We start from the raw sequence: 72,089 nt of genomic DNA on the forward strand, positions 1-72,089 counted from the left end.
AAATGAGCAAGCCAGATAGTATAAGTTTTCTCAAGTGTCCTCTTATTTTTTGTGTTATATAATTTCTCGTGCAATATAACTCCACTATGACATCACAGACTTGTTAGATAGTAGTAATCACTATGAAGCTGGCCAACTTATTTTTTCAATTTATGTAATCTGTTTATGAAAATTCCTGTTGTCATTAATTAACAATGCTAAACACCAACAGATCTCACATTTTATTTAATGACAGAGTAAAAAGTCTAGATTCTTTAAATGATAAATATATATAATATATATGTATATATATAAACAAAATATGCTAAAATCAACAATTATAGTATTTTCAGCATTAGACGGTGAAGAAACTGCTGGAATGATTAAACGTGCATTACCAGCCCCCTCCCACCCAACACAGAGCACTGAAAAAGACCACAATAGACTTCATTTCTAGATTCCTGACCCGTATGTTACGAGTAAATAAGTTTTGCCATTACAGTCCTGAGAACATGGTTTTTACTAGCTAAGAAGTCTACCACTTTATATATTACTTTGTTGTGATGTTCTGCAATATTTAATCTTTTAAGAAATAATCTACAATCTAGGAAGTAATTCTTTTGTGGCCTCATCAGTTTTACCCATCCCAAATCTTTGTCAGGTGAAGAACTAATTCATTATGTCCAATACCCTTATTACATGCTTGGAACAAGTTAAATGAATTTCTTGCTATAAATAAATGAAAGAAATTTACACGTTTAATCATAGTGAAGGACATTTTCCAGCATTTTCAACTTGGGCAATACATGTCAATGAACATCTAAAATGTCACCACATGCACGTGTATTAGTTGTTCTGTCAGCACTATAAAAAAATTATCTGTGTGCAAGCCAGTCAGAAGTCCTGTTCTGTAGAAGTCCCAAGGGCAGAGAATGTTCGGAGAAAAATCAATTTTAGTTATGGAAAAATTCACAAATGATTGTAACATATTCCCAGCTGAAGACAGCCAACCATATATAAGATTGTGGACAAGAAAACTATCAAACTATCAGATACATGTCAACCCTCTGGCCTCAGCCGCCTTAGATATAAAATCATACAGGTTAGTACACAACACACTTGTTACCATGGTAACAAGTCAGTCACCATGGTGATGAATGAAACAATATGAAACGGTCACATCAACGTTATTCTAATACATGTAATTGGGAGTTCTTTTACAAAATGCAAACAATGTCTAGAATAGTCTTTTAACATCTACTGACAAAGTAGTCTCCTTAATATGCTTTCTATGTATTAATCCATTTGAATTATCAACACTTCTCAGCCCAGGCAAATTGTTGTTTTAAGATGTAAATTTTTTTCCAACATTGCTTTGTGATGCTCCATCCTCTTTTATTCAGCTTGCATTTGAAAAATATTTAAATATTCAAATGCACAAAAATCATCTAAAATAGTTGTACATGGCTTCAGACATTTGAGTTCTCTATCAAATATATCATTAATTTTAAAAATAAATGTACATATAAAGTGTTACACATGGAGAAAAAATTTATTATCTTTCATCATTAAACATAATCGCATATCATAAAACTGGAAATTAAAAAAAAGTTACAGCACCAATATATCTGACAAATATCCATCTAGTGTTTAAAAAACAAAGTCCGTGATAACAAAAGCAAATATCTACATGTATTTTTATTCTTGGTTCATTCACAATTAATAAATTCTAGTCCCCTCCCCCTTTCCCCTAACCAAGCATTCTACACAGAGCAATACCTTACGTTCACATAATATCTATATATGTATATTTCACTAATACTTATGTTTAATCAAAATCATTTCAAACAACTCACATCCAGAGCTGCTTTTTATTTTCTAGATACCAGAAGACTTATTCTTTCTTCTTTTTTTTCCATTGAAAAAAAGTAAATGTGATCAGGTAGATTGTCAGGTTTGTGTGTGTGTATGTGTTCATCCCCACAGAGAGAGAGAGAGATAGAGAGATCCAATATGCAAATGCCAGGTCTAGAGAGCTTCCATTCTGAACAAATTTTATTTCCAAATATGGTTCTTATCTTGGAATGAAAATGACAAGGCAAAAGGTGTCATACAAATCTAGTATTGTAAAATGCATCCAAAAATCTTCAGAGGTGGCTTCATACCCTGGTCCTCAACTTGAGCCCCTCCCCATACCCACTAAGGACATCTCCTCCCCATTACTACTCAGGACATATACATAGATCCCTTGTACAATTTACCCCTCTAACTTCAATCCCCCTAACATTGAATATGTATATTTTTGAATTCATCATGTACCTGCACCATCTTAAACCTTTTATAGTGAAAATTTAGTACATTGTATCTCTATCATCGACTAGATGATAATTTCTCCAGTGTATCTTTATCAAAATTGTAAAATGCAGTTCTGAATTTGGCAAAATGTATTGCACTCAAGTTGTTCCTAATATATCAATCTTCAGCAGTCATTTAGTCATTATGCTAAATAATGGAAAATGTTTTTCTAAACGGAAAAATATGAAAAAACTTATTAAAAAGCTCAGCAAAATTCAAGATAAATGATTAAATGGCACTGGAACTCTGTTGACTAAAGCAGATGGGATAGAACAGTAAAATTACCTCTTACTTTCAGATTTTTATATCTGAAAAATTTGGAAAACTTTTCATAATCCATGACATTTGAATGATCTTTAATAATCCGATATGAAAAAATTTATCTTTATAATATATTCCACAAGGGCATCTGAATGCAACTAATATCCCCACGCCCATCAACCAAAATAATTACACTCAAAACTGCTTATATTTAAAAGTCTGCATTTTTTAAAGGTGCAAGATTGTAAACCTCTAAACTAACTTAAGTCAGAACAGTAACTCTTAGACATCACCACCCTAAGGATTTCAAATGCAGCTTTAACAGCTTTAAAAAGCTATTATAGTCTATCATCTGACCTCGAAAAATCTAATCACAAGCAAACTTTATCATGTTAGAACTTTTTTAAGCTATGCATGCATTTTAAAGTTGAAACTTTTGTCAAGATACACAAAAGTCCCAATTGCAAATGACCTTGAGATGGATTAATGATACAACTTCTGTGTTGAGAATAAACTTCTCATAAGCATGCAGTTACAAAGGTATGGTCAAGATGTGAACTGGGACAGAAAATCAGTCAAGCATGGCAATTCCTAAATATATTCCCCCTATTAAGTAATATGAAAGAGAAATTCTTAAATTTCATAATAAATGACCTATGTATACACGTACTACCAGTTTTGGACATTTACTGTAGTTTCCTATTCTTATTCTTTCATCATCAGGAGAGGGGGAGGTGGGGGGTTGTGGGGGGAGGGTGAAAGCAGTCAGTGACATGTTAACAGTTCGTCCCAGTTACACTTATAAATACTCTCACACCAACTGTCACTCACATTACCAACATTTCCACTCACAGATCGGGAACTTTCATGGCAAGTCCAACTGTCACTCACATTACCAACATTTCCAGTCACAGATCGGGAACTTTGATGGTAAGTTGTGGAGGTGTTGATATGTTTTACCTACACTCTATACATACATAGTGTTCAGTACACAGGGCCAAGCATTATCTGTAAACATGATATGAAACATCTCCGTTAAAATGCTGATGCAATCTTTAAAACAAAAATTAGAGATTTTTGGTAACCAAATTTCAATTTGTATACTGGGCTGGCCATTAATTAATAGTAGTGCATCATCTATTGCTGATGAATTATAACTTTTTAATGAAAATCCATGAATTTGTCTCTTGGTAAACTATGCCTTGGAGCAAAACAGACTGAATCAGCTATGCAACAGATACACTAGTTACACATCTGATCCCAGCAGCATGTGATCTGCTATAAATTACAGAAAGTGTTGAAATTTTGTAAAACATAAACTTTAATTTACATTCAGGTCTGGATAATAAAGAACCTATTCAATGCTATTCAAATAATCATATTCCAGTTAAAAACCGCAACTTTCATAAGTTGTGCACCAGGAAACAACTGTGGCCTAGGGGTATGAAAAACTTACTACTGTTCCCATATCTAGTATGGTTATGTAATGCATCCATTTAGCAGCTTTTGCATTGTTAATTTATAAGCTACTCAGTGCACAAAGAAATCACCAAAAAAGAGCGGGCTTGATGTGGCTGTTTCCATGGTTTCTTATTTATATGTGTAGCACTCTTACATACCCTGATCCTCTGAGAAAGAGAGAGAATTTTATACTGGCTAATAAATAAGAACAGACTTTTTTAATCCCACTCTTCAATTCATAATAAATATACCCTAATCTTTTACCATGTGATCATCATAAACTCTATTCCCCTTCCATCATGCAAAGTGTTGGCGTTATGAAAATTTTTTTTACCTGATATTTTTATAACATATATAGTAGCACTATAGCTCCGGATGCTTTAACCCTTACAGACAATATGTAATGACTCCTTGAATCAATACAAGTACACACACTGTATATGTAAACAATAAAACTATCACCTATCAAACAATAACAAAGGAACCAAAACCATAGTAATATGTCATTGGTCCACCAGAAAACAATAGTCATTTGTTACTAGGGCAGCCATGCTGCAAGAAAAGAATTTATATGTTGCCATAGTCAAAACAACTTCATTACCTTTGTCAAACAGCCTTCAGTTGGTGCAAAAAAGTCACACTGTGGACTAATCTTTTAAATTCTGACAGCATGGTTAACAACTAAAAACGATACATCAAATGATTTCTCACTGTTCTACTCCCACACAAGTTCCATTTACTTTCTATTTTAACTTTAAATTAATTCCGCTCAAAAACATGAGCTGTGTATCTGTGCTTTACATATAATCTCCAGATTCGATCAGTACAGAGGGCAGACGTCTGTAAGTATGGATTTTGAAGTAGTCTTCCAGGGTGAGTATTATTATTCTTGCTTGTGTTAGATTCTGAGCTGTTTGTAGCTTCTTATTTTTGTATAACCAATGAGAGCTGAGGAGGTCTACAGTGTCCTGGGAAATATACAACATCAATACTGTCCAACAAAAACCCAGCCACTTCCTGAAGGTGGTAACTGAGTAAGACAAGGAGATCTCCGGTTGTAGTGTAACTGAATATCCATACAACTAGATTGGTTGCAGATTTGTGGTAATTGATTTCTTTCTGTAAATAATTAAAGTAAACTGCTGAGTCCGTACGAACTTGAGACAATGGCCTTGACCTCTGAGGCTGGCAGTAGGCGGGCCGAGACAGGTGGCATTCATTCGTCCATACATCCCGTCCACACCATTTTGATGTCAGGTTTCTTTTATTCACTACATGTCTACCCTAATAATACATATAAAAGAATATCAAATTTTGACAATCCACACACGATCCTCATCATACATTTCATCTCCATCAAATTCACTGATAGATATGTTCAAGTTAAAGTGGTTCACTACATAACTTACTGAGTTTCTTTACTTAATGAGTTAGAGTGGTTCACTATTTTACTTACTGAGTTAGAGTGCTTCACTATTTTACTTACTGAGTTAGAGTGCTTCACTACATAACTTACTGAGTTAGAGTGGTTCACTACTTTACTTACCAAGTCAGAGTGGTTCACTACTTTATTTACCGAGTCAGAGTGGTTCACTACATTACTTACCGAGTCAGAGTGGTTCACTACATTGCTTACCAAGTCAGAGTGGTTCACTACATTACTTACCGAGTCAGAGTGGTTCACTACATTACTTACGGAGTCAGAGTGGTTCACTACATTACTTACTGAGTTAGAGTGGTTCACTACATTGCTTACCGAGTCAGAGTGGTTCACTACATTACTTCCGGAGTTAGAGTGGTTCACTACATTGCTTACGGAGTCAGAGTGGTTCACTACATTACTTCCGGAATTAGAGTGGTTCACTACATTACTTACGGAGTTAGCGTGGTTCACTATTTTACTTACCGAGTTAGAGTGGTTCACTACATTACTTACGGAGTTAGAGTGGTTCACTACTTTACTTACTGAGTTAGAGTGGTTCACTCTCCTCTGTGGGTGACTGTAAACGCAGAGGTTCATTGTCAGGAAAAAATATGCTAGGTTCTGTATTTCTCCGCCTCATCTTCTTTTTGCTCTTCTTTAGCATTGTTGCCTGAGAATTATATAATACCCTTGTAATGTTTTTCTATAACTACATAGTTCCTTTTTATGTAAAATAAAACCAGGAATATACTATCATCTAAGATAGGTAATAGGGTTCATTTCTTCATGTTATACAATGTACATGCAAACTCCTTATTTTGTAGACTTATGTTTTCATGTTTTGAGAACGAGTATGTTCAATGGAACTCAAATTTGTAAACTAATGAACTGCTATGCTTCGTTATAGTTCAGCCTCTCTGTTTAGTTGAGAAATGGTATGGCTATGTCCCTAACACCAAAATCATGAAATTTAAGCTCCAACGAAACTTTACCACTTTTATGGTAGGTAATGTTCTATACAGTACAATTCAATCAAAAGTTCTCACGTACATGATAGAAATCCAAGTGATTTTATAATCACTGCACAAAAAAGAATTTTGACTTACCTTTAATGCTGATCTTAAAACTACAACTTGACCTGCTGGTTGTACCCAGGGTTCCCCATCCACTTGAACAGGAATATCTGTCAGTAATGTTATCCTTAACTAAAAGAAAAGAAAAGAAAATTCAAGTTAACCTTAAATAACAGAAAAGAACATTCAAGTGAACAGGAATATCTGTCAGTAAATGCTATCCTTAACTAACAGAAAAGAAAATTCAAGTGAACAGAAATATCTGTCAGTAATGTTATCTTTAACAAACAGAAAGAAAATTCAAGTGAACAGGAATATTTGTCAGTAAATGTTATCCTTAACTAACAGAAAAGAAAATTCAAATAAACAGAAATATCTGTCAGTAATGTTATCCTTAACTAACAAAAAAGAACATTCAAGTTAACCTTAACTAACAGAAAAGAATATTCAAGTAAACAGAAATATCTGTCAGTAAATAGTATCCTTAACTAAGAGAAAAGAAAATTCAAGTTAACCTTAACTAAGAGAAAAGAAAATTCAAGTGAACAGGAATATCTGTCCGTAAATGTTATCTTTAACTAACAGAAAAGAAAATTCAAGTGAACAGAAATATCTGTCAGTAATGTTAACCTTAACTAACAGAAAAGAATATTCAAGTGAACAGGAATATCTGTCAGTAATGTTATCCTTAACTAACAGAAAGAAAATGCATGTGAACAGAAATATCTGTCAGTAAATAGTATCCTTAACTAACAGAAAAGAAAATTCAAGTGAACAGGAATATCTGTCAGTAAATGTATTCCTTAATTAACAGAAAAGAATATTCAAGTGAACAGAAATATCTGTCAGTAAATGTATTCCTTAATTAACAGAAAAGAAAATTCAAGTGAACAGGAATATCTGTCAGTAAATGTATTCCTTAATTAACAGAAAAGAAAATTCAAGTACGTTATTTTCCGAATTCCAAACTACATGTACATGTAAGTATTCTTGAAGAAATAACAATTCCTTTCATCTACTAATTAATACCCATTTTTCACATTATTTATTATTAAAAGATCAAATTAATATTATGGAAATGAGTAAACACCTAGTTAGCTACTTCGAGTTGAATTTGGAGTACTCACATGACCTCCTTGTGCTATACGGATTCCTGCCCGTAAACTACTTTGAATTTGTCCCATATGAACAACCCCTGTTACTCCCACCACCTCCAGCATGCCATCATAATGAGTTGGTTTAGCAAATTGGTCCTCTCTTTCTGGTCCCCATGGGTTGGAGCCAGACCCCCAACTGTGCAGAAAAAACTTTTATTTACATTCAATTTTCAAACATATCCATTCAAGTTTTCTTTTTCAAATCAATAAATTAACCTCATGAATTTGTCTCTGATTTTTTAGAAAATTCATAGTTGATGATTTTCAGCATAAAGGATATTTAGAAAGTGCATAACATTTAAAGAGCCACATGTATACCTATGATATAATTTTCACAGTAGTTTGTATAGTTTGATATCATAAAATACATTGTACATCATAGCCATTTTGTCAAATTTCAATAAAAATAACCAAAACAAAGGACATTTTTCTCAACTTTGTATTGAACACAGCCTACAATCTAATCTTTATATGCGTATTGATACAAATAGTATTCATAATGACAGTCCTTCCATATAAGAACTCTGTTAAAAATGCTTCATAGCCATCATATTTGGTTTTTACTTTATGCTTATGTTTAAAATAGGACAAGAGCATGCGTCTGTTTAAACTAGAAATTAAGATGACCATTTCATACTTAAAATGAACTTATTTCATACTTAAAATGAACTTATTTCATACTTAAAATGAACTTATTTCATACCTAAAATGAACTTATTTCATGAAATTTTTCGGTAATTCTTAAATGTATACTCCTTCTATTTTGCAATGAAATAGCACACACACCTGAGTATATTAAGAATAATAATTCCCTCCACTGGTGGTAACTCAACTAATCGCCCATCAACCTCTAAACGGATATGGCGATGCAAGTCTTTCACCAGTCTCTTCTTTACCATTTTTTGTAATCCCATTTTGAAATAAAATCCTTTATTATGAATTCTGAAAATGAAAATTGAATATTAGTATTTCATGTTGGAGGCTTCTTGCAAATTAATACAATTATTAATTACTCACATCATTATTAATCTGCAGTACTGTTTCATATTTAGATTTACATGTATATGTTTTGCATTCAGATTTATATGTTCTGCATTTAGAATAATTTTCCCCATACACAATTTCAATATCTTCTTTGACTTGCCAAAACCTACACTATGAGTATGCTTGCATATTGACATATTGTGCCCTTGTGACTCCTATGATGATTCTATGTAAAACTTTGAACCTCTCTTGTGACCCTGCCTCAGGTCCAGGAATCAAGGTTTCAACAAACTTGTAAACTCATTATATAAGGAAGATTTTATGCAAATTATGGCTTTCTCATCCAGTTTTTCTTGAGAAGAGGATTTTTAAATGCACCATCTCCCCTTGGAAGGGTGCATGATCATTCATTTAAGTCCCCTTCATCTAAGGATGCTTTGTGCTAAGTTTGGTTGAAATTGGTCTTGTGGATGTTGAGTAGAAGAAAATGTGAAAAGTTTACTGACAACAGACAAGTTTCAATCAGAAAACCTCACTTAAGCTCAGGTGTGCAAAAAAACTGCTAAAAAACAACACAATTTTTGGAACATGTTTTTTGCAATAAAATATCCACAGCATCATAATAGCTAGGCCAAAGATCTAAAATATGAGTCTGTATCCCATTTAAAAGCAAATAGGACTTTGCAAGATTTGTTCACATGAACATCTCACTTCATAACCCAGTAAATTTTTCTTTATCAAAATGGTTATTTATTTCTTAAGTGATACAACATAAAGTAAATGGGAAAATTTCCGATCTTCAATACTAATAATTTCTTTGTAAAACTTGGTAATATAAAACTAGGTCATGCTTGCATTTATATCACTTAAAAATTGGAATTTATTACTTGCAATAAAATTACCTCATGATAAGCAAAAAGTCACTAAAACTGTCATATGTGTGTTTTGTATTTGAGCTTTTGCATTTCATATTTCTGAGTAGAGACTTATATATCTGTTGAGTGAATTTTTGAAAAGTTTTAATTGAAGAGATAACAAATTACAGTAACTAGAGTATTTCCAGGGACACATGTAGCCTGTGTGGGCATCAGTGATCATTGTATATATCAAATGACCTTATAATCTCAAGAATGTAGGACAGAAAGTCACAGGACAAAAAGTCACAATTAGAAATTTTATGAAAGTAGGACAAAATGTCGCAGGACAAAAAGTCACAGTTGATAAGAAAATACTGATTTTTATATAAATTTGAAAAATATATATATATTCTATTCTAAAGTTTAAGAAAATGTATTTGTAAAATGTTAACTTACATTTTCTAAGAGAATTTATTAATATTTCAAACTTTAAATCTTAATTAATGATAATAAGTTAATGATTACTATTAAATTTTTGTTCCTTTTTATCTTATTTATTGTAAAATACAAATTAAATTTATATAAAAAAAGGAAAGAACAAGTCAGTGAAGTCATATAATAATTGCTTTATAAAGAAGTTAATGATTTTTTGTGCTTTTTTTTAAATATTGAAAAGAGAAGTGAAAGTGCTAAATGTGACATAAACAAAGTTCTATTTGTGCCTTTTTATCATATCTGATCAAAAGTCATCATTGTGACTTTTTGTCATTCCAATTTTGTGACTTTTGACCCATGACTTTTTGTCCTGTGACTTTCTGTCCATCTTCCTAATCTCAAATGCAGGAAACCTCATCCCATCAATCTCAATTGACAAATTTAAAAAAAACCCACACAATATGAATTAGTATAACACATTTTGAACACAGTTCATGGTAGTCCTATAGCATACCTGGATTTACCTGTATAATAAATCAAGTATGCATTATGAAAATCCACTCAAATGCAATGCCACTGTGCCATAATATTACATGTTTTTAGAGTACACTCAATGAACTGATCATCCAGTTGACTATTCTTTCAGGTGACAGTATTCACCTGCTTTGGAATTTCCCTGGTTTTTCTTCCCTGGCTGTATGGAAGTCCAAAGATATTTCAGCATCAATTCCAATACCAAAATAATTGTTCATAACAAATATTGAGGTCGTGTCCTCATACTGGTCTTTGGTTTCTTGATCCTTCTCGTTCGGATGGAAGATCACTGTCCACCTGTCAATAAGCCAAAACTTTGTTGTGAAGATTTCACTTTCATATTACTCGGTAGCTTTTAATAATTAGTATGAATAAATTAAATGTATCCTAATGAATATGTGTGCATAGAGTTTTTTTGAATATTCAACTTATATCTATACTTCAATATATTTTGGGCAATATGACACCTCACATTTAAAAATTTCACATGGAAAACATCAAGATTTGCTATCATCTGTAGCTTTGGAAAGCCCATTATAATAAAGTTATCACATGCTTAACAAAACACCACTTTTGCTTACCTGTCTAGTTTAATTTCCTCAGCATCTATCACATCCCTTAGTAAATTCAGTGGATCCTCCCCTCCCGTATAACCTGGTCCCCATCGTAAAACTCGAGCTAAGTCATTACCTATAACATTTCCACACGTACTTTCAATAAATAATTCAGACTGAAATTGTAACAAATTCTGCAAATCAAAACTAATGGCTAGATACAGGTAAACTTCGGTATCTCGAACACTGATATGTCGAATACCACGGATGTCTCGAAGTGAGTCGACTAATGGCTAGATATGTGATGCTTATGATGCAGCAATTTTTCCTCCCTAAATTTAGCAAAGAATGGGCAGAAAAAAATAACAAAATAATTCATTACAACATAACATGCTGATAATGAAACAAAAGAAAGTGGGCCATTATGTACAAGATATTGCAGGGATTGAGTGTAACAAGATTTTCAATTACATTTTTTACTGTTCATGGTGCTTTTGCTATAACCATATCGAATATCCAGTGCTATTAATATTGTGTGTACTATGATGAAATAAATCTTCATGGATCATTGTTTTTATGGATTTACAAAGATGTGATAAATAAATGATTTTATGTAACACTGGATCCATTACAATGCATCAGTCAGTCTATTAGTAGACATATACTTGTTAACCTCCAGAACCCACTTCTATGGAGAGATCTTTCTTTCCACTTTTGTTTTGAAGGAAATTTTCATTGACAACCCTCTCGACTTCCTTCCTTTAAGTTTGCTGTACACATATATAATGCATGTATACAACTTTAATCTTTGAAGAGCTTTGAGTAAAAAACCATTGTCTTGGCATAATTAATTACTTCTGTAAATTGCTAAGGGCTGTTCCAGAAATGATCAAATGGGGGGGTCGGGCGGCAAATGATATTTTTTTGTGTGGGTAGTCGTATTTTTTCATATTTTATTTGGTCCGTGGTTGGACTGTTAAAAAAATATTCATTATGGGTAGTGGGTAGTTTCTATTGTTTTATTTTGTGCCACGTGGGTGTTGAGTTTTCAGAATATTTTTATTGTCACTCTTGTCGTGTTGGTTACAAAACGTCGGAGGGAAAATTGAAAACGTGCTTTCGAAATGCTGCTTTCAAAATCGGAAATCGGAAGTAACATAGAACTATTCGAGTTGTCGCTCTTTGCAGCGCATAACTTTCCATTACGGCACTCTTCAAATTAGAGGTGCGTTTAGTAGGGTCCCTTTGGACGTGATGGCGGCGAACTCTGTTCTGTAGATTATTACAGTTTACAGTGCATCGATTTTGGGAATATTTTGAAACCAATAGGTATTCCGTTTCCTAATAAAAATAGGCAAACCTTAGTTGATTTATACGAGGGTACCGATGCGTTATATTTATCAGTCAGTGTGATGATGATATAGAGGCCTCCGGGCGCGGGCTCCATTAGAAGACGAACGATTCGTGGAAAAACATATCCATACCCATTTCATGATAATAGCATCGTTTGGACTCCCAATCTTTCCAACATTCCCGCCATAGATGCCTTTGATTGTTGATTTGACATTGTTTCTTCAGAATTACTGTGATACAATGTCGCACAGGCATTACCGCGTCATTGACTAGAATGTTTGTCCCGAAAACCTCGCGAGATATGTACCGTTTTCATTTTTAAAAATATTTTTGTGGTGGGTCTGGTTAGTTTTTTTTTTAATTAGATGGGTCATTGTAAAATGAGTTTATCAATTTGATGGGTCATGGGGTAATTTTTAATTTTTTTTTATGGGTGCTTGGTATATACAAAAGGTGCCTCCCGACCCCCCCATGTATTTATTTCTGGAATAGCCCTAAATATATAATGATAGTGTGGTGGTCAGACTGGTTCAGTTGCCAGATGGCTCAGTTGGTAAAGCACCTGACTCGAGATTCAATGGGCCAAGGTTCAAATCCCAATCTGGTCCATTCTCTACCTTCCTTTTATATTTGGTGCCGAAGACCAGTCCCTGGAACTGACTGGTGAAAATGCCTGCCAGGGGATTAAGATCCTTTAAGTAGGGAAGAATGTGGCACTCCGATGGATTTGATCACCAGTGATAGTTCAGTCAATAGAGCACCTGACTAGAGATTCAGGGAGCCTGGGTTTGAAGTCTGGTCCACCCCGTTGCATTTTGTCCCTTCCAGTTACACTATTCAAATGTAGCGGTCAGCCGGGTTCGATCGCCGGTGGCCAGATAGCTCAGTTGGTAGTGCACCTGACTAGAGAATTCTAGGGGGCCTGGGTTTGAAGTCTGGTCTGGTCCGTTGCATTTTGTCCTTTATTGTTACATTATTCATTGAATGGCTGCTTCCCCATCAGGTTTGTAAACAACACTGAATTTTTCTAGTACAAATACTCCAATAGCATACATTTATGTAACCCAAACACATATCAATGGCTTTACAGTTTAACACAGAAAATTTGTTTTGAGGAAGAAAATGCAGTGCAGGGGGATGTGGGACAGGATCTGCATCTCTCTTAGAAAACACCCCCCCCCCACCCCCCCCACCCCCAAATTTAGCAGGGGACAAATCTCACTCATGATAGTCTTCTGCTGGAATCCTTAAAGATAACATGCATTTTTAGATACATGAAGATACTCACCTGTGCCTAATGGAACAATGGCCAAGGGAGGGGACTGGCACACTGCATCCTGTCCGACATTGTCCAAACAGGACAGCACCCAGCCAACAGTACCATCTCCCCCACAGGCCAGAATCTTGTAGTGCGCTACATGTCTGAATACATAGAGGCCTGGCAGAGGACCCCCATTTTCCAGATTGAACACCTGGTGAGGGTTGAGTAGTTTGCGGAAGGAAGTGATGAGTTCCGAGCCCTGACAGCCTCCACTCTTTGCATTGACAAACACTAGTAGTGGGCTGACATTTTCTAAGATCATGTGGGACTGGAAGAAAGAATCTTTCTATGTTCATATGTACTAGTTAAATTGAAAATAAAGCATTGATATGAACTTTCTTGAAACTATATTACCCCCCCCCCCTTCCCCATACCATCCCTCTGATTGAAACCCAGAACTTAGATGACTGTAAATGTATCAGATTTGATGTGCATGATAACGCACTTCATGACGTATGCTAAATGAGGCGTCATAGTTCTTGCTCACATGTACTTTCAAAAAATGAAATTCATTGCTTAAATAATACATTCAAAGTGATGGACAAGCTTTATCTGCACTTTAGCACTCACCTGAATATTGGGTAAAAGCAATGCTAATATTGGTTTTTGTTCAAATGTACAGTTACTCAAAATGTTGAATGCACTGGTCGCATGTTCTGTTGAGTTGTACATTAGCACTAACGAGCCATATTCATAGTATATCACATCAAAATAGGACCATTTATTCTCTGAAAAAGAAACAATTTATTGTAATGTATCACTCTGTGTTCCAGCATTCCTATACATATCAAGATTTCATGATTAAAAACAAATACAACACGACAAAACTACAGACCAGGAGTTATAAAATCTAGTAGAAGTTTTTCATATTGTCGTTGAGCCAAGCCTGTTGGGAGGTTTCCTACAAACAGTGAGATGCTGGGTCCATGCGGGTCTTCTCTCTGCTTCAGATAGAACCTTGTCATCCTGTTCCGTTGTAGGGAGTCCTGAAAACACAGCATTCATATCATTTTAAAGAAATCAATCCTTACTCAACTTAGTACCAGGATAACCCATGAAAGGTCAAGTGTTTATTTCCAATGGGAGGTCCATCTGTAGTCTCAATCTGCACAACTTGAGGAATCCAGATATCCTTAACATGTGAGGAATCTAGATATCCTTAACATGTGCGGAATCTAGATATCCTTAACACGTGAGGAATCTAGATATCCTTAACACGTGAGGAATCTAGATATCCTTAACATGATAGGAATCTAGATATCCTTAACACGAGGAATCTAGATATCCTTAACACGTGAGGAATCTAGATATCCTTAACATGATAGAAATCTAGATATCCTTAACACATGAGGAATCTAGATATCCTTAACATGTGAGGAATTTAGATATCCTTAACACGTGAGGAATCTAGATATCCTTAACATGATAGGAATCTAGATATCCTTAACACATGAGGAATCTAGATATCCTTAACACGTGAGGAATCTAGATATCCTTAACACGTGAGGAATCTAGCTATCCTTAACACGTGAGGAATCTAAAGAAACCTAGGTGTCCTAGTAGGTGATCAGATCACTATACCCGCTCGCATAAAACCACAGTCAATCACAAGAATCAAACTGCATTGGTGAGAAAGCTAGTTCAATACATACTTTGACACTTCGTAAAAAGATTCAATAATTCCTAATGTACGTTCCAAGTAGTATGGCACCAAAATTCATATCTCGACCTGCCATTGTGGTGGAGTTTCTTTTAGAGAGTTAGCATTGAACAGTAGACACTGAATAAACATAAAAGCCTACACTTAAAACTAATATCTACAAAATACTAATGTATTTCACATGTTGTATGTCAATTCGTCTTAAAAAGAGAATATATAGCAAGTCAAAAGGTATTAGGCATAATCCTTTACAAATTATAGCTGTTTAAGTAGAATCCTTTATGAATTATAGTTGTTTCCTTTCATTTTTTTTATAAGCCAGGAGAACAGACACTAGATTACAGCAACCATATTGTTTATTGCAGTGAGAAGCCATAGATTTACATATTTACAAAGAGAGTCAAACCTCATTATCTCGAACTCAATGGGACCGAAAAAAACCTGAGATATCCAAGGATTTGAGATATCGAGGGTAAAATATTTAAAGAATAAGTGGTTGGGATTTCCGAATCACTTTGACATATCCATGGTATTCGAGAAATCAGTGTTTGAGATACCGAAGTACAATTGTATACCTCTTGCACTTCGGTGTTTTTGAGTTTGAATTACATACCTGGTAAGTATTTTTATAACTTATCAATTAGCTATGCTTCCATTCCCCTATCCGATGATAGATATTGCTTAACTGATGTATTGGTTAGAAACTGTCCATTCACCATCATCTGTTGTCGCATTTTTATATCTTATTAATCACATGTTGTAAAAGGATTGATTTTCTGAATTTACTACTTAGTCTACATCATTCCATCTCTTTTGATTAACCATTGATATCACCAGTTTAATTTAGTAGGGCAGTATTAATTGATTTAGGCCCTCTCATTACAATTTAGAAACCAACTGACTCTCTTCCAGCACGAAGCTGAGATAATCACATAACTTTCAACAATCAACTAATATTTCTCATTGCATGGTCTTGTATCCAAGTTTAGCCCACAGAGCATTAATTTTCAATTAAATCTTTGGGGTGAAACCTAAATCACTTGGTTTTATTTTTTAAAATTTTACCCGAGTTAAGCTAGTGTCTGTATACCATCTTAAAGTTCGACCGTGGTTTAAAAATTGACTAGTTTAATTTACTGAAGTTTGAAATTGACCATAATTGGGATATATACATGTCTATCTCTACTTTACGGATAACGAGAAGGAAATGAATATCTTTTTAATTACTAACAACCAATACACATATTAACATGATAGCCTTCTACACAGTCTGGATGATCAATTCTTCTAAAACCTTACCTTTCGACTCTTTTGTAGAATCTGCCAAGGCCTTGCATCACTTGGTAAGACTTGTTCATTCACGCCCTTATCCAGAAGCACCTCTATCAAATTAAAGGTCTCTGGAACCACATCCTGGAAAGTTTCAGATTGTTGTATAGGAAAGAAACCTTTCGATACTGGATGTGAATTTATATGTATAGCAGTATTCACATTTTCACACAATCTGTGCAGTTTTAAATGAGTTAATTCATGAACAGAGCCAAACTTTTAATATAACAATATTGATATTGAACAGCATTGATAACACTTAATCATCATAATGCCAGAAGGAACGTTAACTATAATTGTGCTAATTCTGAATATCTTTCAACCTTTTTTTTATTTAAAAAAAAATATGCACAACATTTTAATTCCTTCACTTACTTCAACATTTGTTTAACTCCACCTTGAAATAATAAATGGAACAAAATAAAATTTTAATGTGTTACCTCTACACCAAATTTTTGGAGAGCTTCCCGTATCACATCAACACAGTTCATATCTGAATCAATTTCTATATTTTTGTAACTTCCTGACACCCTGAAAAAAATTGGACATTTGTAAAACAACTTCCAAGAGTTAGCCATGAACATTTCATTTAAAGTAAAAATTGTTCCAAACAGAATTCAGGTGTAACTTTACATTAGTTAATAGTTTTTAAAAAGAGGTTGCCTGAATTTTTCTGTGAGACTAAAAATCAGGGACCATATTGTTTTTCTTCTGTCTTTTTTTTTGTTGTTGTTTATTTTTAGCACATTTGTTGCCCCCACATTTTATTATTGAGGAAAATGCATTTTTCACTGTTTTTCAAAAATAATCTCTTAAAAGTTAAGAGAAGATAAAAAAAGAAATATGACTGTAAATATTAAAGTTCAACAAGAAAAACAAACACTACAATATGTACTACCTTAGTATATGCCCTAATACCCTACATAATAGGAAAGTTTTAGCATGAAAACTATGGTGGATATGTACCCTTTATACATAATTTTACCAAAAAGTGACTAAGTTCAACAGATTGTCATTCATAAAAAATTTCAAATAACATGACATTCCACAACAAATGGCCCACAGGCCTTATCGGTCACCCAAGTACTAGTGAAAAAGTATCACTACTCCCAAGGGCTATGAAATCTAGAAAAAAATTCCTGTTCTGAATATCTAAGCTAAATTATAATGTTCAACAACAGTATAAAACAAGATTTTAACAACCTTGAATCTGCACTATGTCAGGAAGCTTTTATATAAATTTGTACTTTTCTGGCCCAGTGGTTCTTGAGAAGATTTTTCTTATATATTCACATAAAAAAACATGATCCCCCATTGTGGCCCCAACCTACCCCCAGTGGTCATGGTTTTAACAAACTTGAATCTGCACTATGTCAGAAAGCTTTCATGTAAAATTTCATGAAGAAGATTTTTAAGTGACCCCATCATATTTTTGCATTTTTGTGACTATCTCCCCTCTGAAGGGGGCATGGCCCTTCATTTACACAAACTTAAAAGCCCTTTACCTAAGGATGCTTTTTGCCAAGTTTGGTTGAAATTGGCCCAGTGGTTCTGGAGAAGAAGTTGAAAATGTAAAAAGTTTACAGACGGACAGACAGACAGACAAGTTATCAGAAAAGTTCACTTTCTTAGAAACTGTGGAAGTAAACAAGACAAAGTGTGCACCTTATGTCGGACAGACAAATGGTAATCTGTCCCTGCTTGTAGTCATGGTAACATAAACATTCATCATAAACTTATATGATTGACAAAATTAGTACACCTGTATACTGCTGATTAACGAAGTACCTGAGTACACCTGGGTACACTTTGATCAAGCCCCTGTCAGAGTCTAGCTCTTTGTAACGCAGGAAAATGGAGGGCCTTTTCTCTTCTGATGCCCTCAGTTGGGATCTGATGGGACTGTTTTCATCTAATTCTCGCTCCTCTACAAAACAGAATTTTTAAAACCACATTCAAACTTCATCTTTTATATACTCTCTTTCAATTTAATTCTACTTTTGATAATGTGACTTGAATCCTAGAAATATTTCAAAGCATAATGATTCAAAGCTGGTGTCAAACTGTCAATGGTTTACATGTTCCTTCTTGCATGGACAGTGCTAAAAATACTTCCTCTCAACACCATTAAATTTTTATTTCACTTTACGCATCTGCTCTCTTTCATATTTTTTTTTAAAATAATGTCAGATCATCTGTTTTAAAACAATTAAGTTTCATAGCATGCAATCAGCAAACATTGTTTTAAAACAACATAGAGACTTGAGCAATTCTAAGTGCCTTAGTACCAGCTTAATTAACAAGACTCCACACCCAAAGAAGATTTGTTCTTATTTGTCTTGGTCACATATTTGAGATCAGTAGTCACCATCAATTCATTAACTTCTACCAACATCAGGGGATAGACTGTACTTAACTTGGATAATGATGTCACACTGAATTAATCGGCATCAGTTACCTACATGTATTCAGCATCTGATATATGACCAAAAAAATGGAGCCAGGCTTGATAAATACATTCATAATATATGTTTTGTATATTATAGAAGTCCCTTTAACAAAAAAAAAACCCATCAAATTACCACAAATGAATTTATTAATTGTACAATAAACTTGCTTCCCACAGCACAAAAACAATTTTCTACGTTTGCTCAATATCAGTTTGAAGAGAAACCTGATGTTGGCCTTGTTGATCAACATAAAGTGGTAGATCTACAGGAAGTAAAATGTTCTCGCCCAGGCACAACTAGCTATCATATAACCAACTTCTTTTTCCCCTTTCTTTCTTTTCTTCTTTTTTTTTTGGTGGGTAGAATTCTGGTCTATTTTGGCGATTTCCAAAGATTCTTGCAAAGTTTATCAGTATACATATACATTGTATAAATAAATTAAAAATGAGTTCACCAAAATTAATGGTATACCTTGTAGACCCAAATCGACCATTAAAACCCCCAGCTATATACTGTATTCCTTAAAGTGTTCAGTATGATAAACCCTTTATGCAGTAATAAAATGAACACACTGTGATGAATATGTCCTTTACCTTAAAACTAAACATCGGCAGATATTGTCTCCCTCTCACTTGTATGTAGCAACTACAACAAGTGACTGAAAGATCAAACGATCTTTCTGTTTTGTTTACAATATTACAGTTTAGTTAACTCAGTTACCTTGACCTTTTCGTACAGAAATTAGTTGATATTTTATCTTCTTTCCTGCCACTATTAAGTAATTACGAGAAGAAAAACTACAATGGTATTCTTTGTATCATGTCAAAGCAGTTACATTCTAACAAAGTTTGTGGCCTTGACCTTATGATCCAAGAAGCTATAGCACTCTTTCTCTCCCTCTCAAAGTAGGAGATTAAAACTGACTATAAGTCCATTTATGGCAAATTGATTTTGACATGGATAATCAAACCATAATCTTGACTGGATTTTTAACAGTTACAGAGCTTTGACATTGACTTTTCAGTTTACCAAGTACAAACTAGAACTGTCCTAATGGGACTAATGTTGAATATGTGTTCCATAGTACTCATTAGGAGGGTTATATTGATGACAACCATCAATATAACCTTCCTTTTTGCTCTCCGTATAGGACTATGACTCTATTTCAGAGGTAAAAGGTTGAAATGTATGCTAGGAGGGCATAACAATGAGTAAAAGACAAAAAACATTTGTTGACAGTGCTCTCATGGCCTAATTCTTCATAGCAGCAGTTCAAAGCAGTGATAAAACTTGCTGTCCTATAACCCAGTCATTGGCCTAGTTCAATCATTGACCTTCTTAGTTATCTAGTTAATCTAAACTGTATCTATTTCACAGAAAAAAGAACATGATTAAATACATGTCATTTGAATTGTTGAGATTGGAAAAAAAGTGCATATGCACTTATATCAATAATTTATTCTTGTCTAGTTGACTTTCGGGCCTTCAGTGGTTATTAAAGTTCAACATTCTGTAGCGGTCAGATGGGTTCAATCGCTGAGGGCCATTTAGCTCAGCACCTAACTAGAGATTCAGGGGGCCCAGGTTCAAATCCTAGTCTGGTCTGTTAAACATTCTCCCCTTCCTGTTACATTTGGTGCCACTGACCACCCCTGGACTTGAAGGTGAAAGTCCTGCCAAGGGCAAAAAATTCTGGGTTGTGTCTTCGAGGGCAAAGACAATGGAGGTAGGAATATAGCAGTCAGCCGGGTTTGATCGCCAGTCGCCATTTAGTACAGCACCTGACTAGAGTTCAGGGGGCCCGGGTTTGAATTTCAGTCTGGTTCGTTGCATTTTCTCCCTTACTGTTACAATTCTATAAGTGTGAGTTGGTGTATGGTAGACCAGACATGCTCAGTGACTCCCCTTCTGTCTCAACCAAAGACAATTCGATCATACTTCGGTTCGAAGCTATTTACGGATTAAAAAGTTGTTGATCGAACTAGGCCAACATATCCGTGACCTAAATACAATCTTACCTAACACAATCGCATACTAAGAAGTTTCTTTAACAGGATGGAGATTAGTATCTTTTTTTCACATTGTTTATTCTAGATTTTTTTGAGGTATGCAGGTTTCTAACTTTGTCTCAATTTCAAACGTATGAATTGAACTACACTTTTGACTGACCTGTGTCTGTTGCTTCTGAGACATAATAGTTCTTCGGATCATCTGATATGTGGAATGTTTTCAGTGCTGCTTCCTGGAAAGGGAAATTCAAGTCAACATCACATGCTGCTCTTAAAAAACACAAAGCAATTCATAGAAAACTCCTGAGTAAGAGCTTCTTTCAGTCATAACAAAACCTTTGTAATGGTAGTCTACGACAAAAGCAGTCAAAATTTCGATTAGAATTTAAGGAGCAGAGACATCATAAAACTGTCCTGCATACAAGACTTTTCCTGGAAATTCTTTAAGATCAGCTACACTGTTAAAAAAAATGTACAAATTCCATCCCTCCAAGTCTTACAGTTTGAGATACCAATAGTGTAAACTTTCATTCAGACATATTTTATCATGTATATCAAAATTGGCAGCAGGCAGACTTTCAACACCTATTGTGACTCCATTCTGGCCCTAAGGTCATGGTTTGAAAAAAAATGAATCTACACTGCGTTCAAGTAACTTTAATCCTAATACACTCCTTGTAAAACTTAAAAATCTTGTAATGATCACAACCTGGCCACAGAACAATGAAAACGGAGCCTATACTAAATGAGGATGCCTGTACATCAATTCCACAAATTTTCCCCTTGTGTTCTTGAGAGGAAGACATGTAAAACTACAATCTCCTGTTGTTTAACATCCCCCCTCCTCAAATTCCCAGGTAATGGTTTGAACAACCTCGAATATACAATACATCAGGATGCTTGCAAATAAACTACATAAAACATTAAAACACTATTGTGGTCCAGTACTGGCTCCAAGGGGTCATGGTTTGAACAAACCTGAATCTACACCGTATAAGGATACTTGCATATAATTTGATAAATTGTAAATCTAATTGTTCATAAGAAATTTTTCCAGTATATCAAAATATTTTTTGTGGCTTGGATCTGGTCCTGGGGGCATAGTTGGTTCAAATTTGAATCTACATATTAAAAGGAAACTTTTCTGTATAACTCTCAAGAAGAGAATTTTAACATCCCCACCCTATTTCCTCGATTATCTCTCTTTGGAGGGAAAAATGTTCTATCATTTGAGTGAATTTGAATCCCCATCACCTACAGATATTTAGTTCCAAGCTAGTTGAAATTGTGCCAGTGGTTCTGGAAAAGTTAAAAAAAAAGAAGTAAAAAGTGAAATGGACAACAAATTCTGACCAGAAAGTCACCCACACCATCAGTCCATCATGCTTATGTCAGGATGTCAAGCATAAACATGAATACAATTCTTCTATCACAAAAACTCACCAATATACTTTGAAAGGAAGCATTCTTTGGAACAGATACTGTCCGATACCGCTTTTCTTTTAAAGCATTGTCCCCATCATACACATGGAAAACTTCCACTAAAATCCACATCATAACAGTTACAGGCAAACTCAAAATATGTAGCAACAGATATACCGTCACCTTAAAAGTCCACTTCAATATAACATATTCAGCTATGAATAGGTGCAAGTTAATTATTTATTTCAACATATTCATGAAATTCAACATTGTTGTTTTAAAATTAGCAAAACTGTTATGCATTATATCTGAAAGGTGAAACAGAAAATTTGGAATACATGTTTTCTCCATTTAAAATTTTACAGAGTATACTCATAAACATCTATCATAAACACGTTCACCAAGATGACGATATATATGTTGGTTAAAATATCATTCTAGTCGAGGTGATCATTACTTCTATTCTTTCTATCATATGATTTCCAAACTGATGAACAAAGAACTGCTGATATAAGAAGTGATAAACAATATCTAGTTTAGCAGTATACCAACAATCTGCAATGTTTAGATCAGCTGTTTATGTACAATCTGTAAGTCTATAGTTTAACAGTAAATGTACAATCCCTAGTATCTAGTTTAACAGTATATGTACAATCCCTAGTGTCTAGTTTAACAGTATATGTACAATTTGTAAGTCTATAGTTTAACAGTAAATGTACAATCCCTAGTGTCTAGTTTAACAGTATATGTACAATCTGTAAGTCTAGTTTAACAGTATATGTACAATCTGTAAGTTTAGTTTAACAGTAAATGTACAATCTGTAAGTCTATAGTTTAACAGTAAATGTACAATCCCTAGTATCTAGTTTAACAGTATATGTACAATCTGTAAGTCTAGTTTAACAGTATATGTACAATCTGTAAGTCTAGTTTAACAGTATATGTACAATCTGTAAGTCTAGTTTAACAGTAAATGTACAATCTGTAAGTCTAGTTTAACAGTATATGTACAATCTGTAAGTCTAGTTTAACAGTATATGTACAATCTGTAAGTCTAGTTTAACAGTAAATGTACAATCCCTAGTGTCTAGTTTAACAGTATATGTACAATTTGTAAGTCTAGTTTAACAGTATATGAAATGTACAATCCTTAGTGTCTAGTTTAATAGTACAGTAGTCTAGCTGAACATTATTACTCACAATCAGGGTCTTTATCCTTATCTTTGTACTCCTTCTCGCGAGGTGATTTTCGTTCTCGTTCCTCGTCATCATTTTTTGAATCTCCGCTGGATGGACAGTCATCAAAAACTGGTTTTACTAAACACAAGTACCATCTCTAGTTACAGACTATACTCAAGACCTTACAAAAATGTATTACAAACAAGTGTACATTAACCATGCTTTTGTCTTCAATAGAAAAGCTAGTTCCAAAAACACTTGTTCCCAACGCAAACAATTTCTTGTAATGGAAAAGAACCATGATCACTGAAAATTTATGGGGTATAAACTTTATATCAAATCCAGGGCAGATCTGTTATAAAGATTACTATAGGTAATTTTAATTATGTATAGCTGTTAGGCTATATTGAATATGGATGTTGGCTTGTGTAGCTAAGTGGTTAGAGCACCTGACTAGTAAAGCAAAGGTCCCGGGTTCGATTCCCAGTCCAGCCATAAATTTTCTCCTTTCCTACATTTAATAGATGCTTAAATAAATACACATAACGTATCACCTGCCTTAGAAATCTCACAGGTTTCTGATGTATCAAAGTTATGACTTTAAAGTACTCACATATACCTCGCAAAAATAACTGGATCTTATTGGTCACGAAGAGATTATCCCTTCCATTTATTTAGGAATTATATACTGAAATCCTAAATCTGCAGATTGTTTTCTCACCCATTTGTTATTTGCCTCATATTCACAGATGTATTACAATTCAATCAACATATGGGGTATCAGTAGTTCAGTTGGGTAAAGTTCTTGCACATTACTTTAGAGGCCCGGAGTTCAAGTCCCAATTGAGACTAGATTTTTCACCACCTGTGACACTTGGCACCTAACATTAAAATGCCCACAATTACTTAGATTGTGTGAAAATTCTCTTACTCCAGAAATTCAAGGAGGAATTTCACAACGGAAGAGGAATAAGTCACAGGGTTTACAGTGCGTGACTAACCAGTCTTATACTGGGGCTTCAATACACATTTAGTTCAGCTGACTATGGCATGGTATGCCACACACCCTAGTTCAAATCCTGATGAAGACTACATTCTTTATCAAAAGTTCTTACTGAGATAGGTATCTGAATCCTCTGAGGTCCCATTTCGACTGCCCTTTTTGGGTTTCGATTTCTGGGATTTCTCTATTTTCTCGGATTCTGAAAAAAAAATAAACCCATCAAGTATTGTATTAAAAGTCAGCAAATTTTTTTTTCACTTAATGCTATAAACACTGTACATCTTTTTAAACCATTTAAACACATTCAAAAAATCTTACAAATGTAATTGTAGATTTCAGGGTTTTCCATTGAAGTTATCCAATACATCATTAGCCCTAAGGAAATTTCATCAGAGGAAAAGTAGACTAAAATATCCTGGTGTTACATTAAAGGGCATCAACAAAGCAAATGATTCATAATAAAAATTTTGAAAAATAAACCTATACTTTAACAATATTGCCTAATTACTTCAATTTTAAACCCCATGGAAAATTAATGTTTTTGGCATACATGTACATGTATAAGATAAACAATTTCTCAAGAAGGCTCTTGGTAAAAACATGCGTAAAACAGTTTTTCTGAACTTGATCTATTAAGAAACAATGGTCACTTGAGTATTATATACAACAAGAAGCCCATGGGCTACACCACTAATTTGATTATTTCTGACACTGTAAGAGACTAGAGTAGAGTGGCCCCTTCATCTATTGTATATCACTGAATTCATCTTGCTACATCGAACAAGAAAATGCATGGCTTAGGAGTGATATGATCTCAATCATTTTCAATATATTGGACCACTTCCGAAAAGCAAGGCTACCAATCCCCCCCCCCCCCATTCCTATTTCCAGTTTGACCCTGGACCTTTGACCTTGTGACCTCAAAATCAATAGGGGTCATCTACTCATAACACTGTACCAGTGTACCAAGTTTGATATAGATCTGTCAACAAAGGGTTCACAAGACATTGAGTGGTCAGTATATTCCAATGTCCAGTTTGACCTTTGACCATATGACCTCAAAATCAATAGGGGTCATCTACTCCTTGGGATGTACCAGTTTACCAAGTTTGATGTCTGTCAAGCAAAGGGTTCTCAAGATATTGAGTGGGCAGTGTCATCCTATGTCTAGTTTGACCCTTGATTTTTGACCATGTAACCTCAAAATCAATAGGGGTCATCTACTTTTTACAATGTACCAGTGTACAAAGTTTGATATAGATCTGTTAACAAAGGGTTCACAAGACATTGAGTGGTCAGTACATGTATATTCCAATGTCCAGTTTGACCTTTGACCATATGACCTCAAAATCAATAGGGGTCATCTACTCCTTGGGATGTACCAGTTTACCAAGTATAATGTCGGTCAAGGAAAGGGTTCTCAAGATATTGAATGGACAGCATCTTCCTATATCCAGAGTGGATTGACCCTTGACTTTTGGACCTATAAATCAATAGGGGTCCTCTTCTACTTATAACCAACCAATGTATAAAATATCATTATGGTCAAGTGAATGGTTCTCAAGATATTGAGCAAACAACATGAGGTCTATCCAATGAATTTTAATTTGGCTGTTTCATAGTAATTCAATTATTTACAGATTGTAAGTGTTAATTCTCTACAATTATACGTTTTTGTAGTAATTATCTTGAGATCGATGTTTTGCTTTTCAATAGATGAACAATGTGAAAAAGTGTATAGTATCTATGAAGGCTATGTCTCTGAGTGAAACATTACTTAACTGCCGAGTTCCACTTGAGAAAAAAATGGTCTAAAACCTATTGTGGTATATAATACATGTACACACATCCTTTATCACATCAAAAAATTCTTTTAAAAAGGTGCATATTATATTCAGCAAAATAGGTAATAAAATTTCTCAATTTGTTTTTCAGCAAGTTGGGATACTCTATAACAATAATAACTTGCATCAAATTGTAATAAACTTTCTCTGACATACCGATAATCATTGCAAATCTTCTTTACACATGACATCAGTGATTTACTGTATACAGGGAAATATTCGCCCCCATTTTATTTTCGCCCTTGTTGTCGGTGGGCGAATTTAAGACTGGGCAAAACTGTTCTTCTCTTATCTCTCTTTTAATACAAATGTTTCTGGGCAAATTTAAAACCAGCGTAGAAAGGGGAAAATCACACAGGGCAAAAATAACCCTGTATACAGTACTGAAGAAGTGCATGATAGAATCACGGAACGAAGTTACTTTATAAAATAATAACTGAAAAAAATGATTTTATTGCTTAATACTCCTGACCCTGACTGACATATATCATCTATGCACCAGTCCATTTTTTTCAACTGTGAGTTAAAATGTCCTTGATCCTTGTAGAAAAAATGTTCAGTTACTCAAATATTTTTAAAAAATTAAAAGAAAAGAAAATGTAGATATGCTTACAGAGTGTATCAGTAACATTTTTAGTCTTGAAAAGTCTCTACACATTAATTTCACACAGGTAACTTCTTCTTTTGATACGATAGCTCCATTTGGTCGTGAATAGACCCATTAAATGACCTTCAGTAACATGAGACCCTACCATCGGGAGTCCTGACGCTGATTCCAAGGATCTTGTCCATGGCGATGTTTATCCTTGGAACAGTCAAACAGCTCGGAGGCAGCATGATTTCCCGTAAACTCCCAAAGTTACACTCCGCTGGAAGAAGTTTGTAGCAACTTGCATGGGACTGTAAATCAAATTGTAAATTCCATTATAATCTAGTGAGAGGACACAGTAATTATCTGGTAAACTACAGAAGAGTAACTTGCTTTCATGGGCTCAAACTTTCATGTTGTTTGTTCGCAGAGTCTTGGGTTTTGTGACTAAAGAGTTGGTATTTACTGCCCTTCAGTTTCTTGTGTTTGTTGACCAATTAAACTCAACGAAAACAAAAAAATTACCCCCCTGAAAATTTATGATTTCAGTTGACATCTTCAAAAGCAATCCTATGACCAAACACTAGGACTGAAACGATACGCCCCCTTCACGATACAATATGTATTGCAATACTTATGCCACGATTCAATATTTTTAATACGATACATTTTACAGAAGCAATAATAACTTTGAAGAGAAATTTAATTATGAAGATTCACAGTCACAATTTTACAAGCAAAATGTTTCCAAACAGACTCGAGGCTAATAACAGTCCCTCGTGCATGCAAAAATGATAAGCACAGGTCAAGCGCACTGTATTTTACCAAACCCAATTTAAAATACCCGAATCGAACCGAAGATCAAGGCAACAAATTGAACATTGAATCGAGCGTTTATATTGAACAGTATCGATACTGAATCATTTCATCCCTACCAAACACAACATACTTTTAGTCTTAGAATGCTATAAACGTTGACATGTCCACATGTTGTTAATCATGAGTATTTCCTTCGCAAATCTTATCTTAAAGGACCCCATTGGAAATAAGCTAATTTAAGCTTTTATGGGTTATCCTTGGGTTATTATATCATCATATGTCATGTTATTCATACAATCACTTATTCTTTTTAATTGTTATAACTGAATGATGCTATAGATTATGCCAGGTTTCAATGTGTTATTTTAAATTTGCAATCATGACATTCTGTGATATTTCACACCTGAATAAAATGAAATGAAAAAAAAAAAATCTGTAGTGTTTACTTATGCAATGTCAGTGTCATCAATCAATAGCATAACTATAACAATAGTCCACATGGGGAATAATTTACACAAAAATCTTAAAATTGCATACTTAGTGTAAATAACCCCAACACATAAACTTCCACATTTACAGTGTTGTACACAAAGTCTACATACCGTGACACCACACCATTCACACCTCATGCCGGCCATACATTCAGAGGACCAGCAAGTCTTCTTACACGCAACACATTTCGAGTTGGCAGGCAAGTTCCCCTCCCTCCAGTGGTGGTACTGCACGATATTCTGCTGCTGTGATTTGAGAGAAAGTACAACGTTTAGAAAATATTACAGGTATGAGGGCATGGAAATCTTGTAGTAAACTAGAAATCAATATACCATGATGTCTTGATTTTAGATGCAGTCCCTCAGGAAAAGTAATCTAAAATAACCAGTACATGTGACTGCACTCTTAGAATTTCAATTATCCAGGGACAACACGTTATAGCTATGGCAATCGTTTTTGAAAAACATACAGTGTGCCAGCCAATAAGATACCACAGTGGCCATATTTATTCCAGACAGATGTATAAATGGACAGACAGCACACAAAACATTCGATCAACTTGATTAAGCTTTTAATAAATTCATTCCTTGCTTTAAAGACTGGGCAAATAGTATTTTTTCTCATTGAGGATAAAACTTTTGCTGCATTTTCCTCCTTCACATTAAAACAAAAATATTACAAGAAAGTCCATGGGCCACTATACTCACTACCACACTTTGTGATTAATAGGAAAGGCCTTTGGAAGCCACACTATAGGTCCCCATACAGCCAAGAAAAATAATGTTAACACAGGGGCACCAAAGAGTGGGCTACCCTAAACAATTGAAATACATGACCATGACCAATTAATTCCTGATTCAAAGCATTTCCCCTCCTCTCCTCCTCTCTCTATAGCCAGCATAAACTGATATCTGGCATGGAACCATGCTCATTGTATTGTTCCAGGTGCATCTAGCTCATCTTCAATAACCAAGGGTTTTCAGTCCACTCCACTCCCCATTTACTAATGAGACAGTCAAGCAAGTTTGATTGACAATGGCCAGATATCTCGGTTAGTTCTGGACCTGACTAGGGATTCAGAGGGTTCATATCTTCAGGAGGACTGATTTGAATCCCACTCTGGTCTGTTGCATTTTTTCCCTTCTTGTTACATTATATTCCCTTCAACTTTACATGTGAGGGGATAATATGAGAGCAGACAGATCCTTGCATTTAAACATGAGTTGACTAAGTTGACAAATTTGAAACTGTTTTGTTTTTTAGATCCTTTTCATTCTTTAGAGAAAGATTCTTTCAGTGTCAATCACTTGAAATAATTTTGACAATGTAGGACAATGTGTGTTGTAACACACCTTTACAACATCATATTAAATGCATTGCTCAACAGACCTAACAAATGGACCAATCATGAATGACCTACAATACTGAAATTCCAAAATCCTAAAACTGGGATCAATATCAGTTTCATTGCAAAAAAATCTTAATTTCATACAGTATTTTCTAAGTTTTTGCCATACACTTGTAGTATAATTATCTGTAGAGCAACAAATGTACTAAACCGACTTTTATTCACGGCTATTTCATCGTGATTCACCTTTGATGAACTGGATCATAGCAAGTAATTTTTGCAATCCAGCCTTTTTCATTACAGATGACAAAGACGCAAGGACTCATTCGTGACAAGAAATATTTGCGACTGTGATGATCTCGTGAAATTTTCTCGCACACAAATAAAAGTTGGTTTACAGTATATAATGTAGTTCCGTTCTGAATGAACATGATCAATAGTCAAACTAGATATGTTTTTATGAAAAATAAATGTCTCCCCAGCTCCCCAAATTGGAAGTGCACCAGATGAAACCTCCCGGTATTGATATGGAGGAGAAAGCATGAGCAGGAACATAGCCATTATGAACTCCAATAAGCCACATAGGAGTAGTGTTCACAAACGATCTTAAATTCCCCACCCCTCAGATCCACTATAACTTTAAGGATAACAATTGGATCCAATTCTGTCCCTATAATAGGTACATCTACAAATGGCATGAAAGTATTGTAGAGTCCCAAGTCTATCAGATAAGATATACAGTAAAATATCTCTATCTCGAAGTCCGAGGGACCTCGAAAAAACTTCGAGATATCCGGGGGTTCGAGATATCCAAAATCGATCTGGGATATTTTTTTTGAAGGAGGATATTTGATGCATAGTATGGGATTTGCATTATAAACAAAAACCCCGTTGCCGTTTCTTATAGTTTAATACAAGTTGATAAATTAATATTGTGGAATTTCAAAGACAAACATTTTGGTTTTTTTTTAATATATATAAACATCCAATTGAATTCACAATGTGTTTCAAAATTAAGATGATCGTGCCTGTATGCTTACTTTAAGTTTACTGATGTCCAGGCTCGACTGGGATGTATAGTTATTGCGCTGTAATGAAAGAACCTATCACGTAAGAAACAAAAAGACGGATTTTTAAAAAAATCAAACTTTTAAATGTTTATTAAATAAATTTTCGTGTTTTCTCTGTACTAGTTTTAATGATGAAGCGTGTACTATTAAATGCATTATCTATATTAAGAGCATTACCTTCAAGTGTACTTTGACGATTTCGTGCGTTTATCTAACCCACATGTTAATGATAGAGCGTGTGTCATTCAAAACACCATCCCTGGAATCGGGTGTGTTAGTTCATAATTGGCGGTGAACTGTAGCCGTGATATTGGAAGGCTTCACTAATCACCCAAGCTGTTGAACCATTTATTGCGACCTGGGTCTACCCGGAAAAGGCGAGCGTGGATTAGCGGTCATTAATTATAATTGATGTAGCCGCGGGTGTGAATGTGTGACTTAACGAAGCCAGGTATGGTAAGCAGAGCATAAAATTGACTGCACTTCGAGATAAACCAGGTGAATTTAGGGTATGGGACCTTGAAAATACTTCGACATAAGCGGAGTATTCGAGATTACCGTTTTCGAAATATCAGAAGTTTTTTAAATCATTTATATAGGGAAAACGGCCGGGACCGGCGGTCGACTTCGACTTAAGCGGGGTATTCGAGATAAACCATATTCGAGATACAGATATTTTACTGTATATTAAAATCCTCCACCCCTTTTAGATCCACTTTAACTTTTAGGAAAATAATTGGATCCTCCTGTCCCAACAATATGCACATCTACAAATGTCAATGAACCATTGTACAAAGTTTCAAATCTATCTGATAAGCCATATAGGAGAAGTGTTCACAAGCTATATTAACATCTTCCACCCCTCTTAGATCCACTATAACTTTTTGAAATATAATTCGATCCTCCTGTCCCGATAATAGGCACATCTACAAATGGGAATAAAGTATTGTACAAAGTTTCAAGTCTACCAGATAAGCCATATACGAGGAGAAGTGTTCACAAGCTATTTTACAGCCTCCACCCCACTTAAATCCACTATGACTTTAAGGAAAATAATTGGATCCTCCTGTCTTGACCATAGGCACATCTTCAAATGGGAATGAAGCATTGTACAAAGTTTGAAGTCTCTCTGATAAGCCATATAGGAGGAGAAGCATTCACAAGATTTTGTGACAGACAGACAGACAGACAGAAAGTACAAAAACAATATGTTACCCACTGGAAGTGGGGAGACATAAATATTTCAACAAATTACATTTAGATTATACACTGTAAGAATATGCCTGGATATTCGTTTGAAAAATTGTAGTCCAGTTGTTTTTAAAGTAATTGAAATTCTACCCTCATGACATCATAAGATTTTGCAAACTCAATATATGCATGATACGAACATAATGTTGTTGGAATCTTTTCCGATAGTTATTGTAAAAAATCTTGTTAGACATGAAATATTTCAAAATTAAGCCAAAGTTATATCTGAATAATCTATGATATTTTCATAATATTGAATCCAAGGAAAATAACTCCATTTTCATTGAATATTTATGTCCATTAAGCGATATATTTCCCTATTTTTTTTAGACATTTTGTATATCTTTATAGAGAAACAGTTTCATGAAATTGTTGTAAATATCATCTTATCGTTACAACCCGTTTTTGTGAAATTTTGATAATGCTATTTAAAGAAAATTACAATTTTCTGACGTTGATATGATTCTGTTTATGTATGTCTCGCATCTTGAAAAGTGAGATGACCTACATATTTTCTTTGATTATTTATTAGTTTTAACTCTAATAAATGGAAATAAATGGACTTTCTATACTTTTATCAGATAATAATGCGAGTATAGAGTTACCTAAAAGGATCTTCATTTAAGAATTTTTCAATGTACTCCTAACTATATGGACTCACTCATACTATGGCCTCCCTGATCCTGGGGATCATATAATAACAAGAGTACCGCAAACGGTACATAATACGTCCGTGAAATGCTTACATAGGGTGTTTTTCATGCGCTATAATTTGTATAACTTTGCTTCAGATAGTATTAGCCATCATGAGGCTGTGACAAACTTTCATATGAACAAAGGGTCTTAGCTTAAAAATCTAGATTTCCTCAAAATGGACAAGTTCAACAACCTGTAATTTTTTCAAAAATGGAAAAAAAATCAAAATCCTTCCCCAGATGCACATCTTCAATACCCATACAAACACTCCACAAAATAAGATGGTCCTCACTTGAAAACTGTGGGAGGAGTTGGGCAGACATATTATGTACCCTCCATAGAATATAAATTTCAAAATAGACAAGTTCAACAACTTGTAATTTTCTCAAAAATTGTAAAAAATCAAAATCCATCCCACATGCACATCTTCCAATACCCATACAAACGAGAAGGTCCTCACTTGAAAACTATGGGAGGAGTAGGGCGGACAAATTATGTACCCTCCATATAATAATAATTTCCAAATAAAGGGGCAAAACTCCTGGAAAAAAGATCGAAATGGATCAAAATTGCAGTATGGTCTAGAGTGACCCACAAAGAAGTTACACAGCAAGTTTCAGCATGATATGTGAAAGGGAAATGAAATTATAAAGAGAAAACCCCGAACGGATGGATGGATGTACAGACATCGCTATATTATAATACGACCCGTCTAAAGACAGGCGTATAAAAATCTAATTCATACTGCATAACAATCCTTGCAAATTCCATATATTCAGTTCACAAATGAAGCCTTGTTATGTTCTTGATGAATTTAAGCTAATAGCTTGGGAGATTTTTACTTGAACAAATATATTTGAAAGCTTCAAATGTTTATTTCATCACAGCTTTTAAAATGGCTATTTTCACTTACGAAAGTTGCAACACACTCCAATATTCAGAGAGATGACGTCAACAAACTTTGTTCATAAAAGCTCCCTTGCGCCTTAGGCTCAGGTGAACTATACATGTACATGTATTGATATTTGATACATACGCCAACACGATCATTGTCAGGAGTGTAGGTGGCACATTCCTTACAATTGCTGACCACAAAGTCTTGGCAATCCACATGGGCATAATATTCACACACTGTCAAGAAAAATGTTTTCTTTGAAATTCTCAACTTTTTTGTCAATAAGAAATTCTTCATTCAAAGTATAAGTTTAAATTGCTTATCAAATTGTCAGAAACGGTATATGAAATGAAGAGGAAATTAGGGTTTAAAAAGGAACTTACATTCACATCTGATCGCAGGACTGTCCTCCAGACGCTTGCGACATACATCACAGAACTTGCGTTTGAAGATGGAGGGTGTTGAGAAACAATGAGCTACAGGATTCTTGATCAGGTTTGTAGCAATACTGGAGCAGGCTGACACGACGAATTTCAGGCATCGCTCATGGACCACAAAGTTGCAAACTGAAAAGAAATAATGGCTATGTTCTTACACATATTATAGAATACTTAGTTCATCTGCTGTATCACTTATTCCATTGTAGTAGTTAGCACTATATGGACAATGTATCAATATCATCCTGGATAGCTCAAGCGGTTAGAGCACCTGAGTACCTAGGTTCGATTCCTGCTCCAGCAATAAATCTTCTTCTTTCCTATATTGCGCGTCATGATACACTGTTATCGTTCATATTTTTTATGTCAGAATAAATGCCCTCCAGAGGCAACATCAAGTCAGAATAACGATATAAATGCCCTCCAGAAGCAACATCAACCACTGAATCTACCTTGATCTTGATCTCCACAAGGCGGGGCATCCCTTTGGAGTTTGCATTTTCTAGTCCCCTCAAAACTTTTGACCTTTTAACCTAAAACTTGATAGGGTTATGTGAAGTATCAAATCAATCAAACAAAAATTAAAGCAACTTCTAGAGTGTACTTAGTATTACACAAACCAACACATCACTGTATTCCCTGTCATAATGAATTGCAATGGGATAACAATCTAAGATTGAGCAACTATGACTGAATTCACTTTAACTTTTTACAGTGTGGTAGTGCCCTACCATGGCCATGTTTACAGCATCGAAGTACAACACTTCTTTTTGATTTGGGAAATATATTCCTGCTTATCTTCTTTGTGAATCCCCCGTGGGGATCCGGGTTAGAATAGGTCCTCAGTACCACCACCCCCCCCCCCCCCCCTTGCTTGTCGTAAGAGGCAACTAAATGGGGCGGTCCTTCGGATGAGACCGCAAAAACCAAGGTCCCGTGTCACAGCAGGTGTGGCACGATAAAGATCCTTCCCTGCTCAATGGCTGTAAGCGCCAAGCATAGGCCTAAATTTTGCAGCCCTTCACCGGCAGTGGTGACGTCTCCATATGGGTGAAATATTCTCCAGAGGGACGTAAAACAATATTCAATCAATCAATCACTAAAACAAGATATCATGAAGATATGTAAAACTAGACCCCTTCTTACTTTCATAAACTTTACAATCCCTGAATTACTTAGTTATGGATAAGACTTAGGCTTTATATATCTTCACCAGTTCATGGAAAGTAAAATCACATAAAAACAACTTAGTTTCAGGGTACAGACAAGTATTACTATAGTAGCAGGTCTGTACTTCACATTGTGTTTGTTTTATTTTACATTTTATAGTGATGACTTTGAAATAACCTAACTACACTATGATTAAAGACTTGAAAATAAACTCATTAGAAATGAAAATAAGATTAACAACACCTTAGGCATTCATTACCAGTATCGCAATGACAAAGCCTAGAATCTACTACATTTTGATACAAAAAATTCTCAAAGTCCCTTAACTCCATTGAAACAAAGCCAATATTTGAAATTTGACAAGATTGCTACGCATAGCAAAAAAAGGTTGAAGCACAAAATTCCCATAACTCCTGTAAAATTTGTCAAATTGAAATGGCGGTGCAATATGATCAACTACATATGAAGACTAACAATCCTACAAAATTTGAACAAAATCCGTTCATCGGATCCTGAGGAGTTGCATCCACAAAGACGGACAGATGGACGGACACCAGTATTTCTATGTCCCCTTTCGCATTGCGGTGTGGGACAAAAACGGTCTTCCTCTTCTTAGTCGGAGCATTACCTTTTAATTCTATTAAACACTTCTCAGGTAATATCATGTTATTGCGCATCAAAGAAATTGTAAGTCCCATAACTCTGTACTGACAAAGCCAAAACAGCCAGAAAATCATTAATCTTTTCTGCGTAATCGAAGTATTATATATCAGGCACATACACTGTAGCTGCCTATTTGCAAGTACGCAACCGTGTATACATCGAAAAAGAGAGAGAATATCTGCTGTTAGAATATCTATTCCTCAAAATTAACTTTGCGTTGTATAGTTCCAATTTATAATTCAATCAACATTATAATGTCCATTCAATCAAATTTAAAATCATTATTAAAGGACAACATCGCATGTTCTAAAAGTATACAATGTATATGCATTTGTCTTTCTTCTGCAATCGTCAACATCATATATGTACATGTAGTAGACGGATTTCAGATAATCTTTGTTATTATATAATTATATCAGTCGAAGACAAAATGAGTTCGCATTTTAAAACTCTTTAGAAAATAAATTTTGTGAATTCTTTTTGTTTTTGAAAATTGACAATAAACCAAGGTTTCTATGCACAAAAAAGTGATTTCATGGGTAAATGGCTTCTGGGGGGGGGGCTCGACCCCTGAATCCCCAGACCCCTTGCCGTACTTTGGGTACACTTCATTGTCTTTCTGGCTACGCACATGTATATATACAAAAGTTATGAAAATATTTCCAAGGAAATATAATTAAGTTACCATATCCCATAGAAAGTGCAGATGAACAGAATGATTTACTCCATACCTATGAAATCTCAGTTATTTCATGAAATAGAAAGTGAAATGGTCTTATCAATATTAAAAAATTTTAAAGTCAACTTTCTCTACTGCCATACAGCGGGGCCCTAACTAGTAAATACATGAACATAGTGAAAAAAAGGTTTTGAATACTGAATGTTGAGGATTCATTTTAAGTCTAAGGACCAATAAATCTGCTGAGAGTCCATCTGTAGGAATGAAACTTAATCTGTACCTCTTCAGAAGAGACACCTATAGCTCAAAACAAAACTACAAACTCTCCAAATTTTATTTTTTTTTAGTGAAAGAGCCATGACTCTGCAGAAACTACATCAATCAGAACAAACTATATACTTCTCATCTATAATGTGGTAGTTCCGGTTTAACTTTTGCTTTTATTTCTGGATTTCGATCCCAATGTAAATTATTCACCCGTTGTTTTGACCACGCCCACTTTATCTTTCAGCCAATAACTTTGATGACGGTTTCTATTATTCAATGTTTCCCCAGCTCCCCAAATGAAACCTCGTCCTCTTAATATACTGAATGGTATGGATGAGAAAGCATGGGGGCTGGGCAGGAACATCGACATTATGAACTCTGATAAGCCATATAAGAAAAGAAGTGTTCACAAACTATTTTACACCCTCCATCCCTCAGATCCAATATAACTTTAAGGGTAACACTTGGATCCTCCTGTCCCTACAATATGCACATCTACAAATGGCATTGAAGCATTGTACAAATCCTCAAGTCTATCAGATAAGCCATATAGGTGGAGAAGTGTTCAGAAGCTATTTTACATCCTCCACCCCTCTTTGATCCACAATAACTTTTAGGAAAATAATTGGATCCATCCTCCCGTACTGACAATATGCACATCTACCAATGGCAATGAAGAATTGTACAAATTAAGTTTCAAGTCTATCCGATAAGCCATACAGGAGAAGTGTTCACAAGCTATTTTACATCCTCTACCCTATTTAGATCCACTATAACTTTAAGGAAAATAATTGGATCCTCCCGTACCAACAATATATAGGAGGAGAAGTGTTCACAAGATTTTGTGACACAGACACGGACGGACACAAGTACATAAACAATATGTCTCCCTCTGGATTGGAAGAGGGAGACATAATTACAAGAAAGTAATAAGGTCAAAGTCAACTCTGCTGAAAGTAGGACAATTTGAGTGAATTTTTTTTACACTTGATCTGCAACTATATACGATTTTCTGAACACTAAATCTCAGCTCAATATCTGCAACTATATACAACTTTCTGAACACTAAATTTCATCTCAATATCTGAATCTATATACAACTTTCTGAACACTAAATCTCAGCTCAATATCTGAAACTATATACAACTTTCTGAACACTAAATCTCAGCTCAATATCTGAAACTATATACAACTTTCTGAACACTAAATCTCAGCTCAATATCTGAAACTATATACAACTTTCTGAACACTAAATCTCAGCTCAATATCTGAAACTATATACAACTTTCTGAACACTAAATCTCAGCTCAATATCTGCAATAATATTGAAAACAAAAAGCCCAGAAAACTGTCAACTATATAAATGTTTCAATGCCAAAAGACCAGTGAAAGCAGGTCTATCGAAACTGATCTGTAACTTGTCAATATACAACTACATTTAAAAAATCTACCCCATAACCTCTGTAACTACACAAGCAATTGGGAGGTTGGGTGGGTGAGGGGGGGGGGGGGGGGGGGGGAGTCCAGAAAACTACAACTATTCGTGGTGGGAGCATTAAAACCGACACCCATGAATAGATTTCTAAACTTTTGATTCCAAATGATAACATAATACATTGAAATTTGTAGATCAATATATAAAACATGTTATCATAAAGCAATCATAGAAAAATTATTTCATTGATTTTTTTAAAAATGAAACTTTAACGCTCCTGAGGTTTTTAAAGTCTATATATCTCATTGTGGCCCAGTCTTACCTGGGGGCACATTATCTGAATGTACTGTTCAGAAGAAGTTTTTTCAATTATATTTTACCTTCTTATGTACAAAAACAAGAGGCCCATAGTTCTTATCAGTCACCTAAGTATTAGTTAAAAGTATCACTAATACCAAGGGCTACTGAATCTAGAAAAAAATTCCTGAACATTCTGAATATCTGAAGTTAAATTCTAAAATTCAGCTAAAGTATCAAACAGGATTTGTTCTTAAAACTTCAATGCCCTTGAAAGTGCCTAATACACTGATGAAAGGATTTACATAATACAATATTATGTAACATTTAACACAATATGCAGTGGCGGATTTAGAGGGGGGCGCGCGCCACCCCTAAAATTTTCAAATCTAAGGTAAATCGCGGTATCTTGTTTCGGAAAATGTAATAAATTATAAAAGAAGCAATAATTTCTTCCACTCCCTGAGCAATAAATGACAAAATCCTTTGATTTCTTGAATTACTTTATTGGGAGAACTTAATTTTTTCCAAAAAACCCTTAAAATTTGGGAAATTTTTATTAATTTCATCTTATTAAAATGGTAGAAAATAGTACAAAATGACTTAATAGGAGAAATATTTCAAGCCCCATAAAATCTGTAAAATCCAGGAGCTTCTGGGGGTATCGCCCCCTGGACCCCCACCAAGGCTTTGCCCTGTACCCACTGCCTCATAAAGTGCATGGCGCCCCCCGTAACCACAATTCCTGGATCTGCCCCCGATATGATTAATTTGGACACGTCCTAGATGCAAAACCCTGGGGTTGCAAAATTCAAAATTTTGGTACATCCTTTTCTGCTTTTCCTAATTATGAATTTATTTTTTTTAAATACTATATCGGCAAGTCTTTGAAATGATAAAGACGATAATCACTATAATAATTTTGGCCCTACTCTGAAACCAAATCCTTACCCCCTGGGATCATGAAATTAAAAATATGTAATTGTAGAGAAGAAGATTTTTGAAAAATTGTCAATTTTTGGCAGTTTTTGTCCCACCCTCAAGGCCCCCAGGGGTGCAAGAGTACTGAAATTTGCAATTTGTGTCCCCCTTATCCTAAAGATGCTTCATACCAAATTTGCAAAGAATTGGAATGGTAGTTATCAAGAAGTTAAAAATGTTTAATTTTTAACCTACGACGGATGACTGACAACCCACGACCAGACCATTTGCAATAGCCTTAATTAAAGGGTCATCCGAGTTTACTCAGGTGACCTAAAAAGGTCACCCAGGTAAAGTATCTGTAGAAACTCATCAGGACAGAGGATCCATTTTCAAGAAACTATTATTTTTAAACCTTGGCATGGTTCAAACTTGCATAAAAATGCATCGATGAAAGCACACTGGGAAACCAATTGAATTTGAAGTATTAAAACTGAATTTGCATGAGGATGCTTTCTTTTTCATTTGAAATGTATAATGTAGTCTGGCTGTTCCAGAGAAGATTTAAAAGTGGATTCCCCACATATTTCTATGAAAGTTTAATTCCCCTTTGTAGCCTCATTCTCAGCCCTTGGGCTATCACTTCCAGGAATTTGAATTCTATATCAGTGGATCAAGAGAGGAACATTTTCCACTGAGCCCATCTCATTTTCACTATTTCCTAATTATCTCCCATTGAAAAGAGACATGGCCCTACATCTGTACTAACTTAAAGGCCCTTTACCAAAGAATACTTTGTGCCAAATTTAGTTGAAATTGACACTGTGGTTCTTGAGAAGATTTTTAAATTGAAATATCCAATTTTTCATGATTCTTATTATCTCCCCTTCACACAGTGTGACCCTTCAAGTAAACAAACTTGAATCCCATTCACCCAAGGACATGTGTCAAATGTGGTTGACATTGGCCTAGTGGTTTTTGTCAACGAGAAAAAGATAATATCCAATTCTTCATAATTATTGATTATCTTCCCTTTGAAAGCAGTGTGGACCCTTCAATTAACAAACTTGAATCTTCTTTACCAAAGAATATATTGTTCACTAGTCTTCAAAATTAAGTGGTAGCCCAGTGACTGTGGCTTGTAAAATCTGGATTGGATTACCAAAAATTATTGACGCATATGCCCGTTGGGCCAGTACATATTTTCGGCGGGGATTATGATTCCGCTACTAGGGTTCAATTCCTGATAGGAAATCCGTGAAACAACCCTTTCTTACAAGAGAGGTAGAGAAAGTTGGCGTTAAGAAGTATGAGAAACCAAAGCGACAAAGAGAATGAACAGCGTCTTTGGGAGGAGAAATGGCCCTCTTGCCAAGGACGGTCTCGTATATTGTATCTGCCCATCTGGTGTTGCAAATTGTAAGTTCATATTCGGCTCGGATAATTTTTAGAATTGATTCTGTAAGAGAACATGAAAAACGTAAATGGCGTAAACATTTTGCCCAAAAGTAAAAACCGCAAGCCGCCGCCTCAGATGTTCAGAATGTGTGAGCATTACTTAATAAGCCTAGTTTTTACTTTAATTAGGATGAGAGTGATGATGTAAAACTAGAAGAATCAGAATATCGGAGATTCTGAAGAATCTCACTGTGAAATGACAGCTAGAAGTTGAAAGAGGGCTAGAACTCTTCTCTACAACTTGCAATACTAAATAAAATTGTTCAAACTTGAAATTTCAAATCAAGTTGAATGATTCTTACATAATAAACATTCGGGCTAGTAAAATTTTATATGGGCTACCAAATTTTGCACTCTTTCTTGCCTGATGGGCTTGTAGTAAAAAACATTAATCACAAAGACTGGTTCATAGTTTGATGATTGAGATTGGCCCCGTAGTTCTTGCGAAGACTTTAAAAATGTTACATCCAATTTTTTAAAAATTCTATATTATTTCCCCTTTGAAAAGGGTGTGGTCATTTACTCAAACAAAATTGATGTTTCGTGTTAAGTTTGGTTAAAACTGACTCTTAAGTTTCTGAGTGAAAAGAAGATAATCATATTATAACAAAATCAACAATAACGACATCTCAGAAATTCTCTGAGAGTCTTTGACCCAGGTGAGCTAATAAAAGCAAGTCATAGCATGGACAGACAGACAGGATGAATACTAGATGCCTTCGATTAGTAAACTAACGCCACGTCTAATAAATACAATATCTATTATGTACTTTTTGGAGTAACATGACACATGTAGGCCTATATAAACAATGTACACATTGATCAAGACAAGACCCTCATTCAAGCTTTTAAAAAAATTAAGAACTCTCTTTCTATCAAATTGTACATCACTTCATATTTTCTTTTTAAAACAATTCTTCAAAGTATATCAAAATATATTTTCTAAGCAAGATAAATGTGTATTAAAATTGGAACTTGAAATTGTTATAGGGGGAAAGTGAATGCCATTGTACTTGTTGACCTTTCCATCAACAATGGGTTTGTTTAATAATAATATGAAGAAGAAAAATCCAAAGCCATGACCATGAAAACACATCCTTATCATACTAAGCACATATGTACATGTATGCACAGATGGTTCACTGTATTGAAATTTATGTGAATCCGTGTATTGATCTGTCCAGTGAATGTGAAGGTTATAATGCAAGATAGAAAATTTGCTTGACATTTAGATCAATATATTGTTGGCCTATTGCAAAATTTAATGTGATCACGCGTACTTTTAAATATAGATCTGTTCTGGCGTTAGAATTAAAATGTGTATGTAAAAACACATCCCATGAGCGTGATATTTGGCCAAGATCGCTTGCAATCCAGTTATTTTATTTTTCTTATGATGTGAAGATATGCCCAACATGTTTGTGCATAATTCTCTCTCTCACTCAACTTGGTCTAAGCAAGGAAAAATCGTTGACAGCGAGCGATGAGGCTTCATTCGAGATGTTTACATTAGCTGCTTATTTTGTCAGTACACCAGCGCTATAGTCTATTGATCGCGAGCATTGGGGAAATGTATCAGCGTACCGCGTCCACCGGTCAACTACAGAGAGCCTGCCTACCCTGCAAAAAAAAATAATCTACCACATCCCAATCCTTTCAGATTCATTAAGATATACCTTAAATCAAAATATACTTACCTGTGTTGTTTCTTCCGATATATTTGCACCTGCAACTGAAAACTCTAATCTGCGATCGTAATAAATTAGTTCTTACCTTCGCAGACATATCCTTGCCCTATCAGGCCCCATAGCATTAGGGTGCAGTGGTGGCAGTAGGTGGGCTTGTGAAATGTCTTTTTAATGAACGAATGGCCATGACCCTGCTCATTTTCAAGCATAAAGCCGGATTTGTCTTCTTCTACAACTCCACCATCCACTGTAGGTTCCATTGAAAGACACACTCTTCGTCTAGTTAACCGAATACATGGCATGTATACTACGCTGATTGAAACCGTGAGTTAGGAAGAAATACGTCGTCCAACATACGACTTGCCAACGTGCACATAGCTAACGTGACAGCTAGGAAGATGTCACACCATTGAAAATTTTCGTGAAATATTCCACCATTTCTATAGAACAACCAAATCACGGAAATGAGGATGGATAGCCAAATCGAGGCTTGATGAAAATATTCCGCGAAGCTCCACGCTCATATTGCTGCTGAGGCTGAAACATCGATTTTTTTATGCTTATTCGGCCTATATATATCGCAAAACTGTCATTTTTAGTTTCAATCCAAACAAACAAACTCCGCATTCATAAACACATACAATTACACTTATGAAATTGTAAGATATATACGTCAATGTAAACTGTATGATATAATAAATCATTCAACGTGCGGTATATGGCATGAATATAGTTTCTATGAAGGAAAAAAATATTAGTTGTTATATTTCCAATAAATTGCATTTATATAATAAACCATACAGAAATCCATATAGAGCTGGTTTTAGAAGTATACAGCACAAATAGTTATAAAGAGCATTCCACAAAAATATACATCATGAATGATTTAATTACATTATTGATTTTTAACAGTGGGAATAGAATTAATTGTCTGGAAATGAATTTAAACTCAATGTCTGCAATTTATGAATGTTTACAATTACGATATAATCTTAATAAATATAGTTGTGAAATTCTGAAATAGAACTTAGAACATATAATTATCATGTAGGTATCGTCATATTGAACAAATATTTGTATCGTTTATGATACTTGTAAGTTTCGCCTCGCCTTTATAGTACCCGTATTTCGTTAAAATTCGTTCAGTCGTTCGAACTCCTTGAATTCATCTGGGTTTTTGTAAGCAGGTTCATCAAGTGATTATTCATGGCTCCTTTTATATATATATATATATATATATATATATATATATATATCCGAATATGAAAAATTGCCTCGGTGTCCGGTAATCAATAGGTAAAATACTAGTATTAAATAAAATAGACAACACGTTGTATTTATATAATAAACCATACAGAAACGTGTTGTCATCTTTTATTTCATATTATATATATATATATATATATATATATATTCATTATCATTATCCTAGTCAGTAACGATATTCGCAAGCATTCGTGAGAAGCATTCCATTTTTATTTGTATAAATGCCCATCAAATGTAATGGGCAATACAAAATGTATGTATACGTTATATGTTATTGACCGGCTAAATAAATCCCCACAAAATTATGTGTGTAATATTGTCCTCGGTTAACTCCCCACGCTTTCAGAATTAGTGTCACATGTTGGATCGATATCACCATATGTTAGTTATATAAATTCTTTTTAAAAAATAATATGTATGCATTTAATACCAACTTTTAAAATACAAGATATCGTTGTAGTAGGCCTAACCATTAATGATACAATATTCACTAATGATATGAGGTTGCATTAGTGGCCAGGATCATGACCACTAATGATATAATTATATAATTAGCGAACTACTCTACCGTCCATAAAATGATATAATTCAAAATATATATCATTAATGGTCAAGATTCACGTCCACTAATGATATAAGATAAAATGCCAAATAAGTAGCCTCTTGACCAATAATGATATAGAATCTGAGATTCCAAATGTGGATGGTCTTGCAGCAGTCATTACTGAAATAACTTCCCATTACATGTATAAGCACGGAAATAGCAATGAACTACTAAGTGAACATAACAGCCCTAAGTCAAATAATATTTAATATCAAGCACAGAAAATTTCACTTTATTTGGATACCCACTTCCGCCCCTCCCCGGGGTTGAACTCACGACCTGCTGAACCAAATCTCCTAGCATGATGTAGCCATGTGCAGCGCTCTAGATCACTAAACCATCTAGACAAGTCCTAAAACTTGCTTTCGATGACGATGGAATTCTCGCCACGCTGTCACACGCTACACGGTCATTGAGAATGGAAATGGGATACAGCTATTTAACATACATTTAAGAGGATCATACATGATACACATTCCATTTGAAATATTTCATATGAAGCACAGAAATAGCAATGAACTCTTAAATGAACATAACTGCCCTAAGTGAAGAGATATTTAATATAAAGTGATTGGTAAGGTGTTGTGTGTACAGTGATTAGTAAGGTGTTGTATGGACAGTGATTAGTAAGGTGTTGTATGGACAGTGATTAGTAAGGTGTTGTATGTAGAGTGATTAATAAAGTGTTGTATGTACAGTAAGTAGTAAGATGTTGTGTGTACAGTGATTAGTAAGGTGTTGTATGTACAGTGATGAGTAAGGTGTTACATGTACAGTGATTGGTAAGGTGTTGTGTGTACAGTGATTGGATAAGTGTTGTGTGTACAATGATTAGTAAGGTGTTGTATGTAGAGTGATTAATAAAGTGTTGTATGTACAGTAAGTAGTAAGATGTTGTGTGTACAGTGATTAGTAAGGTGTTGTATGTACAGTGATGAGTAAGGTGTTACATGTACAGTGATTGGTAAGGTGTTGTGTGTACAGTGATTGGATAAGTGTTGTGTGTACAATGATTAGTAAGGTGTTGTGTGTACAGTGATTAGTAAGGTGTTGTGTGTACAGTGATTAGTAAGGTGTTATTTGTACAGTGATTAGTAAGGTGTTGTGTGTACAGTGATTAGTAAGGTGTTATTTGTACAGTGATTAGTAAGGTGTTGTGTGTACAGTGATTAATAAGGTGTTGTGTGTACAGTGATTAGTAAGGTGTTGTGTGTACATTGAGTAGTAAGGTGTTGTGTGTACAATAATTAGTAAGGTGTTGTATGTACAGTGATTAATAAGGTGTTGTGTGTACAGTGAGTAGTAAGGTGCTGTATGTAGAGTGATTAGTAAGGTGCTGTATGTACAGTGATTAGTAAGGTGCTGTATGTACAGTGATTAGTAAGGTGCTGTATGTAGAGTGATTAGTAAAGTGTTGTGTGCACAGTGATTAGTAAGGTGTTGTATGTACAGTGATTAGTAAGGTGTTGTGTGCACAGTGATTAGTAAGGTGTTGTGTGTACAGTGAGTAGTAAGGTGTGGTGTGTACAGTGAGTAGTAAGGTGTTGCATGTACAGTGATTAGTAAGGTGTTGTGTATACAGTGAGTAGTAAAGTGTTGTGTGTACAGTGATTAATAAGGTGTTCTGTGTACAGTGATTAGTAAGGTGTTGTGTATACAGTGATTAGTAAGGTGTTGTGTGTACAGTGATTGGTGAGGTGTTATATGTACAGTGAGTAGTAAGGTGTTGTGTGTACAGTGATTAGTAAGGTGTTGCATGTACAGTGATTAGTACGGTGTTGTGTGTACAGTGATTAGTAAGGTGTTCTGTGTACAGTGATTAGTAAGGTGTTGTGTATACAGTGATTAGTAAGGTGTTGTGTGTACAGTGAGTAGTAGGGTGTTGTGTGTACAGTGATTAGTAAGGTGTTGTGTGTACAGTGATTAGTAAGGTGTTCTGTGTACAGTGATTAGTAAGGTGTTGTGTATACAGTGATTAGTAAGGTGTTGTGTATACAGTGATTAGTAAGGTGTTGTGTATACAGTGATTAGTAAGGTGTTGTATGTACAGTGATTAGTAAGGTGTTCTGTGTACAGTGATTAGTAAGGTGTTCTGTGTACAGTGATTAGTAAGGTGTTGTATGTACAGTGATTAGTAAGGTGTTACATGTACAGTGATTGGTAAGGTGTTGTGTGTACAGTGATTGGATAAGTGTTGTGTGTACAATGATTAGTAAGGTGTTGTGTGTACAGTGATTAGTAAGGTGTTGTGTGTACAGTGATTAGTAAGGTGTTATTTGTACAGTGATTAGTAAGGTGTTGTGTGTACAGTGATTAATAAGGTGTTGTGTGTACAGTGATTAGTAAGGTGTTGTGTGTACATTGAGTAGTAAGGTGTTGTGTGTACAATAATTAGTAAAGTGTTGTATGTACAGTGATTAATAAGGTGTTGTGTGTACAGTGAGTAGTACGGTGCTGTATGTAGAGTGATTAGTAAGGTGCTGTATGTACAGTAAGTAGTAAGATGTTGTGTGTACAGTGATTAGTAAGGTGTTGTATGTACAGTGATTAGTAAGGTGCTGTATGTACAGTGATTAGTAAGGTGCTGTATGTAGAGTGATTAGTAAAGTGTTGTGTGCACAGTGATTAGTAAGGTGTTGTATGTACAGTGATTAGTAAGGTGTTGTGTGCACAGTGATTAGTAAGGTGTTGTGTGTACAGTGAGTAGTAAGGTGTGGTGTGTACAGTGAGTAGTAAGGTGTTGCATGTACAGTGATTAGTAAGGTGTTGTGTATACAGTGAGTAGTAAAGTGTTGTGTGTACAGTGATTAGTAAGGTGTTCTGTGTACAGTGATTAGTAAGGTGTTGTGTATACAGTGATTAGTAAGGTGTTGTGTGTACAGTGAGTAGTAAGGTGTTGTGTGTACAGTGATTAGTAAGGTGTTGTGTGTACAGTGATTAGTAAGGTGTTCTGTGTACAGTGATTAGTAAGGTGTTGTGTATACAGTGATTAGTAAGGTGTTGTGTATACAGTGATTAGTAAGGTGTTGTGTGTACAGTGATTAGTAAGGTGTTGTGTGTACAGTGATTAGTAAGGTGTGGTGTGTACAGTGATTAGTAAGGTGTTGTATGTACAATGATTAGTAAGGTGTTGTGTGTACAGTGATTAGTAAGGTGTTGCATGTACAGTGATTAGTAAGGTGTTCTGTGTACAGTGATTAGTAAGGTGTTGTGTATACAGTGATTAGTAAGGTGTTGTGTATACAGTGATTAGTAAGGTGTTGTGTATACAGTGATTAGTAAAGTGTTGTGTGTACAGTGAGTAGTAAAGTGTGGTGTGTACAGTGATTAGTAAGGTGTTGTATGTACAGTGATTAGTAAGGTGTTGTATGTACAGTGATTAGTAAGGTGTTCTGTGTACAGTGATTAGTAAGGTGTTGTGTATACAGTGATTAGTAAGGTGTTGTGTATACAGTGATTAGTAAGGTGTTGTGTATACAGTGATTAGTAAAGTGTTGTGTGTACAGTGAGTAGTAAAGTGTGGTGTGTACAGTGATTAGTAAGGTGTTGTGTGTACAGTGATTAGTAAGGTGTTGTGTGTACAGTGATTAGTAAGGTGCTGTATGTAGAGTGATTAGTAAAGTGTTGTGTGCACAGTGATTAGTAAGGTGTTGTGTGTACAGTGAGTAGTAAGGTGTTGTGTGTACAGTGATTAGTAAGGTGTTGCATGTACAGTGATTAGTAAGGTGTTGTGTGTACAGTGAGTAGTAAGGTGTTGTGTGTACAGTGATTAGTAAGGTGTTGTGTATACAGTGATTAGTAAGGTGTTGTGTGTACAGTGATTAGTAAGGTGTTGTGTATACAGTGATTAGTAAGGTGTTGTGTGTACAGTGATTAGTAAGGTGCTGTATGTACAGTGATTAGTAAAGTGTTGTGTGCACAGTGATTAGTAAGGTGTTGTATGTACAGTGATTAGTAAGGTGTTGTATGTACAGTGATTAATAAGATGCTGTGTTTACAGTGATTGGTAATGTGTTGTGTGTACAGTGATTAGTAAGGTGTTGTATGTACAGTGAGTAGTAAAGTGTTGTGTGCACAGTGAGTAGTAAGGTGTTGTATGTACAGTGATTAGTAAGGTGTTGTGTGTACAGTGATTAGTAAGGTGTTGTATGTACAATGATTAGTAAGGTGTTGTATGTACAGTGATTAGTAAGGTGTTGTATGTACAGTGATTAGTAAGGTGTTCTGTGTACAGTGATTAGTAAGGTGTTCTGTGTACAGTGATTAGTAAGGTGTTGTGTGCACAGTGATTAGTAAGGTGTTCTGTGTACAGTGATTAGTAAGGTGTTGTGTGCACAGTGATTATTAAGGTGTTGTGTGTACAGTGATTAGTAAGGTGTTGTATGTACAGTGATTAGTAAGGTGTTGTGTGCACAGTGATTAGTAAGATGTTGTGTGTACAGTGATTAGTAAGGTGTTGTGTGCACAGTGATTAGTAAGGTGTTGTGTGTACAGTGATTAGTAAGGTGTTGTGTGTACAGTGATTAGTAAGGTGTTGCATGTACAGTGATTAGTAAGGTGTTGTATGGACAGTGATTAGTAAGGTGTTGTATGTACAGTGATTAGTAAGGTATTGTGTGTACAGTGATTAATAAGATGCTGTGTTTACAGTGATTGGTAATGTGCTGTGTGTACAGTGATTAGTAAGGTGTTGTGTGTACAGTGATTAGTAAGGTGTTGTATGTACAGTGATTAATAAGGTGTTGTGTGTACAGTGATTAGTAAGGTGTGGTGTGTACAGTAAGTAGTAAGGTGTTGTGTGTACAGTGATTAGTAAGGTGTGGTGTGTACAGTGATTAGTAAGGTGTTGCATGTACAGTGATTAGTAAGGTGTTGTATGTAGAGTGATTAGTAAAGTGTTGTGTGCACAGTGATTAGTAAGGTGTTGTGTGTACAGTGATTAGTAAAGTGTTGTGTGTACAGTGATTGGTGAGGTGTTGTATGTGTAGTGATTAGTAAGGTGTTGTGTGTATAGTGATTTTTTTGGTGGTTATTGGAAGATGGGCTAGATATTGAAGACAGAAGGTCTGAACACTTTCATCGTCGCTACCCACGGTTACTGGTTCCGGTAGACGTAATGTAAACGGAGACAATAGGCGTGGCTTTCGACGATTACCCTGGGGCCCATTTTACAAAACAACTTACGACAAAGTCGCAAGTCTTAAATTGTATTACACTGTTATTTCTTTGAGTGAATGAAGTAAAACTTTTCTGAGGCTTAATTTTCAACATTTAAAAAAAAATATATTTTGCATTTAGAGTGAATGATCTTGCAATAAACTGGAAAATCTCATTATGTAAAGTTGGTCGCAAGTCGTAAGTTCTTTTGTAAAACGCACCCCTGATTTCTTTTTAATCCATCTTTGTACCTCTGGTGGTATTGTAAAATTTTTAAGTTCTCATGCATCATTATATGTAGGGTCTGAGGGAATAGAATGAATTTGAACTAGATATTTCAAATAATTAGAGATTATTATATCTTCAACTAAATTTGAGATGCCTTCGATTCGAACAAGAAATATATCGAATTGTCATAAGCGCCTTCGAGTTAATTTCATCTTATTTTAAACACAGGCGGTTTTTTTTTATACTTGGGATGGGGGTGGGTGGGTTAGATGTGAATGGAGGGAGGGAGGGAGGGAAAGCGGTTATATTATACAAACAATAATAATACACTGAAGCATTTCATCAATAACAAGCAAATTGAATAATGAGCGTGAATGAATAATATCAAAATAAAAACATCTTCTAATCAGTGGCGGATTTAAGCCAGTGCCCCCCCCCCCCTAAAATGTTCAAATTTAAGGTAAATCGTGGTATCTTGTTTAGAAAAATGTACTAAACGATAAAAGAAGCAATAATTTCTTCCACTCCCGAAGAAATAAATGACAAAATCTTTTGATTTCCTGAATTACTTTATTGGGAGAACTTTATTTGTTGAAAAAACCCTTAAAATTTGCGTCATTTTATTAATTTCACATAAAAAAAATGATATATGTAGTTCTAAAATAGTACAAATGACTAATTAGGAGACATATTTCGGGTCCTGTAAAATCCAGAAGCCCTGGACCCATTGGGGGCCTCAAGGCGGCCCCCAGACCCCCTGCCTCATAAAGTGGCTCCCTCCGTAACCGCAATTCTTGGATCCGCCCTGCTAATAATACTATAAGGTTTTCATATGAAATTGATAAGTCACTTGCGTGTCACAGTGTATAGTAAGAATGACAACGAAACAATATAGGTTGATGTAAGTATAAGGGAATAGCACACACAATTTATACTGTAATCTAATGGGGGAAATTACAGAGGAATGTGCACACGAATTTACCACTTTATCATTTATTTTACAAGTTTCTTGAGTTTTTAGTTCGTGCTGTGTATTAGCTACAAGCATGGCGTAGAACTCGTGTCGCGAACTCGTTTAGCGCTTCAAAAGTAGGCCGGCATGAAAAGTTGCAGGTCATACCCTCATGTATTTTCAGAACTTAAATTTTAATATTTCTTACATTTACATTTTACTTTCATTTCTGTCGGACGTCATCGTATTATGATCGCCAAGACCCATAGGCGCAGTGTTTACACCAACATCGCATTCATGATGAAATGGCTATCATTAAGATATCGAAGGCAAACACATTGGAAATGTAAACTTTGGGAAACTCCCAGATTCACACAGATATATACATGTATATACGTGTGTGTGTGTGTTTGTGTGTACGTGCATGCATGCATATTGTTTAACGTCGACTCCTCTCAATAATTTTTCACTCACAATGACATGGAGATGTCATCGTTGCCGGTGAAGGGCTGCAGAATTTAATTAGGCCTATGCGCGGCTCTGATGGCCATTGAGCAGGGAAGGTTCTTTATCGTGCCACACAAGAATATCGTCACGGTGGAATTTCTTCCTTTGGATATTTTCTTGATTGGTAGGTCGTGATGATCTCCTGCCAGCGAAGGGCTGCAAAATTTAGGCCTATATACTCGGCGCTTACGGCCTTTGAGCAGGGAGGGATCTTTATCGTGCCACACCTGCTGTGACACGGGACCTCGGTTTTTGCGGTCTCATCCGAAGGACCATCCCATTTAGTCGCCTCTTACGACAAACAACGGTCGGGTACTAAGGAGCTATTCTGACCCGGATCTCCACGGTATGTGTGTGTATATGTATGTATGTTTGTGTGTCCAAAAGAAAGAAAGGAAGGAAACAAATAGTACAATCTTATATTCATTTTAAGACATGGGAAGTGTTTTATAATTGATTTATTGATGACGCGCTGAGTTGATAATCAAAGTATCACAACCACTAATGATAATTACAGTCATTATAAAGTCCAGGGTTGCCCAAGTTCGACATGGTGTCCCCCATCCCCACGAGCACCGACGACTAATTCTCTAAAAAACTATTCTAAAAATTGCTGTTCCATTTTTTTTTTAAAGTGCAGAGCTTGGGTCAGTTGTTGCAGAGTCTCGAGGCTGCGGTTGTTTTGGCGGATTCGCCTATCCAGTTTGTCCCATGTGGGTTCAAATTTGGTGATTTGGATGGCCAAAGAAGAACCTGGATATTGTGTTTTTACAGAGCATTACGTGTTAGACAAGCAGCATGTGGTATGGGATTGTCATGTTGGAACACTGCTCTGGGATGCTGCATTATTGGAACCACGTGTGACTGTATGACTTGATCAATATTCCGTTGAGCTGTCCGATTACCCTGAACGGTCGCGGTAGCTCGGTGGTAGAGCAACCGCTTTGTAACCGGGAGATCTGAGTTCGAGCCCCACTCGCGCCGTGGCCACATCAAACCTAAGACTTACCATGGGTAGTGATTGCTCATTCACCAAACGCTCGGCACATAGATGATAGAAGTGAGAATCACGGGTCTTTTTGATATGACTTTAAAATCGGAGGTCCCGTGTCACGTAGGTCTAAATTTGTGGTACTTCATCTAAAACTGGTGACTTCTCAATATGAGTGAAAATTTCTCGACGGGGCGTACAATAAACAATCAAAGTACCCTGTATGTGGACCAATACTGTCCCGCCTGTTTAGGATATTGCATCCAACATCGACAGGGGATGCTTACTCCTCCTAGGCAACTGATCCCACCTCTGGTGTGTCCAGGGGTCCGTGTTTGCCCAACAATATATTTAGTATTGCTTATGAGATTGATCACTGTTCGTTTTTTTCACCTTCCACAAACCGGTCAGCCATCTGGATGCAACTTTGCGCAAAACGTTAATTTTGGCGCTAATACACCATGAGTTTTCCATCATGCCTCTGCGGTAAAACCGAGATTCAAGAGATAATTGGTGACGTAATTATTCTCATGAACGAGGACAAGTTAATCATTTATGGTAATCAGTACAAAAATCAACTCGTACTCAGTAAGATTCCTGATTAAACACCGTGAAAAAAAATCTTGGGACTCAAAAAGACAAAAGAAAGTAAATAAAGTGGACCAACTCATGAAACTAAGGATTAGCAGCCTAGAAAGTCAAATAATCAGCAGGCATACCCGCACTGATCAGGTCTGGGGACAGTGGGAAAACTTAACTGATCAAAGAGTTATTTTGACGGGACTGCTAAATTTCTCAGTGTCTGAGCTACATTTGCACACCTGTAATTGACATCTGAGGTCTGAGCATGTTTTGAACCCTCCATTGGTTGAAGGGTTGTCCAGTCATTACTACATGTACCATGTCCTTCAGGTTTCTGAAGCGTCAGAATAATGGCATTAGAGGTTCTCTGAAAACATCAGTCATTCGTTTGTTGGCATACAGAATGGGTAAATATTTCCTCAGCCTACTGTTGAGGTACTTGAGGGCGGAATGGGTAAATATTTTCTCAGCCTACTGTTGAGGGCGGAATGGCAAGTAGTGACTAATGGAACCCTGTCATTTCCGCCATTTCTCGGTTGTTTTTCCCCCGTGTACTGAAGGGGAACTGTCAGTCATGTCGTGACATCTCACCAGATGTGGATTGTACCTTGCAAGCATCACATCCTCACTTTGTCAGATGATTTTTGAGGATTTGTACCTCTTGGAATGTAGTAGGATTGGAGCTGATGCGGCGGATTCGGGTGGTTAAACTCCCAGGAACACCTTTGAATGTATGAGGTGGATGACAGCTGGATGGCATAAGGTACAAATGAAAGTCAGTGGGCTTAGTGTGGAGATTTCCCTGTTTGTAAGTGTGCTGTCGGTGGAAACATGCTTTAATATAGTATCCTCTCTTATTTGTTGGCCATTGACCTCACGTGGAACTAGGAAGAAACTAATTAAGGCCCTTAGAAAGAAGTGAAGTCTCAGAATCCGAGAGTGACATTGGAGCCGTGTGTCTGTTGTGTTTTTGTACTTGGTCGTGACGGGTTTTCTGCGTCTGAAGCGTCTAGGACGAGTCATTTTGGTGGCACTATTAGAGTTGTACACTAGTGGTCTTATGAGCTTCATTGCTTCTTTCTTACGGCCTTTGAGCAGGGAACGATCTTTATCGTGCCACACCTGCTGTGACACAGGACCTTGGATTTTGCGGTCTCATCCGAAGGACCGCCTCATTTAGTTGCCTCTTACGACAAGCAAGGGATACTGAGGACCTACTCTAAACCAGATCCCCACGGGACGTTGAGAACGGAAGACATTAATAATGATAGCAAAATACAAGCAACAAACGAAGAGTTCACCTCTAAGATGAACAAACGTTTGTTAAAAAGAATTTTTTATTCAAAATGCTATATTCTTTATGACAAACAGGGTGATTTCAGTTTCTCTATCGTCAACTTCCCGTATTTATGTAGCAATAGTATCTTATCATTTGCACATGGTGTTTGTATCTCTCAATTAATTCGATACGCAAGAGCTTGTTCTGCGTATGATCAGTTTTAAAAAAAAAAAAATCGAGACAGGCTACTGACAAACAAGTTGATGTTACAGGGGTTTCAACAGTCTCATTTAATTCGCAAATCCTATGGTCGTCATAATGATCTAGTTTGCCAATACAACCTATTATTGGGTTAAATGCTGTCTGATGTGTTTCACAACGATTGTTAGGCCGTTCTTGGCACACTGATTTTGACTACGGATTACTCCGTTTTATACATGGTCAAGATATGTAGGGCTCTCGGTGTGTGTAACCGGTCGACAGGGGATGCTTACTCCTCCTAGGCACCAGATCCCACCTCTGGTGTGTCCAGGGGTCCGTGCCCCAGTGTTTGCCCAACTGTATCTTCTGTATTCCTTAAAGGAGTTATGAGATTGATCACTGTTCGTTATATTCACCTTTCATTCTTCAAATGTTCGTAAGATTACGGAGAACTAAACACTGACTTGGTTTAAGTTTTTCTTTCGATGTTTCGATATGGAAAACACACGTGCATGATCAACATTAAAAGAAATTACGTTTTCAAAAAAAGTGGAGAAAAAGACATATATGTAAAGGAAATTTCAAATAAAGTATAAGTATATCCAAATTTACTGTATACATCCGCATAAAATTCAATCTACTAAGTCAACTACACGGTATGTGTACTAAACTGTGTCAATAATTAGTCAAATAAACCTGACATATGTAATGCATGGTAGGTACATCCTTTACAGAGTTATCAATGAGTTGGGTAGCTTTAATAAATAAATAAATTCCAAGTATCAATTTCTCTATTTCATATACATATAAATACAAAATTTGTTGAATTTAGTATTTGTAAAAATTCTACCGCACGTTCAAAATAGTTTAGAATATTTATTTAGGCCTATGTATCATTTGAGTTGAAATTTTTCTTTACGTGCATTATGTAACAAATGTGTAAACAATGTTCATTAACCATGCTTCTCACGTTCGCTTGAATCCACGCCTTCATTTATGAATCACTCGGGCGTCACGTGGCAGATTAATAAGTCCAGAGAGAGTCGAAAACAAAGATGGCGGCTGTGATCATCTGGTAACAATTTCTTTATTTTGTCGTAATATTTTATTTGATCACGAATTTCTCATTATACGTATTTTGAAAATGAAAAATTAATTCTTGAATAAACTCAGAACCAAGAAAAACTCAGTTGAAAAAAGATATTTTGGGCTACGAAGGGTAGAACATTTTGACAGACACCACAGCCCATATTATTCCACTTTTTGGTGTCATTTCTGGGTCAGAGCTTTATTGCCGTGCACATTGATGTATGTATTATTCAGTTTTCTTGTAACGATTTAAGATGTTTGGATTTGATGAGATATTTGATGTGTGGGACGCAAATTAAACATTTGAGATGATTTTCATTTGCACTACCATGTATTATTTAGGCACGTCAGGCACCTGAATTTCCCTCATTAAGTCGCTCAAAAAAGCCAAAGATCGAAAAACCCTACCCCCTCTAGTGTGTTTATATATAGAGGGGGTAGGATTGTTCGATATTTGGCTTTGTTGAGTGACTTATTGACAGAAATTCAGGTGGCTGAGGTGCCTGTGGTTTAGGGGAAAGCCCTTAGAAACAATGAATGTCATACATGTTTTTGAAATTTAAGCAGAATTTGTAGTGTTATAATTCTGCTGAAACAGGAATTAATGTGGTAAGGAAAAAAATATCATTTGCATATTAAAAAGAAACAAATCCCTCATTGTTCACTCAACAGAAAGTGAAAGTGAAAAACATGTAAATTTTGAAAATGAAAACAATCCTCAACTTTCTATTTAGCTGTCAATAATGACCACAATGCCTTTGAAATGTCTAGAATTAATATCAGTAGACCCCTCTTCACAGGCTTTTTTCCCTGGACTTTCTATAGGACCACAATTGAGTAATCCATTAGACCCCTTACTAATTTACTAATTATGTCACAAAAAAGTGTAATCTCCCTTTTAGTTCTTCATCACAAATTCATATTGTAATTCAATGTTAATATGGCAAATTGAACATTGCTATTGTATGGAATTAAATGAGCTGCTTTCAGATATGAATTAAGTGAGCTAGGCTGTGGATTAATGTGTCAGATCAAATCGCACTTGTGCATATGATTCATTGTATGTAAACATGTGATATAATAAATACGTACATGTAAAAATTTTAACAGAATGGTTGTGAAGTTACAAAAATTTATTTTATATTAATATAATATTGATTGTTTTTTAATATTATGATTTTAAAAAAGACATTATATACACTGGCTGATTGAATCAATTTACAAGTCATGGTTTACTTTTAGTGGGGAAATACATCATAAATCCTTATTGAATAATTTAGAACTGATGAAATTGAAACTAGCTTCCAGATCTATCAACGCAATACTTCATTGGTCATCATTGTTTATAGCTTGAGTCTAAGACCAAGTCCAAAGTAATTAGAAACGGAAGATTTAATTGGACGACTGAAAAATAATAACCAGTAGTATCAATTTGAGAATTCCCTGTTTGTCTTTGGTCTGGTGTTAGAAAATCAAAGGTAATGCATGTGTTCACCTTTAAGGCACATTGAGATGAATAAAGCATTATATTTTCCCACCTGTAGTTCATTGGATCTCGGCCGATCAGAAAGCAAAGAATTATTCAGTCATATGATAACACAATTTAATGAATAGTTTAAAACTAAGCGATTAATCATAGCATGTGCAGATTTATTACAAATCACTTCATTGAGCATATTGATCATGGATATGTAGACAGACATGGTTCATTTATATTTGGATAATTTTGCCTGGAACCAAAATGTACCACAATTGTCCATTGTGCATATATTTGCTATATTACATTTTTTAGATATGTAACTGTATTATTGAAAATGATAATGTATTCTCTATATTAGGGAAAACTGTAATGTCACTAGTGATGAGCAATCGAGAGAGAAAAATTAATCGATGATTGGATTAATCGGATGCATCTTTTCGATTGATTAATAAAAAAATAATCGAATTTTTTTCATTTCAAATTTATGGCATAAATATATTAAATTTACTTTATTTTTTACCCTAAATATTAAATTAATTAGAGTAAAATCATAAGATTGATTGATTGTATCTTGTTTAACGTCTCTCTCGAGAATTTTTCACTCATAAGGAGATGTCTAAAATCTTTTGAAATTTGAAGTTAATAATCCCATACTTTCGGTTTCGTTTTCCCAGGATAGGGCTCACAACTTTTGTTGTTGTTCTTATGGGATCCGGGATAGAATAGAGGCTCAATACCCCTTGCTTGTTGTAAGAGGCAAAACCTGAGGCCCCGGGCCATGTCACAGCAGGTGTAGCTTGATAAAGATCCATTCCTGCTCAAAGACTAAGCGCCGATCATAGGCCTAAATTTTGCAAGCCTTCACCGGCAATGGTGATGTCTCCATATGAGTGAAAGATTCTCAAGAGGGACGTTAAACAATATTTAATCTTATCGGATGATTCAGCTTCATCAGCCATTTTTTATTTTAATTAAGTCGCAGCAGGAATATTTGTATTATTAAAAAAAAATACCGACGTCGGCGATTTTCGATTTTCAAAATGGCTTATTCACATCGTTTTAGTTATAGCGACCGACAATCAAAAGTTGGCGATAATCGGTACATCACTAAATGTCACTCTATAAAATAGAAAACATTTAAGAAAAATTTAAAGCTGTATGGTCCACTTTTTTGTGCAGAACTAATTTTAAGCATATGAATTTGTTTTGAAAGTTATCAACTTTCCCTTAATGACATACTTGAAAACATTTGCATGTAAAAGAAAACAGTGAGAAGGTTATTTAAAAAGTAAAAATAGTGGGAACCCATAAATACATTTGCCGTTCGATAGCGTCTATAAATAGCCCCACACACATTTTCATTTATAGAAAACTGTAATGTAAACTCTATACTGTGAAAAACCATAAGGTAAGGTAGTCAATATGGAAAACTGTAATTCAGATTTTTTGCAGAAATCAATTTCAAGGATGGCAAGCCTAATTTGAAGAGTTTCATGGCTCTGTGCACAAACTTCTGCATTTCCTAACATCTACTTAAAAGATTGTGATAAACATCTAACCCAATAGCTAACAGAATTTTGTTTAGTTAATGAAATATCTATATAAAAATTTACATCATACTTAACGAAATATCTATATAGAAATCATCTTCGTCAGCCAAGTGTCCGATTCGCTAAATCGGACACTTGCCTTGCGAAGATATATAAAAATATACATCAGACTTAATGAAATATCTATATATAGAAATATACATCAGACTTAATGAAAATTGTATATGGGCTAGTACATGTACTTTGAAATAGATGTTTCGATGGGTGGTTCAGACAGATATTGAACCATCATGGGTTAAACAGAATCAAATTAATTTCAATCTTTAAATGGCAAGGATTTTGTTTGTTCTTACCACTCCACATTACTGGTACAGCATATAATTATGAAGAAACACTTTTTCTGTCATTATGTTGGAGAAATTTATAAACCTAGCCTTGTAATGCTTATATTTGGCCTGCTGTTTTTGCTGTTGCATGTCGGGTTCTTGCATGTACCAGCTAAAACATGGTAATTCCTGGGGAGTCTGCTGCAACAATCTTGAACATACAATACCCCAATTTTTTTGGGTAATAGATTTTTTTAAAAAATGTTCGTAAATGTTTTAATATGGCTAAAAACCCATATTTACCACTTAATTCCCATATGAAACTACCTTTATTTCTAATATTTTTCACAAATCTTTATTTGAAAATTCAGTGGAAAAACATTACCCAAAATTAAAAATTGAAATCCATCAAAAACTTCTCTTTATTGGTTTCATGTATGAATGGTCTAATTACACTGTTTAAGCACAACCAAATCCAACTTTATTTGATGCATTCAAAAATCTTGGGTATCCTATGTTCTTAAATCAATAAAGTAAAATTTAGACACATGTGCACATGACATTGAGCCTCCCTCTTCTCGTTAGATATGATTTGAAGAGCCAGAATTAGAATTTGATGGGAATTGCTATTGATAGGAATTGTTGTTCAATTAATTGTTTTACGGAAAACCACTGACCAATTTTTTCATGAATGTTAAAAGTAGGAAATAATGGGTCCTCATTTTCAACTTTATATGTAATCTAGACAAAATCTGCCCAGAAGATTGCTTTTGCAAGCCTCTGTTCTGTGTTGATTTTATAGAATGAACAATTGTCGATGGATTACCACTATGTTTATGTGTGAAATGACAAAATATTGAATTATTTATGTGCAACTGAAGTCGGTGTTCATGTCCTTGGAATTAGTTCACTTTCACAGATTTTTGACAACACAATTATGTGTAATAATTTCATACTTTCATACTTCTCATATGAAAAACAATTGTATATCCTCCTTGTTATAGGATGGGGGGGTTTTTTTTTATGCCTCCGCCAAAAAGTGGCCGGGGAATAAAGTTTTACCCTTTTCCGTCCATCTGTCCTTCCTCAACACCCAGTTTACTAGAATTTTTTCTAAATGCCTTGGGATATTGAATTGATTTTTTTTGTATGCAGGTGTATATTGATGAGTTACTGATCGAGTTTGAGTTTAATTTCAGTTCATTGATTTTTGATGGAGTTGTGCCCCATTAATTTAGGAAAATGACTGTTACAACCAGTTTTCCAGACTTTTTTCTAAAAGCCTTGAGACATTGAACTGATTTTTTGTGTGCAGATGTATATTGATGAGTTACAGATTGAGATTGAGTTTTGTTGTGTTTCATTGATTTTTGATGAAGTTGTGTCCCCGTAACTTAGAAAAATTAATGTATATATTTTATGGCTGTTAAAACATGTAAAGGATTGTTGACTTGTTGTTATTCTTCTTTATACTAAATACATGCAACATACAATCTGAATACCACATTCAATGCTATACTTCAATGGATTTCTTACATTTGACTTTACTGTAGGCGGGGACATTCGTGTCGTTTAGTTTCTAGTTTTAAGTGAAAGGGTTAACCCGGTAGTTTGATATGACTCTTAGTATTTTTCCTAGTTGTGCTGCAACCATCATGCTTTTTGAATATACTTACTCTGCATGATCATACCAGTTTGGAGTCTCTTAGGATAAATGATGAAGTTTATGCATCTTACCACCTTCTGTGAGCTAGATTCAGAATAATAGTCAGTCGCCTGTTTACTGGCTCGTACTGCAAACTCTAATGACTAAACTGCACGAAAAAGTGATGTAGCTGTACCTTTGTTAAGAAAAATCTTTTGTCACCAATCCCAGATGTACCTCATCAAAAATGGTGGAGATCTTGCAAAGTTACACCTTGTTCTAAGATTGTGAACTTATGTGGATTTATCATCTTAAGTCTTGTGGTCTCCTAGTTCCAAAATATAGTGCACCATTAAGCCTAATGTATAACGAAGTGCAATGTTGATGAAAAGCAGGGTAAGATGAAGTATGATGATATGTTTATGTTTTGACGTCATAATACAACTGTTGCAGTGGAACCTGAAAATTCATTAATTAATTCTAGACTTATGCATAAATCTTAATGTATTCTTACAACATCAAAGGGAATGGTTCAAATATGTAGCAATTTATTCAATAATTATATGCAAATGCAGAATTATTTAATAATGGTGTTAAAACTAGGATTCTGTACAATATTATTATAATTTCCTCATCTGAAACATGCCATTACTACATGGGGATTATCATTCAGGAAAGGCACTGTCTTGTCATTAAATAGAGAGATTTTTGAAGATTTTATTATCCTATTGTGTCATTTTTGTTACCTTTAATACATATATTCTAGTTTTAAATTAGATAGGTGCACTGGGAAGGGGGGCTAAAAGGAGAAAAATATGGATTTATTTGATTAATATTTCATCTACAGGAATGCATATTTAATGTTTCAAATTGGAAAGTATTTGAATTACCATTATTTTGAATGCGTTTTATGCCCAAAGACAGTGCTGTTCACACGGTTTTACAAATTTGAAAAGTTTGTGACAAGACTTGAAAGGCATTTTTATCACACAATTAGTGACTTTGGAAAGATTGAGAGTAGAAATAAGGAAAGTAGAGGCAGAGTACAGCATACAGTTCAGAACAAGTCATCAGAGGTTAAGTCACAGTGAAGACAGCAGAAGACCTCAGATTTATAATGAATATAGTATATCTAAATATTTCAACCACATTCATGTATATGATTGTAATGACATGTCAGGTATTTTAGAGTGATCTAAATCTAGCAAAAAACCTATTATAGGGCTTTAATTGTTCATGATTTAACATAAAACCCTGGAAGTGAGCTAGAAAAGGCTGTTTCTGCTGCCTATGTATTTATGTACAGAGTATTTGGTAAAATAAATATTGTTTAAATTGAACCTGATCTAAACCCAGAACATTACATACAATATGTAGCTGTACTCGCTCAAACGGTAGCACCCTCGGCATATGATTGTGAGAGATAACTTAATTACGCTACATAAAAAAAAAAAATACTGACTCTAGGATTACTGTTGTAATGTACAGAACTGGTTGAAGCCAATCAAATTTTTTTCTTGTTTTATGGTCCTGCCTATATAGCGTGTACATAATTAGAATTTAAAAAGCAGAGCTGATGCACAGATTGATGTGATGTGGTCAGTCATGCAGATTTGGTTGCCATTGGTCAGATGACGTTAAGCATTCTGATACTTGGTCTGGTCAGTCACATTTTAATGTACTTTCTGCAGCATTAAGGTGTACTATATTGCATTAATTAATGATTAATGATTTATCGCAGTCATGATTAATTAAAAATAAAAGTCTGATGAATCAAATATTACCCTTCTCGGAAATTGTTAGTATATGTTAATGTCTTCCAATGTTTTTATCTTGTGATACATGTATATGCATTATATTTCACAGATACAGAAGGGATGATGTGAATTCTGTGTGCAAATCCATAACTGATCATGATCCTAAAGACCATATTGGGATTTGGTGAAGTTTCGCAGACAGTGGAAAATGAAATGTGTCATTGACATTGCTGACCACAATGACCACCAACTCATCTTATAATGCTGCTCACTTCGAGCGAAGTTTGTCCACGTCAGTTGTTGATCACACCACAAGCAAATTCCTCTCAGAAGACGGAAGAAAAGACCAAAATGGAAACGAAGCTTCATCCAAGGAATGTGTTACAGATCAGAGTGGGCAGGAACAAAGTGTGAAGGAGATCAGCTGTCAGCTCAGAAATGGCCATGCTGAAAATGGTGTTAATTTTTCAGAGAAAATTGCAGCATTGAAAGTGGAAAGCAATGGCCTCAGCACTGTGTCAGAGGAAGAGAGGAGAGAGAAGAAGAAAGGGGGTCTCATGGGGAAACCTCCACTGCCCAAAACTAAGCAGAATGCTGGTGCAGGGAAACAGTCGTGGTTATTACGATTGTTTGAGTCCAAGATGTTTGACATGTCCATAGCTATATCATATCTGTTTAATTCTAAGGAACCTGGAGTTCAGACATACTTAGGTTAGTTTTCTCATAAATTATCCTCGCACAGAAAGTGTTTTCAGTAAAGATTACTTATTGAAGGATAAGGATAGATGAAATTCAAATGTCATTGCCATTTAAGCTTTCATAATGAAAAAAAAACCCTTTTGAAATGTCAAATATTCTTTAAAGTTGAGTAAACTGAAGAAATGTTATAAAAGTTTCTACATGTAGTATAAGCCATATTCATTATCACATTTAGGAAACAGGCTGTTCAGCTTTCCTGAAGAAGAAGTGGATTTTTATTTACCACAGTTGCTGAATATGTACATTCACATGCATGATGTTGCTGAGGCCATTCATCCATATATCGTTTATAGGTAAATGCCCCCATTAGATATAGAAGAGGGAAGTAGACATTTTCTGTTATACCAGGACCTAATTGCCTGATTATAGGTGATACAAGTGGTAGGACTTCTCAGCTTATTCACATAGTTAGCTACTTCGATGTTTGTGATAACAGGATGGAAGGATGGCTCATGTTAATACCTGTGTGCCAAGTCTGTCTTCTCAAATTGAATCTTTATAAATAAAATTTCATTTTTCAAAAAAAATATATATTCAACACTTTAAGAAGTAAATTACCATGCAATCATTATTTTATCAAGACATCTGCTAAGTTGTAATACCATTCAATATTTTTCTTTTTATAACTATAGGAAATGAAGTGCACATACATATATATATATGTCAACTGTTCCATCCAACAGCGAGATTGTAATTACATGTCATGATTTTACAATTTTATTACATGTAATGATTTTACGATTTTGTTACCTATCATGATTTTACAATTTTAAAACATGTCATGATTTTACGATGCATAGGATCATCACTAATTGATATTATGAACTTATCTGTTTGACAACATGGCAAGACAGTGTCTAGCAATCACAGTTTTAGGATTTCTGTCTTTGATTCATGTTAAATTTTTCTTAAAGGGATTGCACAATACGATATGAACTTGAATTTTGGCTATAAGTAACTACTGTGGTCATTCTGTGGAGAATCACAGTATTTGAGAATAATCACTTGGGGGAAAGAACAGGATTAGGTTTTCTTATAGAACTTGCGTATCATAGATATGATACATGCTGTTCCAACAAATGTATTATGCAAAAATTTTGTACAAGTATACTGATAGCAGAAAGAGGGAGGAAAGCATTGACTAATCAAGTTTCAGTGTTCATAGTGCTAAAACTGTTAACAGCATATCCAAACAGATTTCATGAAGAACTCATTAACACATGTATTGGAAGTCTGATTAATATGCACACTTTTCAGATGTATATTACTAGTAATTAGTTGCTGAAACAACAGTGGAAAAATGGTAAATGTGACAGTCCTTGTGTTTCAGGTGCAGACAAAGTGTGGAGTTTTCTCTTCAAACTGCCTGGATTCTCAGTGCCTTTTCGGCAGATGTGTTAAAGCCAAACTGGAAAAATTCTCAAGGAATCAAATTAAAGAACATGATTCTGAATGAAGAACTAAGGTACCTTTCTTTTCATTTATACACATGTAAATATACCACCAACTTCTGTTCCTGATTTACATTAGCATTGTAACAGGAGAAGTCAAAGTTTGATGTGTGTAGATATTGCAATCTTTAACACATGAAAACATTCATTGTGTATGGTTAACAGATGCTAATTATCATTTTGAAAATTTCAATTTGGAGAAATTTAAAAAAACCCATTTCAATAGTGGACTGCTTTGATGGTCTCAAATTATCATGCATTCTTTAAGATAAAGTCACTGTTACACATTGCAGTTGTCTCTTTCAGTTCAAGGTACAGAATTAAATATCAAACCATATTTTGTGTTTCTGTAAGAGTTGAAATGTATAGGTTTTCCTCATCACTGTTGTGTGTAGATTTTAATGTACTTGAATGCTGATACTTCATTATCTGTCCCTTAAGGAGTCCATAGACATGATGTAAAACTTCCCAAACCATTAATGTCATGTTGAACTTCAGATCCAGAGAGACCTGTACATGCAATAATGATACCACAAGGTCGAGGTCGTTCGTTGGTTATTTATAGCTTTAGGTCGCTGACAGAGTCAAACTATTTACAGGAGTGTAAAATAAAGTCATTTTATTACATTAATTACTTAACTTGAATATTGATACCTGAAAAACACTTAATATTCAAGACTATTTCCTGACTGGAAAAAATTGAATTAGCAATGATTAGCAAGGGATAATGGTTGACACAAATATGTTAGAAGTTGGCAATAGGCAGGGAGTGGGATTTTGAATAAAGAGGATCCACATCAGGGGAAAATTGTAATATATGAAAGATCTTCTATGGATAATCACTTTCTCAAAATGGTATACAAGTTTCCTCATTTAGTGTAGATTCAAGTCTGTTCAAACCTCGAACTCGGGGGGGGGGGTTCAGAGTGGGACCAGGGTCCACAATTTGTGTTTAAAGTTTTAAATAGGAACGGGTGGTTAAACGATATACAATCAATCATAGAAAATCTTAAGAACCACAGATCTACAGATGGCAATTGACATGCATGCGTACCCTTGTTAAGTGCAGATTCAAGTGTAGACCATTGGAATTTGGAAAGACCATATCGGGGGTTTAAAGTTTTACTTAGGAATTATATAGGCCTCTTAAAAAAGAAATCTTCTCAAAAACCATAACAACATAATTAGTCAAATTAAAATACAAGCATATAGTGTAGATTCAAGTTTATTCACATCATGACCGCAAAGCCTGTGTAAGGTTAAATTAGGATTTTAAAGCATGCGTACATATACGGCCACTCAGGTGGGCACTGTGGTACATGGACCTCTTGTTCAACGGCACTGGCTTATTTATGCCAAACTTACGGGGACTGTCAGTTTCATTTCTCTTTCGCCATATTTTGTATGCTATTTAGAAATTTTTTGAAATAAGTATTTTGCCAGTACTAAAGTTTATGTAAATTATTTTCAATTTTCCTATGAATTTGCTGTGTGCATAGAATGTGAGCTTTACTACATTTAATATAAACACATGTATAAATGTACACTGTACACACATTTAGATCTAGTGTGTTCAAACCGATTAAATCATTACCATGCAAAATTTGTTTGGACGACTTGTGATTTCTCTGCAGGCCTAAGATAGATAAGAAGGCTGGTAATCTGCCGAGCCCCACTCAGCCGTCTGCATTCTACCCACTACTAGCCACCACTCCCTCAAAGAAAACGCACTGTCGATCCAAGTCAGATGCAACAGGTAGTTTGTGTGAATTTCTTATTGGTTTTTCTATATGTATATTTATTAAAAAAATAAATTCTTCTGAAAGGAAAATAGAATAAATTATGACTTTTATCCTAATTTGAATCTTACATTTTGAAATATTCATGACTGTGAATTGCTAAATACGATCCACTGCAATACAACTGATTAAATTAGAACACTCATAAAGATTTGTCATCACTTTTAGGTATATATACTAAAATGGCACACAGTCAAACGACAGGGAACCTCCAAAAGTCAAATACTGGCGATTTGTCATCAGGACGAGCTTTTGACAGTGGCTGTATATGTGTGCAATCTTCAGAAGGCATTGTCAATGATCTCACTGGAAAAGAAACGGTCTGCCATTGTGGGGTAAGTTGTGAATAAGAAATGGTCATCAATTTGTGATAACTTTTTTAAAATTCAAAATTGTAATATTTCTTAGCATCAAATATGAAAGGATATAATTTACACCATAGTTTGTATGTTATCTGCATTGTAAGGTGTTTGTTTGTATATATTGCTTTGTGTCTCATTCGAGAATTTTCAACTGGTTGTATTGTAAGATGGTTGTTTTATTGATAGGCTTCATCCTGTATGTGACACACACACAATTTTGTTACATTCGTGCTAATCTGATTATTGACTTTATTTGCTTACATGATAGGCACCGAGATTAAAACCGGAGGTGGAATTTGTGAATGCTTTGATGAACATTGGCACTCGCCTACAACAACTTCCCACCAAAGAGCTGAGAAGTAAGTCGTGGACATTTATTTTGGAATTGATTAAAGTCATGCAGGTTACTTTTGTAAGGAAGAAAAATACAGGGGACTCTCGATGGCTCGAACTTTGATCTGTCAAAGTGAAATCATGGTCCGACTTTTCTCTCTATATAATGAAGCAAATTTACTATCGATCTCTCGAACGTTCGATCTCGAAGTTCTTGATCTCTCGAAGTGAAGTTGGGTCCCATAAAACATATTTTATTGTTTTTCACTCGATCTCTCGAAATGGTGGTAGTGTATGTGCACACTGTTATCCAAGCGTATAATTGTTTCCACTTGTACCTTACCTGGATTTTGTTGAATGCCACAGGTTAGTGTGGTTGTGGTGTTTACATACAGATGTAGGTGATATGTCACTTCTGCTTCATTGTGGAGGTGGACACTTGATTATATAATTGGTTAATTGGTCAGTTTTCATGCTACACTGGGGTCTTGTGATGATTAAAATTTGTATATAATCTGACTATGAATAAAATCTATAGTTTGTTTTGACTTCACAATGAGAGAGTTAAGTTTGAGACATTAAGTTTAGAGACTATAATTTAGTGATATCCAGACTATTAGATTTCTCAAGTTTGTTCTTCGTGTAAAATTACTCTAAAACATCATTTTTTACTCATTTGTTAGAATTTGTGCTTGGTGTAAAGTGACATGATATTGTACTCTGTTTAGTTAGTGACAGTAAAGCTTTATCAGAAATTAGTTTTGTACACTTATCTTAGCATGATAAAAGAACCAATAAATACATAAACTTTAAAATAGTTTTATTAATGCAAAATAAGGTTCTTATTAAGAAGTCAAATTAGCTACCTGACAAATATGAAGGAAAACATGTCAAAATGATCCCATGATCTTGCTGGTAAACATTTTCGGTTACTGTAAAATCTGAACAATATGGTCGGACTTTCAATTTCCGAATTTCGATCTCTCAAACTCTCCTCTTTCAAAGTTTTATCAAGGTCCCTTGAACTTCAACATTCAAGGAAGTTATGGATATTTTTTCTGTTTCGAGGGTTGTTGTCATTGTTAAGAGTATATCTTAAAAATCAATGAACTTTGTATATAATAAAGTTGTGCACCTGTCATTTTATTGAGATTCTTTATCATTCAAGGAAGTTATGGATATTTTCATTTTGCAGGTGTTTTTCAACTTTATTGACTTAGTCATTTTCTTTTAGATTTTGTAATCATCTGTTCTCATCAGTCCATTTGTTTGTTGGTCTGCCCATCTGTCTGTGGGTATGATTTTATCAGATATTTGTTTGTTGGTCTGTCCATCTGTCTGTGGGTATGATTTTATCTGACATTTGTTTGTCGGTCTGTCTGCCAGTCTGTCTGTGGGTATGATTTTATCAGATATTTGTTTGTTGGTCTGCCCATCTGTCTGTGGGTATGATTTTATCAGATATTTGTTTGTTGATCTGTCTGTGGGTATGATTTTATCAGACATTTGTTTGTCGGTCTGTCCATCTGTCTGTGGGTATGATTTTATCTGACATTTGTTTGTCAGTCCGTCTGTTTGTCAGTCCGTCCATCTGTCTGTGGGTATGATTTTATCAGACATTTGTTTGTCGGTCCATCCATCTGTCCGTGGGTATGATTTTATCAGACATTTGTTTGTCGGTCTGCCCATCTGTCTGTGGGTATGATTTTATCTGACATTTGTCTGTCTGTCTGCCCATCTGTCCATGGGTATGATTTTATCAGACATTTTCAACAGACTAAAGCATGAATTTCCCTGAACTTTGTACACTCTTTCTTATACCCCCCTCCCCCAAATCAGAGTTCCTGTTCATGTCAAAAGGATGTGTTTATTCTTCAATGAGCACAAATTCACCATTTCCCACCATCCAATGTGCCTTGTGGGGGTGGGGGGTGTGGGGTGGGGTGTGTGTGTGTTTGTCCTGTTTTGACAGTCTCAGTATTTACTTAAAGCTAGATCACAATTCTACTGTACATATGTAGAGAATATTCATAGATATATGTAACTTTTTACATTGACTTCAGTATACATGTACATATACATGTATCTGTTTATATTTCACAGCATCTAGATTAATAGCGGAACTCGCCATGTTAAACCTGAACTTACCGGCTAGAGTTTGGCTGCCGTTCGATACAAACAGTCATCATCACATCGTGAGAATTCCTCACACACAAGCCATTGTCCTTAATTCTAAAGAAAAGGTAAAGGAAGAATTGCCTTTCATAAGTAGATGAGGAATTTTAATCTCTCTATCTCTCTCTCTCTCTCATTCTCTGTCTGTCTTTCTCACATATAAAAAACCTGTCTGTATTCCTATATGATCCTTGGTATGCATATATTGAACATGTATTATGATATACATGTATACAGATTGTTTAGGAAAAAAAAGGAATTTAAAATGTATATTTTTTTTATTATTAAAGATTGATGGGTAATGTTATTGTATTTATATGTGCCTTTGATAGTGATAAATTCACAACATTTTTACAGATACTTTTACTCAGCCAGTTACTGTCATTAAGTATTAAAGTCATCATTTAATGAAGGTGACTATCACAAAGAGCAAAATGTATTATTTTATACACATGCAAAAATCAGTTTGTTCCTAGAGATTTTAAATTTACATTTCTGTGTTGTGTGTGAATCAGTTTTATAGCCTGTCACATCTTAAAACTGAAACTGTATGGGTTAGGGCTTTAAAATTTAGCAAGTTTGCCTTGTAGAAGGGGTCATCTGATATATACTATAATTCTTGATGGCCTTGCAGGCAACACATGTGAACTGTGGAATACTAATGATGATAAATTGTATCTTGTAGGCGCCATATTTACTGTATGTGGAGGTTTTGGAGGTAGAGAATGTTTATTCTAGTCATGTTCCAAGCAAACGGCTGGATAACACGCTCCGTTTCACCAAGTCAGAGGAGGATCTAACAACTTGTTATGTCCGGAGCAATGGATCTCCTCACCCCGAATTCAGCATATATGGAGGGACAGAGTTTGATGACGCAGAATGCTGGTCTCAAGAAGATGATGAGATATTACAGGTTAGAACTGAACAAATTATTCACTGGGCCTTGGTGTCTGATGAAGTGTTTGATATGGAAATAGCTTCATCGAATAACATTGATTAACTTAGGAGTTGGTGAATGATGAAATTGAAATGCTTTGTGCAAAGGTTTGTTTTAGTACATTTGTAAACTGTATGTACATTGTCATAGGCTTTTGCACAGCAAATTCAGGAAAATGAAATAAATTTGAAGGTATTTTAGCATGCTAAATAGAAATCCATTTCGTACAGGTGACTTTTGATGGCTCGAACATCAATCTCTTGATCTCTTGAAGTCCGATTTTTTCTCTATATAACTAAACAAATTGACTCTCGAACATTTGATATCTTGAAGTGAAATTTGGGCCCCGTAAAAGTTTTTCACTCTTGATCTCTCAAAGTGGTAGTAGATATACTCAAGCATATAATGATTCCTGCTTGGACCAAACCTGGATAAGTGTGAATGCCTGGGACTAGCTTGGCCATGGTAATTAGTTGTTAATACAGGTGTTGCATTGCTAGTGTTTCTGTGTGGTGTGGATTGTTAATTGTTTAATTGACCAACCAAACCCTCCACCTGCACTTTTTGTTATTTACTTAGACTATAGATTTTCAGAATATTTGTTTTTCAAGTTCAAGTTCATTTTTTCACTCAAACCACATTATATATGGAACATTTTGTACATGAGATAAACACACATTTGAGTATGAATAAGGTCAGAGTATGTGCAAATACACAATATACATGTAGTGAAAAAATGTTTACAAAATATGTGAAGGAGGACAGACTAACTCATGAATATAGTTTAGAGACATGCCGATGAAACATCATGATTTACATTTGTGTAAGAATTCATGCATTGTGTAAAGTGACAGGAAATTGTGACGATTGTGCTCTGTAGTTGGTGACTGAAACTTCGATAGGTATGAGAAATTTGTCCGATAGATATGTACATGTACCTCTTATCTTACCATGAGAAAAAAACAAATAAATACATAACCTTTGATAAATCTTTTTATCTATGCAAGATAAAGTTCCGTGTTGTTGGAAATGTTTTCAATTTAAAAAAAAAAAAGTAGGACAACTTGTCGTTCTAACAATGCCATGATGTTGTTAATATGCACCCCAGTTACCATGGTTACCATGAAGTCTGAGCCTTAATAGTCAGACCTTTAATTTCTGGATTAGACCCAACCTTTGATCTTTCAAAGTTTTATCAAGTTCCCCAGAACTTTGAGTTATTAAGAGTCACCTATAGGTTGTAATTTTTGGGAGGTTTTGATTTTTGATTTTGTTCAACAGTTTGCTGTAAAGACAAGAGCAGTGGATACATTGTCCCAGTTTTCTGTGGATAGTACCACCAGTGCTGACAGCAAGGAACCAGTTTACATCGCAGCAGGAGACATCAGGAAGAGGCTGTCGGAGCATTTCACTGCCCCAAAAAGTAACTTTGAGGTAAATTTTCACAGAAACAAATACTGTAAAAGTGGGGAAATTTACACTAAACACGCGGTAACTTAATAAGCGTATAAATTTACACTAAATACGCGGTAACTTAATAAGCGTATAAATTTACACTAAATACGCGGTAACTTAATAAGCGTATAAATTTACACTAAATATGCGGTAACTTAATAAGCGTATAAATTTACACTAAATACGCAAGCGTATAAATTTCCCCCATGTGCATAGTTATAAATATTTGATATGATATACATTAAATTCATTTACCGCATATTTTTCCCCCACGAGTAATGTTAGACGTGAAGAAACATGTACTTAACCCCCAGCATAAATAACCACTTTTACACTACATGTATATGGTATCATGTTATCGGAAATTCAATTCATCGCCAAATTCG

General features: G+C 35.1%; 2 protein-coding genes across 4 annotated transcripts in view; one reads left to right on the forward strand and one right to left on the reverse strand.

Annotated features, from left to right (window-relative positions):
* Window positions 1-206: 206 nt before the first annotated feature.
* LOC125647937 (diacylglycerol kinase theta-like) lies at window positions 207-43,303 on the reverse strand. Of its 2 annotated transcripts, XM_048874807.2 has the most exons (22): window positions 42,904-43,303; window positions 34,187-34,369; window positions 33,945-34,039; window positions 28,654-28,788; window positions 27,396-27,543; window positions 24,912-24,998; window positions 23,818-23,934; window positions 22,639-22,736; window positions 21,356-21,428; window positions 18,525-18,663; window positions 17,177-17,267; window positions 16,707-16,820; window positions 14,583-14,733; window positions 14,318-14,475; window positions 13,715-14,015; window positions 11,101-11,209; window positions 10,646-10,816; window positions 8,496-8,651; window positions 7,680-7,845; window positions 6,586-6,684; window positions 6,023-6,149; window positions 207-5,340 (listed from the first exon to the last, which is right to left on the reverse strand). In XM_048874807.2, the coding sequence occupies exons 1-21, from the start codon at window positions 43,118-43,120 to the stop codon at window positions 6,027-6,029; spliced, it is 2,931 nt and encodes a 976-aa protein (XP_048730764.1). In that variant the 5' UTR covers window positions 43,121-43,303; the 3' UTR covers window positions 207-5,340; window positions 6,023-6,026. The 2 variants fall into 2 exon arrangements, with proteins under 2 accessions (XP_048730764.1, XP_055996648.1); XM_056140673.1 differs by lacking the exons at window positions 207-5,340; window positions 6,023-6,149; window positions 6,586-6,684 and adding an exon at window positions 7,173-7,244 and having other exon boundaries at window positions 42,904-43,296.
* A 12,308-nt stretch (window positions 43,304-55,611) lies between these two features.
* Window positions 55,612-72,089, forward strand: part of LOC125647938 (phosphatidylinositol 4-kinase beta-like) — a 23,903-nt gene continuing 7,425 nt past the window's right edge. The window contains exons 1-10 of one of the 2 annotated variants that reach the window (XM_048874810.2): window positions 55,612-55,660; window positions 62,542-63,143; window positions 63,367-63,484; window positions 64,522-64,656; window positions 66,277-66,398; window positions 66,610-66,776; window positions 67,072-67,162; window positions 69,240-69,379; window positions 69,997-70,224; window positions 71,530-71,682. In XM_048874810.2, coding sequence (XP_048730767.1) covers window positions 62,672-63,143; window positions 63,367-63,484; window positions 64,522-64,656; window positions 66,277-66,398; window positions 66,610-66,776; window positions 67,072-67,162; window positions 69,240-69,379; window positions 69,997-70,224; window positions 71,530-71,682 — 1,626 coding nt within the window. In that variant the 5' untranslated portion in view covers window positions 55,612-55,660; window positions 62,542-62,671. Of the gene's footprint in view, window positions 55,661-62,222; window positions 62,337-62,541; window positions 63,144-63,366; window positions 63,485-64,521; window positions 64,657-66,276; window positions 66,399-66,609; window positions 66,777-67,071; window positions 67,163-69,239; window positions 69,380-69,996; window positions 70,225-71,529; window positions 71,683-72,089 lie in introns of those variants that run through there. The other variant, XM_048874808.2, reaches the window with a different exon arrangement.

This window comes from Ostrea edulis, chromosome 6, assembly GCF_947568905.1.
Source record: "Ostrea edulis chromosome 6, xbOstEdul1.1, whole genome shotgun sequence".
NCBI lineage: Eukaryota > Metazoa > Mollusca > Bivalvia > Ostreida > Ostreidae > Ostrea > Ostrea edulis.

Bases quoted from the DNA above. Each gene is read 5' to 3' on its own strand.
- LOC125647937 (XM_048874807.2), bottom strand. From the start codon at position 43,120: ATGCCATGTATTCGGTTAACTAGACGAAGAGTGTGTCTTTCAATGGAA. The intron at 14,476-14,582 runs GTCTGTAGTTTT...TTTCTTTTTCAG, and splicing joins ACTAGATTTTATAACTCCTG to AGAATAAATGGTCCTATTTT. The intron at 6,685-7,679 runs GTGAGTACTCCA...CTTTTCTTTTAG, and splicing joins GTATAGCACAAGGAGGTCAT to TTAAGGATAACATTACTGAC.